Below are 72,089 nucleotides of genomic sequence, written 5' to 3' on the forward strand. Positions count from 1 at the left end.
CGGGACGACAATATCCGACTTGATGTTCAAAAGCATCTTGCTAACTTAATTAGAAACTTACAGCTAGACTAAAGCACACACTTAGTAAGTTTTTTGGGATAACGTAAACATTGACGACCACATTGATGCTCGACGAACTCATTGACAACACAAGACTGCTGCAGCCCTTTCTTCACCCGGAGAACACAAAAAGCATTAATCTGCAAGTAACCCAATACAAATAAAGATAAAATCTAATAGAAGCACCCATGTAACTGTTTAGCCCATGAAAAGGAATATGTGTACAAACTCACGATCAGCCCAGCTATATAAAGAAGAGCTATATCATATCCCTTCGAAAAAAAGATGAGCTACATCTCCTGCGCATACCAATGACAAAATAAAATAAAACCGTTCAGCCTTTTTCATAGGAATTTGTTGGGTGGATGAGTAGAATGATGTGGCTGATGTTTGAAATAACAAGATGGCTACTAATATATTGCTTTCAGTTTATATGAGACAGCCACCTGGGTATGAGGTAAAAGGCAAACATCATTATGTGTGCAAGCTTGATAAGACATTGTATGGTTTGAAACAAGCACCTAGGGCATGGTACTCTAGGCTCAGTACAAAGCTTACAAGGCTTGGTTTTCAGTTATCTAAGGCTGACACTTCACTTTTCTTCTACAAGAAAGGCAATGTTATCATTTTTATGCTGGTATGTGTTGATGACATTACTGTGGCAAGTTCATCACAGGAGACAACAAATGCACTGCTAGAGGGTCTGCAAAAAGATTTTGCTCTAAAAGATCTTGGTGACTTGCATTACTTCTTGGGAATAGAGGTAAAGAAGGTAACAAATGGTATACTTCTTAGCCAAGAAAAGTATGTATCAGATATACTGGAAAAGACTGGTATGATGAGTTGCAAAGTTTCAAACATGACTCTATCCACTACTGAAAAATTGTCTAAAAAAGCAGGTGAACTCTTGGGAGACGAAGGAGCCACAAAATAGAGAAGTGTAGTAGGTGCTTTACAATATTTAAACCTTACATGACCTGACATATGTTTTCAGTAAGCAAAGTATGTCAATTCTTGCATCCTCCTACTTCTCAGCATTGGACTGCTGTAAAGAGAATTCTGAGATATCTCAGAGGTACCATGAGTACAGGGTTAAAATTCACAAGATCAACCTCAACTATGGTAACTGCTTTTTCAGATGCTGATTGGGCAGGTTGTCCTGATGACAGAAGGTCCACATGAGGCTTTGTTGTTTTCTTTGGATCAAATCTTATATCTTGGAGTGCACGCAAGCAAGCAAGTAACTGTGTCAAGATCAAGTACTAAAGTTGAGTATAAAGCATTAGCAAATGCCACATCTGAATTGATCTGGGTTCAAGCCTTACTTGATGAACTTGGCGTTTGTCATTCTTCGGTTGCATGGCTTTGGTGTGATAATATTGGTGCTACATACCTTTTAGCAAATCCAGTATTTCATGCAAGAACAAAACACATTGAGGTTGACTATCATTTTATACGTGAAAGATTAGCAAAAAGGCTGCTTGACATCCGGTTCATCCCCACTAATGACCAGGTAGCAGATGGATTCACCAAAGTCTTGTCTTGGCCAAAATTGGAAGAATTCAAATACAATCTCAACTTGGTGAAGTTATGATTGAGAGAGTGTGTGTTAAAGTGTGTGTATACACACACACACACACACATACGGTGTGTATATAAACCGTATACATGGGTAGATAAGGGACGCCATTGTGTAGTTGTATCTCTGGTAGTTAGGTGGTTTAGATTGATCTCTCTTTGCCCTGTAAGTAACAAGCAGCGCGTCCCTGCAGAAGCATACGCTTAAACCGAACTTCACACATGAAACAACTCAAAAGATTCATGATATACTTGGCATCACCCTGTTTTACTTGTTTTTCTGTGTTATTAATTAGCATGTGTGAATCCCAATAGCCGAAAGGTTAGTAGTTTCAGGGTGAGCACTACTCACATTGGCTGCCAGATATTTTCCAAGGAGAAAATCAAACACCTCAAATCTCACAAACTATATTCACAAGGCCTTACTTTTTGAACCGCTCTGGCACATTAGCACACCAAAGCAGAGTCCTCACATTTCAGCTCCATCCCATCCACGAGCAATGGCTGCGCCTAGAAGCATAAGCATGAGATGAAAACGGCTAGTCTGTTACATAGATGAATTAACAAATGCAGGGGAAAAAAACTCACTTGTGTATTAATGTTTTATAGATGACTATTGGCAACAGATAAACAAAAATACATATGTTGCTTTTTTAAGGAATATATTTTTAGAGCAGTATTGTATACATAGCTACCTCATATTAACGAATAATTTAGCTCATAAGAAATTAAGAAAAGGATCAGGAATTTAACTCATCCTTCATCATATCATATGAAGAAGAGAAAATAAAAGCATGCCAAAACTCATACACTGCCAGCAAATATTTACTTGGGTATTGAAGGAGAAATATTAGACATAGCAAAACACATGAATAGGGGTGTGTTACAAAAGTACTCCCTTTTGCAAAGTGATCTAAGAGGTCATATATTTGTTTACAGAGGTAGTGCTACTTATGAAAAAAATGATAGTCTTGAATAAGTGACGAAGAAAATTATTCTACCAGAATGTATGGTTTCGACGGAAGTTCTTTTATGCCATTATAAGAAAAATAGCAGGATTAAAAGTACATGATAGTATAACATAGCTAGTTGAGGTTCCAAATATGCCTAATGAGTTGAACCATTTGACATTTGAATTTACACTATTAGTCATTTCATCTGATATTTGGTTTTGCTATATTTTAAGGATGAAAGACAACTATATTAAACCATAACGCAAGATAATGCTATATTAAATGATAACATATACTAGACATTACGGCTATAAGCTCATTTGTCTAGCGAAGGTATTCAAGCATATATGTACAAAACATAACAAGATTAGGATGCTCCTACGATGTTAGTATTAATGAAGAAAAGTCACCTGGCATATAGAAACTCTTGAAAGAATAACAGCCATGAACATGACCGGTTTCATAAATTGTCTTAGAATGCATTGACTTAAGATGAAGCACGTAGAGACCGGTGCCCACATGTAGAAATATATCATCAGTATCCTCAGCATATCTCAAATATTAACTTTTATAAGGTAAAAACTAACTTTTATACATAATCTCAAATATTAACATAAAAATTAATTTGTAACTTAATCTAATCTAAATATTTTTTTATTTTTTATAACTCTATTTGCTATTATAACTTAATGTAATTTGAATATTTTTATAATTTTTACAACTTGTGTCACATTGGGAAGTTCAAAAATGTACCCAACATATTATAATAAGACTGAAATACACACATATGAATTCGTAATTAGACTACGTGTCCTCACACATGGATTCACAAATAGGGAGACGGAGATGGACATGCTACCGGTGCGTCGACGGGCGACGACGGCGGGCTTCGGAACGACGACGGGCGACGCGCGACGACAACAACGACGACGACAAGGACGGGGACGACGGGCGACGATGACGAAGACGATGGGCTCGGGGCGACAGTGACGACGACGACGATGGACTCGGGGATTACGGCGCGCGATGGGCTCGGGGCGATGACGGGCTCGGGGACGACAGCGCGTGACGGGCTCGGGGACGACGACGGGCGATGGGCTCGGGGCGACGACGGGCTCGGGAGTGACGGCGACGGCGACGACGGGCTCGTGGAGGAGGCGCGGGCCGGCGGCGACGGGCTCGGGTGCGACGGCGATGATGAAGAGAGAACGGGGGGATGGAAGTTGGTGGAAATTTCGATAACTCCCGCAATATACGAATACCTTTGTTTCCGTTTGGTGGCTCAAACAGGAACCAAAGCAACACTTTTGTCCTGGTTTGGTACACCAACCGGGACTAAAGGTCAATTTCGTCGGCCCAAAAGGGCAGGAAGAAGAGACCTGTCGTATCGGTTGGTGGCTACAACCGGGACCAAAGGGTGGCATTGGTTCCTGTTTGAGCCACCAACCGGGACTACAGATCAATTTTCATCAGCCAAAAAGGGCGGGACGAAGAGACCTTTAGTACCGGTTGGTGGGATGAACCGGGACGAAAGGTAGGTATTGGTCCCGGTTGGGGCCACCAACCGGGACCAAAGTGTGGTGCTACCCGGGGCCAAAAGTTTAGTCCCACATCGCTAGCCGAGAGAGGTAGCGAGTGGTTTATAAGAGCTCCTACGCACAACATCTCGAGCTCCTCTCAATTGTAATCTTCCGGGCCTAATCTGTCACTGCCTGTGGGCCTACTGGGCCTACCGCGGGCCTGAATCCTGGCCCAATAGGCTGATTGGCTTTCTAGTCGTATTCAGGCCGTGGTCGCCGAGTAGGTGGCATTTTTTTTAAAGAAATCTATTTTTTATTTTTACTTTATTTATTTTATTTTGTTCCTGCTTACTGTTTTTGGGTTTATACAAGGTTTATGAAAAACGTATATTTCCAAAGAAGTGAGTGGGAGCACTATAGAATTTCTGATAAGTATATGTGGTTGACATATTGTTGATCGAAAGTAATGTAGAATTTCTGTAAAGCATAAAAGGATTGTTTGAAATGAGTTTTTCAAAGGAAAACCTGGATTGAGCTACTTGAACATTGAGCATCAAGAACTATGGAGATAGATCGAAACGCTTAATAGAACTTTCAACAAAATGCATGCCTTGACAAGTTTTTGAAGGAGTTCAAAATAGATCAGCAAATAAGGAGTTCTTGGCTCTGTTGTAAGGTGTGAATTTGAGTAAGACTCAAAGCCCGACCACGGCAGAAGAAAGAGAAAGGACGAAGGTCGTCCCCTATGCATTATCCATAGGCTATATAGTATGCTATGCTGTGTACCGCACCTGATGGATGCTTTGCCATGAATTTGTCAAGGGGTACATAAGTGATCCAGGAATGGATTACTGGACAGCTGTCAAAAGTTATCCTTAGTAACTAGTGGACTAAGGAATTTTTTCTCGATTATGGAGGTGTTAAAAGAGTTTGTCGTAAAGGGTTACGCCAATGCAAGCTTTGACACTAATCCGAATAACTATGAGTAGTAAACCGGATTCGTATAGTGGAGCAGTCATTTGGAATAATTCCAAATGGTGCGTGGTAGCAACATCTATAGGATGACATAGAGATTTGTAAAGCACACACGGATATGAAAGGTTCAGACCTATTGACTGAAAACCTCTCTCACAAGCAAGACATGATCGAACCCCAGAACTGTATGGGTGTTAGGTTTATTACAATCACATAGTGATGTGAACTAGATTATTGACTCTAGTGCAAGTGGGAGACTGTTGGAAATATGCCCTAGAAGCAATAATAAATTGGTTATTATTATATTTCCTTGTTCATTATAATCGTTTATTATCCATGCTAGAATTGTATTGACTGGAAACTCAAATACATGTGTGGATACATAGACAACACACTGTCCCTAGTCAGCCTCTAGTTGACTAGCTCATTGATCAAGGATGGTCAAGGTTTCTTGGCCATAGGCAAGTGTTGTCACTTGATAACGGGATCACATCATTAGGAGAATGATGTGATGTACAAGACCCAAACTATAAACGTAGCATATGATCGTGTCCGTTTATTGCTACTGTTTTCTGCATGTCAAAGTATGTGTTCCTATGACCATGAGATCATGCAACTCCAGGACACCGGAGGAATACCTTGTGTGTATCAAACGTCGCAACGTAATTGGGTGACTATAAAGGTGCTCTATAGGTATCTATGAAGGTGTCTATTGGGTTGGCATGGATCAAGACTGGGATTTGTCACTCCATGTGACGGAGAGGTATCTCGGGGCCCACTCGGTAATACAACATCACAACAAGCCATGCAAGCAATGTGACTAATGAGTTAGTTATGAGATCTTGCATTACGAAACGAGTAAAGAGACTTGCCAGTAACGAGATTGAACTAGGTATGAAGATACCGACGATTGAATCTCGGGCAAGTAACATACCCAAGGACAAAGGGAACAACATACGGGATTAATTGAATCCTTGACATAGAGGTTCAACCAATAGAGATCTTCGTAGAATATGTAGGAGACAATATGGACATCCAGGTCCCGCTATTGATTATTGACCGGAGAGTGTCTCAGGTCATGTCTGCATAGTTCTCGAACGCGCAGGGTCTGCACACTTAAGGTTCGGTGACGTTTTGGTATAGTTGAGTTATAGGTGTTGGTAACCGAAAGTTGTTTGGAGTCTCGGATGAGATCCATGATGTCACGAGGTGCTCCGAAATGGTCCGGAGGTAAAGATTGATATATAGAAAGTCCTGTTTTGGTCACCGGAAAAGTTTCGGGCTCGTCGGTAGTATACCGGGAGTGCCGGGAGGGTTGCCAGGGACCATCGGGAGGGGTGTCATGCCCCAAGAGGCCTCAGGGGCTGTGGGAAGAGATAAACTAGCCCCTAATAGGCTGGAATAAGTCCGCACTAAGGCCCATAAGGTTTGAGAAGGAAAAAACACAAGGTGGAAAGAGTTTCCAAGTGGGAAGGAGAAATCCTACTCCAAATAGGATTGGAGTAGGACTCCACGTATCTCCCTTGTGCAAGGGAAGAGAAGGCAGCCCTAGGGCGCAGCCCTCTCCCTCCTCTCCTTCTATATATACTAAGGGTTTTGAGGGTTTTTGCACGATAGAAAATAACCACATGTTGCCCTCTCTCTCTAGATCTGTTTATCCTCTAGTTTCAGCGGTGCTTAGGCAAAGCCCTATTGGAATAGCACCACCACCACCACCACTACGCCGCCGTGCTGGAGAACTCATCTACCTCTCCGCCCCCTCTTGCTGGATCAAGAAGGTGGAGATTGTCATCGAGCTGTATGCGTGCTGAACGCGGAGGTGTCGTCCGTTCGGCACTAGATCGGGAAGGATTGTGATGAAGATTGAGGGACGGATCATGATGAGATTGTGGGACAGATCGTGATGAGATCACGGCACGGATCATGATGAGATCGCGGCACGGATCGTGGGACGACGGCGATTTTGAATCGCGGAAACGTTCCACTACATCAGCCGCATTATATACGCTTCCGCTTAGCGATCTACAAGGGTATGTAGATTCACTCTCCCCTCTCATAGATGATCATCACCATGGATAGGTATTACGTGTGCGTAGGAAATTTTTTGTTTCCCATGCTACGTTTTCCAACACAGTGGTCCCGGTTCGTGTGCGGAACCGAGACCAAAGGGGTCATACGAACCGGGACCAATGGCCCACGAGGCCCGGCCGGCGCCCTGGCCTCACGAACCGGGACCGATGCCCCATGGGTCCCGGTTCGTGAGTGAACCAGGACTAATGAGATTTATCAAGTGGACCAAAGCCCTCTTAATTTTCTACTAGTGGATGCCTCTGGGTAGTCCCATTTTGATGTGTGGACATGTGTATATGTAAAGTATATGCAATATATCATATTTTCATGATTTAAGAGAAATGCTAAATAAGGCTTTGCTCCCCTATAGCCTTTCATTGCTTTTGATCGAGCCGTCGCTAAATGGCATAGCCCGATATTTAAAACATTGGAAATATTTGACCTGGCGTTATGGAAAATGCTTTTAGTTAGTCCTGTACAGAAAAAGCTTCCACTTAATAGTTTATTTCAGTATTTTTCAGTCGGGTGTGGTTTAAATGATGTTCATTATAAATTGTAATCTGCAGGCACTCGGAACCAAGGGAAATATCAATGCGTCTGCCCATTTAATCTGCACGTGGTTTGAAGATATTCTGGGGAGTTAGTTTCATATTAGGAGGGGTTTAGCGAAGTATTTCAACTAGAACTAGATAAAAATAAGGAATTGGATCAGCCTTAGTTTTTCATTTTTGCAAAAACATGCCTTGCTAACTGTAAAACCAATATCTCCAATGAATGAGGTGCCATGTGTCTATAATGTCCGAGAGGGAACTAACGATCCGAAATTTCTGGAGAGATATCCTGGGGCGATTATGAGGCGACAGGAGGGGAGTGCCCTAAGATGGGCTCCCCGCCGGCCGACAGGGGACTTGGCCTCGTCGGCGGACGTTTCTGGGCGCTGCCTGAGCCTGACGACGACGACGACCTACAGAACGCACCAGCGGCCTCTCCAACCCCTTCCGACATCGTATGCGAATCCATTCTGGTGGGATACTCGGAGGAGCAGGTCGCAGAATCCATAGATGGGTTCGTCCCTGATTCCGATCCTGCCTGGGAAGGGCTGTCGGCTAATGACGAAGACAGGGTCGAGGTGCTCCGACGCGTCGTGCACCGGCGAACGTCGACTACCGCTATAAGACCATGGAAGGGACCTCTACCGAAGGTACGTCTTCCGGCTCTTACGTTAGCAGATTTTTTTCATTCTTGTAAACAAGCACCGCTGAGAAAACCACGTCGACCGGCGGCGACATCTCGACCGGCGGCACATGTTTCAGATAAAACGGATCTTGGGATTCGTGAGGCCAAAGAGTCTCGTCTGAATTCAATTGTATGCCAACATGGGCTGGACTCTAAATCTGATGACTTACGAACGCCTGGGTATATGGCCCAGTACGACTCTTACCGAGATTGAGGAGGTTACCGACGTGGACAAGGAAGGTCTATTGTCGGCTGATTCTCCAACAGCTTATAAAGATTGTGGGGTAAGATCGGGAATAACTGGAGGGAGCAAGGCGATTCTAGGTTTCCCGTCACGATCTGGCACAGCTAGGAGTATTCCTGCGTTGGTTACTATGGCGGCGAGGCAAGCTGTACCCTCTGCGCCCGCGGCAAGTGCGTCCGCTGGGGCAGCGCCTGTGGTGACTGCACCTGCGGCGGCAGGGCCTGTTGCTAGGGTAGCTGCTACAGCGGTGGCAGGCGCGCGGGAGCCTAAGGTGCCTGATGGTCAGGGACGCGGGTCTGCTGGTGCTGGAAGAGGTGCCCCTGGAGCTTATAATCGGGGTGGCGGAGGTGGTTTTCATGGACACAGAGGCTATGCAAACCATTGGAACGATTTTGCCGGTGGATCCGGTGGTGGTCGGTCCAATTGGATGGCCGGAGGAGGTCCTGGGGGAGGAGCCAATCAATGGCGCCGTCCCTTCCAGCCACCCCAAGGCAACTTTTGTTGGAATTATGACCTAGAGGCAATAATAAAAGTATAGTTATTATTATAATTCCTGTATCAAGATAATAGTTTATTATCCATGCTATAATTGTATTGAATGAAGACTCATTTACATGTGTGGATACATAGACAAAACACCGTCCCTAGCATGCCTCTAGTTGGCTAGCCAGTTGATCGATGATAGTCAGTGTCTTCTGATTATGAACAAGGTGTTGTTGCTTGATAACTGGATCACGTCATTGGGAGAATCACGTGATGGACTAGACCCAAATTAATAGACATAGCATGTTGATCGTGTCATTTTGTTGCTACTGTTTTCTGCGTGTCAAGTATTTATTCCTATGACCATGAGATCATATAACTCACTGACACCGGAGGAATGCTTTGTGTGTATCAAACGTCGCAACGTAACTGGGTGACTATAAAGATGCTCTACAGGTATCTCCGAAGGTGTTAGTTGGGTTAGTATGGATCAAGACTGGGATTTGTCACTCCGTATGACAGAGAGGTATCTCGGGGCCCACTCGGTAATACAACATCACACACAAGCCTTGCAAGCAATGTAACTTAGTGTAAGTTGCGGGATCTTGTATTACGGAACGAGTAAAGAGACTTGCCGGTAAACGAGATTGAAATAGGTATGCGGATACTGACGATCGAATCTCGGGCAAGTAACATACCGAAGGACAAAGGGAATGACATACGGGATTATACGAATCCTTGGCACTGAGGTTCAAACGATAAGATCTTCGTAGAATATGTAGGATCCAATATGGGCATCCAGGTCCCGCTATTGGATATTGACCGAGGAGTCTCTCGGGTCATGTCTACATAGTTCTCGAACCCGCAGGGTCTGCACACTTAAGGTTCGACGTTGTTTTATGCGTATTTGAGTTATATGGTTGGTTACCGAATGTTGTTCGGTGTCCCAGATGAGATCACGGACGTCACGAGGGTTTCCGGAATGGTCCGGAAACGAAGATTGATATATAGGATGACCTCATTTGATTACCGGAAGGTTTTCGGAGTTACCGGGAATGTACCGGGAATGACGAATGGGTTCCGGGAGTTCACCGGGGGAGGGGGGGGCAACCCACCCCGGGGAAGCCCATAGGCTTTGGGGAGACACACCAGCCCTTAGTGGGCTGGTGGGACAGCCCCAAAGGGGCCTATGCGCCAAGAGAAAGAAAATCAAAGGAAAAGAAAAAAAAAAGGAGGGACGAAGTGGGAAGGGAGGGGGACTCCTCCCACCAAACCAAGTCCAACTCGGTTTGGGGGGGTGTCCTCCACCCCTTGGCTCGGCCGACCCCTTGGGAGTCCCTTGGACCCCAAGGCAAGGTCCCCCTCCCTCCTCCTATATATATGGGGCTTTTAGGGCAGATTTGAGACGACTTTCTCACGGCTGCCCGACCACATACCTTCATAGTTTTTCCTCTAGATCGCGTTTCTGCGGAGCTCGGGCGGAGCCCTGCTGAGACAAGATCATCACCAACCTCCGGAGCGCCGTCACGCTGCCGGAGAACTCTTCTACCTCTCCGTCTCTCTTGCTGGATCAAGAAGGCCGAGATCATCGTCGAGCTGTACGTGTGCTGAACGCGGAGGTGCCGTCCGTTCGGTACTAGATCGTGGGACTGATCGCGGGATTGTTCGCGCGGCGGATCGAGGGACGTGAGGACGTTCCACTACATCAACCGCGTTCTCTAACGCTTCTGCTGTACGATCTACAAGGGTACGTAGATCACTCATCCCCTCTCGTAGATGGACATCACCATGATAGGTCTTCGTGCGCGTAGGAAAATTTTTGTTTCCCATGCGGCGTTCCCCAACAGTGGCATCATGAGCTAGGTTCATGCGTAGATGTCTTCTCGAGTAGAACACAAAAGGTTTTGTGGGCGGTGATGTGCGTTTTGCTGCCCTCCTTAGTCTTTTCTTGATTCCGCGGTATTGTTGGATTGAAGCGGCTTGGACCGACATTACTCGTACGCTTACGAGAGAATGGTTTCATCGTTACGAGTAACCCCCTTTGCTCAAAGATGACTGGCAAGTGTCGGTTTCTCCAACTTTAGTTGAATCGGATTTGACCGAGGAGGTCCTTGGATGAGGTTAAATAGCAACTCATATATCTCCGTTGTGGTGTTTGCGTAAGTAAGATGCGATCCTACTAGATACCCTTGGTCACCACGTAAAACATGCAACAACAAAATTAGAGGACGTCTAACTTGTTTTTGCAGGGTATGATTGTGATGTGATATGGCCAATGATGTGATGTGATATATTGGATGTATGAGATGATCATGTTGTAATAGAAATATCGACTTGCACGTGGATGGTACGGCAACCGGCAGGAGCCATAGGGTTGTCTTTATACTAACATATGTGCTTGCAGATGCGTTTACTATTTTGCTAGGATGTAGCTTTAGTAGTGATAGCATGAGTAGCACGACAACCACGATGGCAACACGTTGATGGATGATCATGGTGTGGCGCCGGTGACAAGAAGATCGTGCCGGTGCTTTGGTGATGGAGATCAAGAAGCACGAGATGATGGCCATATCATGTCACTTATGAATTGCATGTGATGTTAATCCTTTTATGCACCTTATTTTGCCTAGAACGACGGTAGCATTATGAGGTGATCTCTCACTAAAATTTCAAGACGAAATTGTGTTCTCCCCGACTGTGCACCGTTGCTACAGTTCGTCATTTTGAGACACCACGTGATGATCGGGTGTGACAGACTCAACGTTCACATACAACGGGTGCAAAACAGTTGCGCACGCGGAACACTCGGGTTAAGCTTGACGAGCCTAGCATGTGCAGACATGGCCTCGGAACACATGAGACCGAAAGGTCGATCATGAATCATATAGTTGATATGATTAGCATAGGGATGCTTACCACTGAAACTATACTCAACTCACGTGATGATCGGACTTGGGATAGTGTAAGTGGATCATGAACCACTCAAATGACTAGAGAGATGTATTTTTTGAGTGGGAGTTTAGCATATAATTTGATTAAGTTGAACTCTAATTATCTTGAACATAGTCTAAGTCCACTTTGAATATATTTGTGTTGTAGATCATGGCTCACGCAAGTGTCATCCTGAATTTTAATACGTTCCTAGAGAAAGCTAAGTTGAAAGATGATGGAAGCAACTTTGTAGACTGGGCTCGTAATCTTAAGCTAATCTTACAAGATGGAAAGAAGGATTATGTCCTTAATGCTGCGCTAGGAGATGAACCACCCGCTACGGCTGATCAGGATGTTAAGAACGCTTGGTTAGCGCGTAAGGAGGACTACTCAATAGTTCAATGTGCAGTCTTGTATGGCTTAGAACCGGGACTTCAACGTCGCTTTGAGCGTCATGGAGCATTCGAGATGTTCCAGGAGTTGAAGTTTATCTTTCAGAAGAACGCCCGGATCGAGAGGTATGAGACCTCCGATAAATTCTATGCTTGCAAGATGGAGGAAAACTCGTCTGTCAGTGAACATGTGCTCAAAATGTCTGGGTACACAAACCGTCTGGCTGAACTGGGGATTGAACTCCCGCAAGAAGCTATCACTGACAGAATCCTTCAATCACTGCCGCCAAGCTATAAAGGCTTTGTGTTGAACTACAACATGCAAGGGATGAACAAGTCTCCCGGCAAGTTGTTTGCGATGCTGAAAGTCGCAGAGTCTGAACTCCGTAAAGAGCATCAAGTGTTGATGGTGAGCAAGACCACTAGTTTCAAGAGAAACGGCAAAGGCAAGAAGGGCAATTCGAAGAAGAGCGGCAAGCCTGTTGCCAATCCGCCGAAGAAACCCAAGGCTGGACCTAAGCCTGAAACAGAGTGCTTCTATTGCAAGGGTATGGGTCACTGGAAGCGCAATTGCCCCAAGTATCTGGCAGATAAGAAGGCGGGCAAAGAAAAATCAGGTATATTTGATATACATGTTATTGATGTGTACTTAACCGGCTCTCGTAGTAGTGCCTGGGTATTTGATACCGGTTCTGTTGCTCACATTTGCAACTCGAAGCAGGAACTGCAGAATAGACGAAGGCTGGCGAAAGACGAAGTGACGATGCGCGTAGGAAACGGTTCCAAGGTTGATGCAATCGCCGTCGGCACAGTGTCACTTCAACTACCATCGGGATTAGTGATGAACTTAAATCATTGTTATTTAGTGCCTGCGTTGAGCATGAACATTATATCTGGATCTTGTTTATTGCGAGACGGTTACTCTTTTAAGTCTGAGAATAATGGTTGTTCTATTTCTATGAGTAACATATTTTATGGTCATGCACCGAATGTGAGAGGATTGTTCATATTGAATCTTGATAACGATACGCATATACATAACATTGAGACCAAAAGAGTTAGAGTAAAAAATGATAGCACCATATTTTTGTGGCACTGCCGCTTGGGTCATATTGGTGTAAAGCGCATGAAGAAACTCCATGCTGATGGACTTTTGGAGTCACTTGACTTTGATTCACTTGACACGTGCGAACCATGCCTCATGTGCAAGATGACTAAGACTCCGTTCTCCGGAACAATGGAGCGTGCAAGTGACTTGTTGGAAATCATACATACCGATGTGTGTGGTCCAATGAGCGTGGAGGCACGCGGCGGATATCGTTATTTTCTCACCTTCACTGACGATTTAAGTAGATATGGTTATGTCTACTTGATGAAGCACAAGTCTGAAACATTTGAAAAGTTCAAGCAATTTCAGAGTGAAGTGGAAAATCATCGTAACAAGAAGATCAAGTTCCTACGGTCTGATCGTGGGGGTGAATATCTGAGTTTCGAGTTTGGTACTCACTTACGACAATGTGGAATTGTTTCGCAGTTAACACCGCCTGGAACACCACAGCGTAATGGTGTGTCCGAACGTCGTAATCGTACTTTGTTAGATATGGTGCGATCTATGATGTCTCTTACTGATTTGCCGTTATCATTTTGGGGTTATGCATTAGAAACAGCTGCATTCACTTTAAATAGGGCACCATCGAAATCCGTTGAGACGACACCATACGAACTGTGGTATGGCAAAAGGCCAAAGTTGTCGTTTCTTAAAGTTTGGGGATGTGATGCTTATGTCAAAAAGCTTCAGCCTGAAAAGCTGGAACCCAAAGCGGAAAAGTGCGTCTTCATAGGTTACCCAAAAGAGACAGTTGGGTACACCTTCTATCTCAAATCCGAGGGCAAAGTGTTTGTTGCTAAGAACGGAACTTTTCTCAAGAAGGAGTTTCTCTCGAGAGAATTGAGTGGGAGGCAGATAGAACTTGACGAGGTTGTCGAACCTCTCATCCCTCTGGATGGTGGCGCAGGGCAAGGGGAAACCTCTGTCGTTGCGACGCCGGTTGAGGAGGAAGTTAATGATGATGATCATGAAACTCCAGTTCAAGTTTCTGTTGAACCACGCAGGTCGACGAGATCACGCGCTGCTCCAGAGTGGTACAGTAATCCCGTCTTATCAATCATGTTGTTAGACAACAATGAACCTGCAAATTGTGAAGAAGCAATGGTGGGCCCAGATTCCAACAAATGGCTAGAAGCCATGAAATCCGAGATAGGATCCATGTATGAGAACAAAGTGTGGACTTTGGAGATACTGCCTGAGGGCCGCAAGGCTATTCAGAACAAATGGATCTTTAAGAAGAAGACGGACGCTGACGGTAATGTGACCGTTTATAAAGCTCGACTTGTGGCAAAGGGTTTTTCACAAGTTCCAGGAGTTGACTACGATGAGACTTTCTCACCCGTAGCGATGCTTAAGTCCGTCAGAATCATGTTAGCAATAGCTGCATTTTTCGATTATGAAATCTGGCAGATGGATGTCAAAACGGCGTTCCTTAACGGTTTCCTTAAGGAAGAGTTGTATATGATGCAACCCGAAGGTTTTGTTGATCCTAAAAATGCTGACAAAGTGTGCAAGCTCCAGCGATCCATTTATGGACTGGTGCAAGCATCTCGGAGTTGGAATAAACGCTTTGATGAGGTGATCAAAGCATTTGGGTTTATACAAATGGTTGGAGAATCTTGTATTTACAAGAAAGTGAGTGGGAGCTCTGTGGCATTTCTAATATTATATGTGGATGACATATTACTGATTGGAAACAATGTAGAGCTTTTGGAGAGCATAAAAGGTTACTTGAATAAAAGTTTCTCTATGAAGGACCTAGGAGAAGCTGCTTACATACTAGGCATTAAGATCTATAGGGATAGATCAAAACGCCTGATAGGGCTTTCACAAAGCACATACCTTGATAAGGTTTTGAAGAGGTTCAAAATGGAACAGTCCAAGAAAGGGTTCTTGCCAGTGTTACAAGGTACGAGATTGAGTAAGACTCAGTGCCCAGCAACTGATGAAGATAGAGAGCATATGCGCTCCGTCCCCTATGCTTCAGCCATAGGCTCTATCATGTATGCAATGCTGTGCACTAGACCGGATGTTAGCCTGGCCATAAGTATGGCAGGTAGGTTCCAGAGTAATCCATGAGTGGATCACTGGACGGCGGTCAAGAATATCCTGAAGTACCTGAAAAGGACTAAGGAGATGTTTCTCGTGTATGGAGGTGACGAAGAGCTCGCCATAAAAGGTTACGTCGATGCAAGCTTTGACACAGATCCGGACGACTCTAAGTCGCAAACCGGATACGTATTTATTCTTAATGGGGGTGCAGTAAGCTGGTGCAGATTCTACATGTGAAGCGGAGTACATGGCTGCCTCGGAGGCGGCTAAGGAGGGTGTCTGGATGAAGCAGTTCATGACGGATCTTGGAGTGGTGCCAAGTGCACTGGATCCAATAACCTTGTTCTGTGACAACACTGGTGCCATTGCTTTAGAAAAGGAACCAAGGTTTCACAAGAAGACCAGACACATCAAACAACGCTTCAACCTCATCTGCGACTACGTCGAGGAGGAGGACGTAAATATATGCAAAGTGCACACGGATCTGAATGTAGCAGACCCGCTGACTAAACCTCTTCCACGGCCAAAACATGATCGACACCAGAACTGTATGGGTGTTAGATTTATTACAATGTAATTCACATGGTGATGTGAGGGCTAGATTATTGACTCTAGTGCAAGTGGGAGACTGTTGGAATTATGCCCTAGAGGCAATAATAAAAGTATAGTTATTATTATAATTCCTGTATCAAGATAATAGTTTATTATCCATGCTATAATTGTATTGAATGAAGACTCATTTACATGTGTGGATACATAGACAAAACACCGTCCCTAGCATGCCTCTAGTTGGCTAGCCAGTTGATCGATGATAGTCAGTGTCTTCTGATTATGAACAAGGTGTTGTTGCTTGATAACTGGATCACGTCATTGGGAGAATCACGTGATGGACTAGACCCAAATTAATAGACATAGCATGTTGATCGTGTCATTTTGTTGCTACTGTTTTCTGCGTGTCAAGTATTTATTCCTATGACCATGAGATCATATAACTCACTGACACCGGAGGAATGCTTTGTGTGTATCAAACGTCGCAACGTAACTGGGTGACTATAAAGATGCTCTACAGGTATCTCCGAAGGTGTTAGTTGGGTTAGTATGGATCAAGACTGGGATTTGTCACTCCGTATGACGGAGAGGTATCTCGGGGCCCACTCGGTAATACAACATCACACACAAGCCTTGCAAGCAATGTAACTTAGCGTAAGTTGCGGGATCTTGTATTACGGAACGAGTAAAGAGACTTGCCGGTAAACGAGATTGAAATAGGTATGCGGATACTGACGATCGAATCTCGGGCAAGTAACATACCGAAGGACAAAGGGAATGACATACGGGATTATACGAATCCTTGGCACTGAGGTTCAAACGATAAGATCTTCGTAGAATATGTAGGATCCAATATGGGCATCCAGGTCCCGCTATTGGATATTGACCGAGGAGTCTCTCGGGTCATGTCTACATAGTTCTCGAACCCGCAGGGTCTGCACACTTAAGGTTCGACGTTGTTTTATGCGTATTTGAGTTATATGGTTGGTTACCGAATGTTGTTCGGAGTCCCGGATGAGATCACGGACGTCACGAGGGTTTCCGGAATGGTCCGGAAACGAAGATTGATATATAGGGTGACCTCATTTGATTACCGGAAGGTTTTCGGAGTTACCGGGAATGTACCGGGAATGACGAATGGGTTCCGGGAGTTCACCGGGGGGGCAACCCACCCCGGGGAAGCCCATAGGCTTTGGGGAGACACACCAGCCCTTAGTGGGCTGGTGGGACAGCCCCAAAGGGGCCTATGCGCCAAGAGAAAGAAAATCAAAGGAAAAGAAAAAAAACGGAGGGAAGAAGTGGGAAGGGAGGGGGACTCCTCCCACCAAACCAAGTCCAACTCGGTTTGGGGGGGGGGGGGGAGTCCTCCCCCCCTTGGCTCGGCCGACCCCTTGGGAGTCCCTTGGACCCCAAGGCAAGGTCCCCCTCCCTCCTCCTATATATATGGGGCTTTTAGGGCAGATTTGAGACGACTTTCTCACGGCTGCCCGACCGCATACCTCCATAGTTTTTCCTCTAGATCGCGTTTCTGCGGAGCTCGGGCGGGGCCCTGCTGAGACGAGATCATCACCAACCTCCGGAGCGCCGTCACGCTGCCGGAGAACTCTTCTACCTCTCCGTCTCTCTTGCTGGATCAAGAAGGCCGAGATCATCGTCGAGCTGTACGTGTGCTGAACGCGGAGGTGCCGTCCGTTCGGTACTAGATCGTGGGACTGATCGCGGGATTGTTCGCGGGGCGGATCGAGGGACGTGAGGACGTTCCACTACATCAACCGCGTTCTCTAACGCTTCTGCTGTACGATCTACAAGGGTACGTAGATCACTCATCCCCTCTCGTAGATGGACATCACCATGATAGGTCTTCATGCGCGTAGGAAATTTTTTGTTTCTCATGCGGCGTTCCCCAACAACTTTGTCGAAGGAACCCGTGGATCGAATTTCCGGCAAAGAGGCGGGGGCGGAGTACGCAACTATGGTCGGAATAATTCTGGGCCGATATGGAAGGAAGTCACACAAGAGGACGGGGGGGAAGATGACACCCCGCCAACACAGCAAATAACGACGGAGGACAGGGAAGTAGCGCGAGCCAACAAGGCGGCTCGCAAAAAAGAAAAATTGACATGTTATAGGTGTGGGATACCCGGACACTTCGTAGTGGACTGTACCACGGATTTGTGTGATATCTGTCAAAAGCCTGGGCATATTGATGAGGCATGCCCATTACTTTTAGCTCCAAAGCCTGTCATGAACATATATGGGGTTTGCCATAGCAAACTGATGTTTTTTGAGACACCAGGTTCCACTTCAGTTCTAACTCCACCTCGCCTAGAGAGCTCAAGAACGGGTCTCGTCAAAGTTACGAATGGGGAGTTGACTGCTGAGCAAGTCTCTCAACAGATGAGAAGGCTTGTTTCGGAGGCATGCAATTGGGAACCAATAAGGGTGGAGCAACATACTTACCAAGTTGAGTTTCCTAGACGAGAGGATCTTCAACGTTTACTCACTTTCGGGGTAAGTAAGGTTAGTGGCAGCAAGTGTTTACTTGAATTTGAGGAATGTATTAAACCAGCACCGCAGGGTACTAGGTTGCAGAAGGTTTGGATCCGATTTACAGGTATTCCAGAAATTCTGCTTAATGACTTCCTTATCACATGGAGCCTTGGTTCGTTGATTGGGAAGACTGAGAAAGTAGATATGCCCTTTACACGCAAGAGGGGGATAGCCAGATTGCTTGTGATGGTGCTTGATGTTGACCAGATTCCTGATTTTGCTCCGTGGTCTTATGATGATGTGCATTATGATCTTGAGGTGGAGGTCGAGAAGATGCCACAAAATGAGCCAAATGATGATGATATCCTCATGGCAGATGGGGAGGATAGGGATAAAGATCATGAGGATGCGAATGATCAACATTCCGAGAAGTCAAGAGATAACAATAATCCTCATGCCTCTTCTAAGAAAGAGAAACTACTTATTGGGGGTGCATCTTCGGCATCAAAAGTTCCCATGGAGACATTACGTTTTGGTTCTTTTGATGTCCCAACTACACCATATAAGCTTGGCAGTGAGTTTGCGAAAAAGGCGGCGAATGAGCAAGCCCCTTCTGTTTCAATTCAAAGATCGGTCTCCACATCTAAGCTGGAAGAAGTCACGCATTTGATCACTAAGGAGAATAGAAAAACATCTTCCGCAGTACCGCTGGCTAGGAGGACTGAGCCACTGCATATGCCTGAGCATGATAACACGCAGCAAGCTTGCTGTCAAATTGCTCCGTCATCAACTACTGACAGGGAGGCGCATTCCATTATGAGGGACAGCAAGCAAGAGGCGAGTCGGCCTTCTAATCCTGTTTCTGCCCATATCCTCTCGAATAGTAAGCAGCAAATGACACTTTCGAACTATGATAACATTGTTGAAGGGACAAATTCTGACCAGCACTTTGACTCTATCCTAACAGGGAATACCCACAATGAGATTACTAATGATGATGTGATTTCATTTGGGGGGATCCCGGATCCTTCATCATGTGATAGACGTTTCAGTCAACGTATTCAGGAGAAGCCTGATGCTGATGATATGTCGATAGGTTGTGCCATGCGAGCTGCAAAAATTCGAGATGCTGAAACAACTTCAGGTTTGTCTATTGATCTGACTGCATCTATTTTAAAATTATCTGAATCTGAAATCTTGAATAATGCTAGTGAATTAGGAATCTCTATGGGTACATCTAGTAAAAATATAGCTAAGTCCATCAATGATATTCTTGATCTAGAAGTTGACAGAACCATAGAGTTTATCAAAAATCTAGCAGCGGTTAAACCTATGAATGATTCGGATATGAGTGAATTAGGAGGTGCTGGTCTTCAAACATTATGTGATAACATTTTTCGGATAGACGGGGAAGTAGACGAAGTGGATGATATGGGTTTGGAGGGGTATATGGCCCCTTCAGATGCCGACAAGCATTCACAATCTTTACATACTCATAATGATCTTAAAAGTAATCACGAAATAACTAGGAGGCCTTGGAAAAGGAAGGTGTATCCTGAATCAGTGGTTAGGAGGAGTGCGAGAGTTAAGCAAAAGAAAAAATTCCATGATGAATTATGAAAGGGATTTTTTGGAATAGCAGAGGTCTGGCGGACTTGGCTAAAAAAAGGTTCCTTAGAGAAGCATCGATACAATATAATCTGGATTTCATGGCATTACAAGAGACTGGGAGAGATAATTTCACAACCCAATTCTTAAATAATTTATCAGGAGGGGTTGATTTTGATTGGCATTGTTTACCACCAAGGGGTAGATCCGGTGGGATCTTACTTGGGGTTAAATGCGAAACGCTAGAAGTGATGAGTGTGGTCTATGGTGAGTTCGCCGTCAAATTTCGTGTAAGGTCGAAAGTTGATGGTTTTAAGTGGGCTCTAGTGGCAGTATATGGGGCGGCACAATTGGAGTTCAAACCCGATTTTCTAGCAGATCTAGTGAGAATCTGTGGAGATGAAACATTACCAATTATGGTGGGGGGAGACTTTAATATCATTCGAAGACAGAATGAAAAGAATAATGACAACTTTGACACAAGATGGTCAACGATGTTCAATATGGTTATTGAGAGTTTGAATCTAAGGGAGATTCATCTTTCTGGCAGACAGTACACTTGGGCAAACTCTTTGCCGATACCAACGTATGAAAAGTTGGATCGGGTCCTGACTAGTGTTGACTGGGAGCAAAAATACCCATTAGTTACGGTACAAGCATTACAGAGGGCAATCTCAGATCACGCGCCTCTTCTAGTTGACTCAGGGGAGGCCAATTATAGAGGCAACAAGAATGTATTTTCTTTCGAACTAAGCTGGTTTGAAAGAGAAGGGTTCATGGATTTAATTACAAAGGAATGGGGTACACACTTAGGTGGATCCACCCGTGTCGAAATTTGGCAAAACAAAATTAGAAATTTGCGCCGAGTTCTTAGAGGATGGGCGAAAAACCAAAGTGGTATTTATAAGAAAGAAAAAGAAAGACTAATAAACCTGATTGATGAACTTGACGTTAAGGCTGAGTCAACGCAGCTAAATTCTATTGATAGGAATATCAAAACAGATGCTGAGATTAGATTGCAAAAATTACTGAGAGAAGAGGAGATGAAATGGGCACTAAGAGCTAAGGTGATGAACGTGGTGCATGGGGATGATAATACTAAGTTCTTTCGCATGATTGCAAATGGCAAACATCGAAAGAAGATTATTACTCAGCTAGAGCAAGATGAGGGTACTATTATAGGACATGAAAATTTAAAGGTATATATCTCAGAATACTATAGGAGTCTTTTTGGTGCACCAGAGGAGAATATGATCTATCTGGATGAAACCAATGTTCAGGATATTCCTCAATTAAATGATCAGGAGAATGAGGTTCTATCCGCTAGATTCACAGAGCAAGAGGTGTATGACGCAATAGTACAAATGAAACACAATAAAGCATCGGGACCAGATGGGTTTCCTGCAGAATTTTACAAAAAGTGTTGGCATGTTATTAAGGGAGATCTAATGGCTATGTTTCATGACTTATTCAATGGTCGGTTAGAGCTGTTCCACCTTAACTTTGGAACAATAACGTTGTTGCCAAAAAAGGTGGACGCCATGCGTATCCAACAATTTAGACCTATCTGTTTACTAAATGTTAGTTTTAAGATTTTTACTAAGACAGCCACCAACAGATTAACAAAGATAGCTGATTCAGTTGTTCAACCAACACAGTCAGCGTTCATGCCTGGGCGACACATTTTGGAGGGTGTTGTTGTTCTGCATGAAACGCTTCATGAAATCCACACAAAGAAACTAGACGGAGTTATCTTTAAAGTGGATTTTGAAAAGGCTTATGATAAAGTTAAGTGGTCTTTTCTTCAACAAGCCTTACATATGAAAGGATTTAGTGAAAAGTGGAGACAGCAGGTTGACACTTTTATCCAGAAAGGGAGTGTCGGAGTTAAAGTTAATGATGACATTGCTAATTTTTTTCAAACACATAAGGGGTTAAGACAGGGGGATTCAATGTCCCCAATACTCTTTAATATAGTAGCAGACATGTTGACAATACTTATTGAAAGAGCCAAAGAGAAAGGACAAATAGGTGGTCTCATTCCACATCTGATAGATGAAGGTGTGTCCATTCTACAATATGCGGATGATACAATCATTTTTATGGAACATGATATGGAGAAAGCGAGGAATATGAAATTAATTTTATGTCTTTTTGAACAACTTTCGGGTTAAAAATAAATTTTAACAAAAGCGAACTCTTATGCTTTGGGAAGGCAAGAGAAGAGCAAAACGCTTATCGACAGCTATTTGGTTGTGAGATGGGTTCTCTACCTTTTAGCTATCTTGGGATTCCTATTCATCACAGACGGTTAACAATTAAAGAATGGAAATGTATTGAAGAAAGATTTGAAAAGAAACTAAGTTGCTGGAAGGGCAAGCTTATGTCATACAGAGGTAGATTGGTCTTAATAAACTCTGTTTTAACAAGTCTACCAATGTTTCTCTTGTCTTTTTTCGAGATACCGGTAGGGGTACGGAAAAGACTGGATTTTTATAGATCTCGTTTCTTTTGGCAAAATGATGAGAATAAGAAAAAATACAGATTAGCATGTTGGGATATGATTTGTAGACCCAAAGATCAGGGGGGTTTGGGAATTGAAAATTTAGAAGTAAAGAACAAATGTTTGCTGAGCAAATGGTTATATAGAATTTCCACAGAGACAGAGGGTATGTGGATTTAAATTTTGAGAAATAAGTATCTCACATCAAGAACTCTAGCTCAAGCTACAATTAGACCCAATGACTCACCTTTCTGGAAAGGGTTAATGAGGATAAAGAGTAATTTCTTTCAAAAGGGTGAAATTTGTTGTAGGGGATGGTACATTAACAAGATTTTGGGAAGATACTTGGCTTGGGGATTCACCACTTGCTTTACAATATCCCATGCTCTACAACATTGTGCAACGTAAGCAGGACTATGTGTCCACAGTCTTACAATCGATACCTATAAATATGCACTTCAGACGAGCACTAGTAGGCGCACGTTGGGAGGCATGGATGCATCTAGTAAGAAGGCTTATACAGGTACAACTATCTGATCATTCAGACAGCGTTAGATGGACTTTAACTGTCAATGGGGTTTTTTCAGTTAAATCCATGTACACACATCTGGTTAATTCAGGACCATTAGCTAGATCGTTGCATATTTGGGATATCAAAGTGCCGTTAAAGATTAAAATTTTTATGTGGTTTTTACACAAAGGTGTGGTATTAACCAAAGATAATTTAATTAAGCGTAGTTGGAGAGGTAGATCCAATTGTTGTTATTGTGATCAACATGAAACTATCAGACACTTGTTTTTGGACTGCCCCCTCGCAAAACTACTTTGGCGCACTATCCATATAACTTTTAACGTGATTCCACCTACGTCCATCAATTCAATGTTTACAACGTGGCTCAATGGAGTGGACGTTAAACTATCCAGACTTATTAGAATAGGGATTTGTGCTCTCTTGTGGGCTATATGGAATACCAGAAACGACATAATATTTAATGGTAAGAAATTCAACAATTTTTTGCAGGTCATTTGCCGAGCAACGTCCTGGATCCGTACGTGGTCATCACTCAGTCTTGCGGACAACAGGGAGCTTATGGCTACTGGGTGCAACCGGTGGGAGATGGTCGCACGGGTTATCTTCAACCGGTTTGGATGGTGTGCTAGTAATAGACTGGGTGTATAGGCATCGTGGTCTGCTATTAGTTACGCTGGATGTGCGTTTTTTCTTAAGAGTCTGTTTAGTTTCAGATCCATTTTATTTTCAGCCTTCAGGATTGCTTTGAACTATTTTGTTACTTTGGATGTTTAATAATATGGCTGCATGCATCGATTGATGCAGAGGCTGGGGGATCGTTTCCTCCTTTTCAAAAAAAAAAAAATCTCCAATGAATGATATTTTCTTATTATCCATTTTTTGGTCCCTGTTATTTGTCATTTTCTCAAGGCACTGAATTCCATGTTAATATGACTAGGACAGGATTGGACCAGTACAGGATGCTATAGTAACGCAATTGGATTCTTCTGTTAACCAACAAGAGGTCACCGGTCAAGAACATCACCATCACTTAGATCAGCCAGTAGATGGTATGCATCCAACTTTAGTTGGCAGCTAGTTGGCATGTAATGTCCATTCTTTGGAGTTCTTTTTTTATTTTGGCAGCCACTCACTTATTTGGCCATTCATCTCTACTCGTCTGTGTGTCTGCCATGGCAATGCGCACTGCTCTCAAGATCTTAACTATCTCGTCTGTGCTTGTAGTTCTTGCTGCAGATCAGGTCGAAGGGCGGCATCATTTGCCTGATTGTCCTTCTTTCTCGTGTGGCCCTCTCAGAAATGTGTCATCTCCATTTCGTCAGGCAAGTGATCCACCTGGGTGTGGTTATCCATCTTACGAGCTAATTTGCAGTGGTACGAAGGCTTCAATTCACATCGACGATGCAACATACTATGTATCTTCCATCAACTACAGTAGTTCTTCCTTCTGGGTCGTCGATGCCGACATGGATTTATACAACAGCTGCCCTCTACCTCGGTGGAATCGGCCTCCGTTCAGATACCAGAACCACATGGAAGTCGAATTGGAACCCCTTTCATATAATAAGGCTTGCTTTCTTACATGCTCTCGGGAAGTAAAGGACAATGGTATGTACATGCCTGTTGCTTGCCTTAGCACAAATCATACTTATGTTTATGTCTTAACTGGTTATGGATCTTATTCAATGGAGTATCTCGAGCCTTCTTGTGGTTACTTGGCTAGAATTCCTCGGCCTTGGGACAGTCCAGGGCCGCTAGAAAATGCAAGTCATGCAGATGTTGTGAAATCCATGAGGATTGGATTTGCTGTTCGATTCCCTTTCAGATATGACATTGGCATGAGTAGAACAACCATCAAAGAGTGCCTAATAAGCCAGTTTCGGTGAGTTTTGCCTGTATAAGTGTCTTATCCCAAAACCGTTAAGCCCCTCTTTCATTCCTTCTATGTCTCGTTGGATGGTATTGCAGCGACTTATCGCAGGATTGTAGTGATGGCGTCAAGAGTTGTGTTCGGAAAATTCTTTTGGTCGATGGAGCTTTCTGGGAGTGCTCACTGTATGCAACTGGATATGATGATTATCCCTCAGAAATCATAGCATTAGTCTTCTTCTCTATGAAGTGGCTAGCTGGTAATTCCGAATGTTCTGATCTTAATTGCAGTTTCTTCATCATCACATCTACGCATGTGTGTACCCACCCACTAAAACTATATAAACTTGTTTATGCAGTGTTATGCAGGTTTGTGTTGGCACCACTGGCTGTGTTGATCTTCCTTGCGCACAAGTATTGGAAAACGAGGATCACAATTGATGCTGTCGAGAAGTTCCTCCGAATGCAACAAATGCTAGGTCCAATGAGGTATGCCTACACTGACATCACAGCAATCACAAGCCATTTCAGAGATAAGCTGGGTCAGGGAGGCTACGGGTCTGTGTTCAAGGGTGTGCTATTGCCAGGCAATGTTCATGTTGCTGTCAAGATGCTAGAGGGCAATCCTAACTGCAATGGAGAAGATTTCATCAATGAAGTCTCCACCATTGGTAGGATCCATCACGTTAACGTGGTGCGCCTCATGGGATTCTGCTCAGAGGAAATGAGGAGAGCACTGGTTTACGAGTACATGCCTCAAGGTTCTCTAGACAAGTACATCTTCTCATCCGGGAAGAGTTTTTCCTGGGACAAGCTCGCCAAGATAGCTTTGGGCATTGCAAGGGGGATCGACTACCTTCATCAGGGTTGTGACATGCAGATTCTGCACTTTGACATCAAGCCACACAACATCCTTCTCGACAACAATTTTGTCCCCAAAGTTGCTGATTTTGGTCTTGCGAAACTATACCCAAGGGACAACAGCTTTGTGCCATGGAGAGCCCTACGGGGAACAATTGGGTACATAGCTCCTAAGATGATATCTCGTAGCTTCGGCGCCATATCGAGCAAGTCTGATGTTTACAGCTTTGGGATGCTGCTGCTAGAGATGGCCGGAGGAAGAAGGAATGCTGATCCAAATGCGGCAAACACGAGCCAAGCGTACTATCCGTCGTGGGTGTATGACCGGCTAACTCAACAAGATCATGTGGGTGAGATATTTGCTCATGTTTATACTGAGATGCATGAGTTGGAGAGGAAGTTGTGCATTGTTGGACTATGGTGCATTCAAATGAGGTGTCAAGACCGACCGACAATGAATGATGTCATAGAGATGCTGGAAGGTGGCATCCATAGCTTGCAAATGCCTTCGAGGCCATTCTTCTGTGATGAAGGGCACATCCATGCCGAGGATACTTACCATTTGTCGTCCGAGCTGACTGAAATCTCCGAGGACATGAGTGCTTAGCTCATAAAAATATTGAAATGATGGTTGTATAGTTGTATCGAGTATGTAATTATAGGTGGAAACATGTAATAGCTAGCAGAGCAGCAGAACCTTTGTGCTGCTTTGTGTTTTCTTTTATTGCCCAAACCTTTGTGCTGGGACTCCAGTTTTCCTTGGATGTATTTCATGATGAAGCTGGTTGGTGTCGCCTAAAAAGTCCTCAAGCTAAGTGCTATTTTTGTATCAACGTATATTTTGATATTTCTTTTACCGAATACACGCTTGTCTAAATCCGATAGAATTGTCAGTTACAAGTTGGGAAGATATGGAGAGCCTCAAGTGCCGGATCTTTTAAGCAACGAGTTATTTGCGTAATAAAACTGAGACTATGTAATTTTCTAATCCTCCTTTTTAACTTTAAAGTGTTAGAGTATATATAATATAGTCATGTACCCTTTTGTATTTATCCCATTGTATAAGGGGTTCTCTGCATATAGTCCACATCTGTACATGTATATATATCGACCTATGGCCTCATGGGAATACAAGTTGCATATTCCTAACATGGTATTAGAGTTAGGTCAATTTTTTGCACGCTGCAACTCGTGCGATTGATCCGTCTCCTCACCCCGATCGAAGCCCGTTCTCGATCTCCTCCTCCTGCCCCGTTTCGCTCGCAACCTCTCCTCTCCCGCTCGAAGCTGCTCGTCCTGTCCGATTTGCTCGTCGGCCTGCTGCGTCCCGCCCGATCTGCTCGACCTGCGTCCCGCCCGATCTACTCGACCCGCTCCCGATCTGCTCGACCCGCTCAGCCTCCAGATCGAGCCACTCGGGATCCAGCGTCCCTGCTCGTCCCAATCTGCTCGACCCGCTCCCGATCTGCTCGACCCGCTCAGCCTCCAGATCGAGCCACTCGGGATCCAGCGTCCCTGCTCGTCCCAATCTGCTCGACCCGCTCAGCCTCCAGATTGAGCCACTCGGGATCCAGCGTCCCTGCTCGTCCCAATCTGCTCGACCCGCTCAGTCTCCAGATCGAGCCACTCGGGATCAAGCGTCCCTGCTCGTCCCAATCTGCTCGACCCGCTCAGCCTCCAGATCGAGCCACTCGGGATCCAGCGTCCCTGCTCGTCCCAATCTGCTCGACCCGCTCAGCCTCCAGATCGAGCCACTCGGGATCCAGCGTCCCTGCTCGTCCCAATCTGCTCGACCCGCTCAGCCTCCAGATCAAGCCACTCGGGATCCAGCGTCCCTGCTCGTCCCAATCTGCTCGACCCGCTCAGCCTCCAAATCGAGCCACTCGGGATCCAGCGTCCCTACTCGTCCCAATCTGCTCGACCCGCTCAGCCTCCAGATCGAGCCACTCGGGATCCAACGTCCCTGCTCGTCCCGATCTGCTTGACCCGCTCAGCCTCCAGATCGAGCCACTCGGCCCGTCGTGTTCTTGCTATTACGGGTGTGACTGAAGATTCATCACCATCACCAGTAAATGGCTGCGAGGGATTGAAAATGAGACGAACCCTTTCACTCATATCAACCACTAGAAAGTAAGTGGACAAAGCAGCAGCAGCTACCTCCTCAGTTTAAGCTCCATTATCTTCATTATTTTCAGCCATGTAATAAACGTTGGAACAACGTATAAACTGGAAACAACTCATTGAGTTGGGGCAGTGATGATATACTAATTGAGCCCCTCTTTCATTCCTTTATAAGTGTATATCCCAAAACCGTTGAGCCCCTCTTTCATTCCTTTTATGTCTCTCTGGACTGTAGTGAAGGCATCAAGGGTTGTGTTCGGAAAATTCTTTTGGTCGATGGAGATTTCTGGTACCGCTCACTGCAGGCAACTGGATTTGGTGCTGCTGCTGCATCAATCATACCATTCTTATTCTGGTTTGTCAAGTGGGTTGCTGGTAATTCTGAATGTTCTGCTCTTAATTCTTCGATCCTAACTAACTAGTCTTTGACAGAATTGTACACATCTTTTTTTAGAAAAGGAGGTTAAGGCCTCCGGCCTCTGCATCAATCCATGCATACGGACACATTTATTAGTTACTTAACAAAGATCTGACAATAATATACATCAAGCCATCCGAAGCCATCACTCGCACCTACAAATTGGATAATATGGAGTGCTTTCACTCCTTATATCTAAAACTAGTGTTGTTGCTGATCCATCTACATAACGTATCGGAACATACAACCAGTGCAGCAAATCTAAAGCGTACATCATATGCACACGTTTTAGAAGTCGTCATCATTATCGAACCGTTGACCCATCCTCAGGAAAGAGATCTGCATCCTCTTTGCCAGTCCGACCATCCGCCGACGTCGCCACGACGCCCAACGACACCACCTCCCAGCACGTAAACTGTTGAGCACGTCGCGGTCGCCATCAATACACCGCAACACCTACTGCTGAGTACCACGAGCTGATACAGCTTGAAGCTTTTGAAAGATCTGTCGTGCGCAGCACCTATCAAACATGCATGGCACAACGTAGCACCTGTCGGCTAGACATGACTTGACATCTCCGCCGAAGCTCCATACAAGACGAAGCCGCACCACCTCCTGCCTCCGTCCTCCAGTGCTGCTCCACAAACGATGCTCACAAGAGAGAAACGACATCACAGTGTCGCCATCGTCCAATCTGGAAGACCGGATCCTAGGGTTTCCCCCGGAGAAACACGAGTGGATTGACAGTAGTTACTCGACGATGCCTTCATGAAGAAGTTAACGGCGCAGAACACCGCCATCGTCCGTCGTCGGCTTGGTTTTCACCGGCAACTATATATGTCTCCGCGACTCGCAGCCGGGACTGTATGACAGATCTGGATATCCGATCACCCAGCCTCAGCCCGACCACCTTCGAAAAAGAAGATGACCACCACCGCCGAGGCCCGCCTCCATGCCGAGAGGGGCCATCAGACTCCACCGTCTTTAGTATCCGTGCCCAACGCACAACAACCAACGGCACATCACGAGCACCCCGAGGATGCCTCCCCGACCCGCCTCGCCGTGAATCCATGGCCGAGCACAGGCAACCGGACCAAACCGACGAGCAGCCCCAAGGGGATCCCGCCCGACTCCGCCAGCCCAGGTGCCACCGTCCCCCGCTTGGTCCAGACCCGGCAGGTCGGTGGCCGACCACCATAGCCATCACCATCACGCATCTCTCATCCAGCCCTCCACTCCCGCCACCATGACAACCCAGCGCCGATGTGCCCCGCATCACGCCGCGTTCCGGCCAGGATAGATCGCCCCACGACAATCCCGCCTCGTGAAAAGGACAGAACGCCCAGTCGCCGCCCATGCCGGGCGGGCTTCGCCCGTCGGCACGTCCTGGCGGCGGCGAGGGGAGGGAAGAGGGATGAGGGTCGCGGTCTGGCGTCTGCTAGGGTTTCCTCCCCTGCCGACCATGGAAACGCCAGAGAAGGAGGGGGCCCATGCGAAATGTTTTCCGCTTGCCGTGAATGAAGCAACGGATGGGGAGGCAGAATTGTACACATCTAACTAGATGAAACTTGCAATAAACGCATGAGCTTGACATGGTAAAGCACCATTTGCAGAGGTTTGAATGATGACGAGACTTGTTGACTTGTTGTGATAACAGCAAAAATGTAGTCCAGTCTCAACACCACAAATAATCAATATTTTAAATAGCCGGGCTATAGCGGGAGCTCTACCGCTAAAGCTATGCATTTTTAATGCTAAATTGAAAATGAGGCTAATAGCCTGCTATTTTTTGCTATAGAGCTAAATTTGGAGTCATTTAGCCCGTTAAACCGTTGTACAAAACCATACTTCTGCATTATCTTTTGTTCTTGTTTATGATACTAGTACAAATGCCCGTGCGTTGCAACGGATTATAAATTTAATTAAGGTTGGCCCTTGTATTTTTTATAATTAATTAAATTCTATGACTAACATTTTCATTTGCAATTTTGTTTTGTTAATTAATGATAGCATATGGATTAGAACATTTTTTTATCTTCCTGATATATGTGTTTGCATTTGTAATCTAAGTGAGTCTTAATTTGATTGCAAACATATTAGGCAGCTACATCGAAAACAACCAATTTGTACATGCATACCAAATGTTCTAGGTTGTGTATCAATATCGATATTCTTAAAAAAATAAATAGCAAAACAGTTTTTATATATGAAAAATCAAAGCTCAGCCATTCGTTTACGTAAAGCTTGTATAAACAACATTGTATATTTTTTATACATTAGAAACATTTTTTTGCGTATGACATCACAAACATTATTGAGTTTTGATGTCTAATTTTTTTAATACGCATTTTACATATTTTGTATGCATCATGAATATTTTTTATATACATGTTTTACATTATTCAAATACACGATTAACATTTTTGAAAAGTTCTATTTTTTATATCTACTTTGTTCCATACACATTATATATTTTGTATATGTTTTCTTATACACCGGAAATATTTTCCTATGCACATTTAAAGTCTTTTAAATACATGATCAATATTTTTCAAAATAAAAGAAAAAATATTATTTATTGTCCATACGCATTTACACTTTTTTATCTACAAATTTGACATTTCTTTAATCCATGATAAACATGTGTGCAAAGTTTATCGAAATAAAGGCAAAAGAGAAAAACAAAAATTAAAAAAGTGCGAAATAGAAGAACAAAAAGGGTTATACATTTTTTTTATTGTCCATACGCATTGTATATTTTTTTTCTGGATATGTGGAAACTTTTTTATCTACAAATTTGACAGTTTTTTAATCTATGATTAATATGTGTGCAAATTTTATCGAAATAAAGGTAAAAGAGAAAAAAAAGGAAAAGTGCGAAATAGAAGAATAAAGGCTTAGTACGCCACAGCCGGAATCGAACATGGGTCTCCTGGGTAGCACAGCGCGCACCGAACCAGTTGGCCTAGGCTGCTCTTGTGCTAAAATATGGAACGACGTGCTTTAGAAAAAGATAGCCGAATCAAAGTTCAAAACGGAATCGTTTTTGACACTTACGGGTGGCATTGGTGGGTAATTTTGACGAACTTTAGGGGCAAATTTAATGACGCACCACAGAAGCAATGGGAACTTTATTAGTAGGTATAGATATATCACTAGTAGAAAAATGGTCTTTAGCCCCGGTTCGTTTACTTCTGCATTATCTTTTGTTCTTGTTTATGATATATATCACTAGTAGAAAAAGGTAGATTTTAAAAAAAAATATATTTTTTGATTTATTTTATGTTTTATTTCAATTTTCAAATCTTTGAATTAATTGATAATTTAATCTGTAATCACCCATCCTCACTGCTTTAGCATGGATCACTCATTCCAAATCGTCTAACTTCCCGGTCGGTCACCCATTCTCTCACTGCTTCAGCCCGAGAACACTTAACTTTCTGGTTCTATCACCCCTAGTTGCCAAGTCTGCACTTGTTGTTTTTCTGACAATAGTAAACTATCAATCCTAAACAACCTCGGTCTTGATGTCATGTCACATGATTTATTTTTTTGAATTATAAACAGTTATTAAAATAAACCTAATAAGTAACAATAATAGTGAATTTCAATGAAAACAACCTAATATTTTTAAATAAAATTATTTTTTTTCTTATTTTTTTCAATTTTTTTATTTTTTTGAAATAACTTTTTTTCCATTTGGAATTTTGAGCATCTGAGAAAACTTCACCGGGCAAGCCCGGTGAAATCGAGTCCCAATTTTTCTCTAGTTTTTTTTATATATTAAACTTTTTTTGACGACGTATGCAAAAGTTATGACCGTTTTACATTTTTTCTTTTTTTGTGCAAAAACTATCAAAATTCATATATCAAAATGCATCATCACTACAAGAATCGGGCATTTTGCCGTCAGGATGCTACAAACGGCAAAGAGAGAATTACAGACGGCAAATTTTTTGCCGTCAGCCCATGACGACAAACAATGTCGTTAGCCCATGTGTCCGCAAAACGTATCTTTGCCGTCAGCGCCCGGTAGAGCAGACGGCAAAATGTTTGCCGTCAGTGAAATTATGTTGCCGTCAGCGCCCGGTAGAGCAGACGGCAAAATGTTTGCCGTCAGTAAAATTATGTTGCCGTCAGCTTGTCTGGTAGACGGCAAAAAAATGGTCGGAAGACGGAACGGCCTAGCTAACGGACGACGTTAGCAATTTTACCGTCTTCCTCACCCGTACATGACAGCAAAATATGGCATTTTTTGCGGTCTGCCTAACCTGTACATGACGACAAAATATGTCAAATTGTTTCTTCAAAATGACAAATCCAATATCACCTACAAGCCTATATATATATAGGAAAAATACATCCTATCACCCAGGGGTAGTTACACCACATGTTCAATATACTACCATGCGGGAGTATATATACTAATTTATCATTTTAATTATGTTCATATACTATATACAAGATTTTTCAAAGTGAGTTACATGAAAAAATTACAAGTTGACCCATAGTTTTTATTATATTTGTGAAATACATATATATTTGTATGTAAAAAGGAGCATACACAAAATATGATACATACTATCAAAAAAACAATATATATACTACCTAAACATGATTATATACTACATACTACGCATACATACTCTCCAATTTGATACATACTCCATACAACATACAAAACGCAAGTGGTGGTAACTACCACCGGTGGTAGATGAAATTTGTCATATATATATATATATATATATATACCGATTATATAATAGTCCAAATGCAAAGGCGACCAGAAACGAACGGACAATGAACCCTACAATATCCGTCAAACTAGTTGTTCAATAATCAACAATGAACGAATGGATTTCATCGTATACATCACCAGATCCAAAACGAAACAAGTCTATTTCACAAGTTGAACGGATTACAAACGAGCAGTTTACACTGCACTACACTACACTACAGGAGTTGGATATGAGTGACACGCCTCTTTGTGCCTGTGCTCGCGAAAGCAGCAGCAACCAGCAGTCGCGCCCCTTATCCTTCCTTTCTCCATCGATAGCAGCACAACGAGGCCACCATGGACGCCCGTGGAGCTCAAGTTATCCACCGCCGTGTCGGAGGTCGCCACCCTCGTCCGGGCGTTGGATCTGGTCGCGAAGCCCCGGATCCATTGGACCTTGCCCACTCTGTCAACCCATGTCCGCCGCCTGCAGAGGAGAGCAACCGAGGTGGAGTCCTGCAGATCGAGAGAAGGGAGATAGTGAGGAAGAGGAGACCAAAGGAGCCGGATGCCGGCGGCGCGTCGAGGCGGGCAATGTGACGAGCAGGACGGATGTGGGAGGCGCTAGGCGGCCCGCATGCCATCGCCCCCAGCCATGTCTCCCTGTGTACGCCAGTCACCAGCCCGCGCACCAGCAACCGACCTGTCAGCGCCGGCCTCCCGCACCATCCGTCGGCCTCGCTTGCCGCCGCCAGGGTGGTGGGCGCGAGGGGTGGGGGCGCCGCCGCCGGCGACCTAATCGGGAGCGTGGGTGGTGGTGCGTCGGAGGTAGGGGTGGGTGGTCGGGCACCGGAGGGAGGGGGCGGTGGGCGTTGGAGGTACGGGTGGTGGGTGGTCTGCGCGGGGGTGGCGGCGGCGAGAGTCCAGGTCGCCGGAGACGTGAGGTGGAGAGAGCTTGGTGGGGTGGGGGGAAAGAGATCGATCCAGATCCACATCATTCGTGGGTGAGGGAAGACGTGAGGTGGGGTGGGCCGGTGGGGTGGTTGATGGAGACGTGAGGTGGGGTGGGGATGTGCGTGGGTGGGTTGGTGGGGTGGGGATCCACATGGTGGTGTTGTGGGAATGTGTGTGCGGTATGGATGATGCCATGTCATCGATCCACGAGAGGAATCCGCGTGGTGTGCTTCTTCTTTGCCGTCATCTGTTTCTATTACAGACGGCAAATTTGCCTTTGCCGTCATCTGTTTCTATTACAGACGGCAAAATTTGTCTTTGCCGTCATCTGTTTTTATCACAGACGGCAAAATATGTCTTTGCCGTCATCTGTTTCTATTACAGACGGCAAAATATTCCTTTGCAGTCAGCAATTTTTACTATGGACAGCAAAATATGTCTTTGCCATCAGTCATTCTTTGCCGTAAACAATTTTTTATTATAGACGACAAAAATGGTCTTTGCTGTCATCCACGACAAAAAGCTGACGGCAAAGATCTTCAAAGACGGCAAATTACTTGATTTCCGTAGTGCATTCAAAGCCACCTCATAAATTTTGAACCCTTTCTCACCTCATTTTCTATTTCCATGCATTTAATGATTTTTTTGAGCTAAACGACTCTAAATTGAAAAATGCTACAAATGAACTCTGAAAAGGCTGAAACTTGTTATGGTATCATCATTTCATCCACATGCCATGTGCTACAAAGTTGAGTGGGTTACGACAAAAACTGAATGCACTTCCCGTACAAACTGAATCATCTCCTTCGAAGTATAAATGTTTCAGACAAAAACGCATCTGTTACAAAGGCATTTTTAAAAATTATTTCAACTCTAGACTTTTTGTGCATTCAATATGCACCATACTACAACATGTTAAAATCTACAGAAAGAACTAACTAAAAATAATAAAAAAACAACAATTAAATGACTAAAACAACTATATAAGCAAAAAATATTGTTTTAACTAAAATTCTAATTTAAATTATTCTAAAAATAACCAAATAAATCTTACTGTGACAACAATCTAACACATGAGTGGGAGCAAAAAGAATTAAATTAAAAACTATTTGTAAACTCAAGTTATTTAAAAACTGGGTTTGAAGCAAATTTGAACAAATTCAAATTTAAACCATTAAAATTTGAAAACAAATGACACAAACAGAAACTAGACAAAATTTTAAATCTAATGCAAAAAAGAATCAATCAAAAACATGAAATATCCTAAAAGATATAAGCAATTTAAAACAGAAACTACAAACAAAAATTTAAAAACAGAAAAAAATAATCTAAACCCCTTTAGTCCCGGTTCGTGTCACGAATCGGGACTAAAGGTATATCCTTTAGTCCCGGTTTAAGACACGAACCGGGGCTAAAGCCTCCAAACCCTTTAATCCCGGTTCGAGACACGAACCGGGACTAATGCCCGACTGACGCCTTTGCCGCTCGAACTGGAACTAATGCTAACATTAGTCCCGGTTCGTAATGGAATCGAGACTAATGTGTTTTTCGAGCTGGACGAAAGCCCTTATTTCTACTAATGTATGATGCATTGATGTGAAGTTTGGTTCTTGAATTAAGGTGCCTCTTGGTACTCGCATTTTGATGTGCGAACTATATGTAAAGTATATGCAATATATCATATATGATGCTTCATTGTATATTTATTGTTTCAATTTTTCATGATTTAAGAGAAACGCTAAATAAGACTTATCTCTGGTATAGCTTTGCTATAGCTTTTTATAGTTTCTGATCGAGCCGCTGTTAAATGACATAGCCCGTTATTTAAAACATTGAAAATAATTGATCTGATGTTATGGAAAATGCTTTTAGTTGGTTCTGTACAGAAAAAGCTTCCACTTAATAGTATATTTCAGTACTTTTCAGTCGCGTGTGGTTTAAATGATGTCCATTATAAATTGTAATCTGCAGGCACTTGGAACGAAGGGAAATATCAATGCATCTGCCCATTTAATCTGTACGTGGTTTGAAGATATTCTCGGGAGTTCGTTTATATTAGGAGGGGTTTAGCGAAGTATTTCAAATAGAACTAGATAAAAATGAGGAATTGGATCAGCCTTAGTTTTTCATTTTTGCAAAAACATGCCTTGCTAACTGTAAAACCAATATCTCCAATGAATTATATTTTCTTGGGCTAATTATCATTTTGTCCTCAGTGGTGTTTCTGTGCTCAGTTTTGCCCTTATTTGTGAATCGTGCTCAGTTTTGCCCCTAGTCTGTTCGCACCGACTCATTCCGTGAACACTGTCGTCTCCGTCAGGTCAACGTTTTGACTCGGCCCTTACAGGTGGGACCAGTGGTAGAGACGCGCTACACGATCAGACCGTTGCTCTCGTGGCTTGTGGGACCCAGCAAAGAGCCGTTGAGCAGAGAGCGGTTGCGGGTGTGCGATATAAGCGACAGCGCACGTCCCCAGAGTTCGCAGTGGTGAGCAACAATCAGGTAGGCTGGGGAGCTGGGCGCGATCGACATAGACGGTGACCACTATTGGTACCTGGGAGTTGGGCGCGGGCGATAGAGAGAGCGGCGGTGACCACTGTCGATAGAGAGAGCGGGCGAGAGAGAGCGCAGCGGTGGGAAGATTGTTGTGGAGGGCGCCACGACGTTGAGATCCCCTTCATCTCCGAGTTGGATGTCTTCTTCAAGCTCCGGCGCCACCTCGCGGATCCCGAGCCCGGCGGGCGTGAAGATGTCAATCTTCGTCTGTCCGCGGTGCCGGGCGGGCATTGATCAGAGGGTTTCTCGCACATGAAGAACTATAATTGTCCATTCTACATGTGCAATTACTTTTGGGCATTTGTTCGTATGGTAATCACAGTGGGTGTAATGTAGAAAGAAAAGTATAAAGGAACAATTCAAATTCCATTCATTTTTAGGATATATTACATCGATTCGAATGGAATTTTATAAAAAAGGGCCCTAAAAAACCCTAATCTAATCCTCTCCCGTAAGGTCGATAACTGCCGCGTCGCCGCAACCGTCGTCGTCGTCGTCGTTGTCGCTGCTTCTTAGAAGCCAGTCGTCATCCTCCTCCGCCGCCTCCAATGCCACGGCCTCCTCCGCCGACCGCGCTAGCGCCGACAGCAACCCAGGCGTGTCGGGGGGGGGGGTCGCTGTCCAGGTGTAACGCTGCCCGCTCCAGTGGGAACGGGACCTCCGGCAGGACAGGAGGGGCGGCGGTAACGGGCGCGACTGCGGGAAGGGCCGACCTCCCACGAGATGTTCCCGACGGGGACACCACGGGTGGCACGCTTGAACACCCCGACGACGCCGTCGAAGCTTTTGCTTGTCCAGAAGCGGCGGCGGCCTTTCCTGTTGTACCGGCCGCCGGTGTGCCGCCGGAGTTCCTCCCTCGACGCCGGTGGTCCGAGGGTTGGGTAGCCGTCGGCGGAGATTTGCCATGCTGTGGAAGTTTCGACAACGACGACACGTACATCCCGAATCGTGCCAGATCTTCGGTCTGGCCGACGGTCAGGCTGGACGGCCAGACGCCGCCCGTTGCCACACCCTCGCTGCCGGAGTCGCTCGACATGCTGGCTCCGGCGGAGAGAATCACGGTGAGAAGGAAGAGAGGAGGAGGGGTTGTGCTGGTCGGGACGGGGCCGACGTCGTCTTTTATAGCCCCACGGGGGCAGGCGAGGCACCGGGCGGCCAAATCGCGTCGAAAATGCGCGCGACAGGTGAGGCATCGGACGTCGAACCAAGGCATTACTGCATGCGGTAGCCGAGGCGGCCGAACCGCGGCGTTACTATGCACGACAACCGAAGCGCCGGACGGCCGAACCGCGACCGGTCAGCGCACGGTAGCGGAGGAAGGAGGCTGCGGTGCCAGCGCGCGGCAGGCGAGGCGGGCGGCTGGTCAGCGGGTGCGGCAGTCGAGGAAGAAGGCGGCGGAGGAAGAACACCCCCCACGCATGCATGCCCACGTCTGCCTCCCGCGCATGCATGCCCAACGGTCCATCCAGCGCGCCCACTATGCGTGTTGGGAATAAATGTGCATGTTAGTTCATGACTTTTTATTGACGGGTAAAAGACTTTATTTCTCATAGGATGGTCATATCATTTAGAAGAAGAAGAGAAATAGAATCTGAGATAGAATTCTCCCTTAAACCAGAAGATCGGCTATCAAAAGAATATCTAGGTAGACTATCAGCGACTTGATTCGCTTTCCTAATGCAATGTTTATAGGAAGTCCTTGTGAAATCCATAGCCATCTGCTTACACTCTAACACCAAAAACGCATCAGCTCCCACGTATATTCTTCCATTGATTGCATAGCGTCCATCATTTCAACACTATTGAAACAAATTTTTGCTGCGAGATATAGCCCATTCCTGATAGCCTGATAGTTCATGACTTGGTTTAGGAAAGAAATGATATCTTTTGACAGGAACATTTTTGAACACACATAATAACTTAGATAGATAAGATGCAGTCAATCGTACCCTTACATAGATGGGTACCCTACATAGATAAGTTCAGGGACACGACACGTCATGCATGACATATAAAAGCAACAAAATAAAAACGATAAAACTAAAACATGACGAGCTTGATGAACAACTTCACTCCGGCCCCTTCACCACCGTCTTCAACTTCACTCCTCCTCGTCGTAGGGAAGGGAGTGCATCTAGTTTTTGGTGGGAAGATGCACTCGTAGTTGGTGAAGATGTTGTACACCGTGAAGAAGATGGATTCGCAGCCGCACCAATACACTTGGCCAAGGATCTCGCACGCATCAAACTGGTTGGCGAAGGTGATCGTGAGTAGTAGGAGGGTGCCGACGCGGTCATGAACCTCGTTGAGGGTGAACATCCTAGGCGAGCCCCGTGGGAGGTGGGCATAGCCGGCTCTGTGGAAGGCGTGGGCGAGCTTGACAGATCCCCTCCACCTAGAATTCGCCCACACACGGAGCTCGTTTTCCTTGAGCACGTCCGGTGGGTATCGCAGCTCTCGCACGACAGGCGGACGTTGGAAGGTCGGCCCACTGTACTGCATCTTCACTTGGTGCTTTGGGTTCTCGAAGAGGATGGAGGGCTCGATCGCTTGGGTGTTTGAAGTTGGAGAGAATGGATCTGGCTTTGGTGGTGAGTGGGATAGGAAGAGAGGCATATAAATAGGCGTGTGAGTGGGAGAGCAAGAGAGAAGGGATGTGAACGGTGTGTGTGTGAATCCGGGCGCCTCGCGTGCATGCATGCCCACGTCCGCCTCCCGCGCATGCATCCCATACATCACCGCCAGCCCATGTCGCCGCACTTCCCATGCTTGCAGGCCTGGAAAGGCTGAGACGCGCATTAACAATACTCACAGGCCCGGACAACGAGACGGCCCAACGATCCATCCAGTGCGTCCACTATGCGCGTTGAGAAAAAAATGGCACAACCAATCAGATTGCATCTCACGGATCGCCCTCCTCCTCCCCGTAGATCAAAGGTCCTTGTTCGGTGCTAGGGTTAGATGGACGGTCCTTGTTCAACGCTAGGGTTAGCGGGGTTTGGGAGGGGTTTGGAGCAGTCAGAGATAGGTTTGACCAGATTTCAAATGAGCATAATAAATTAAATAAAAAACAAAAAAAGATAAACCTACGCACATAGTCTTCTTATGTCATATACTAACGATTTAAGTTGATAAACAAGGTATATATATATACATTTAAATGAAAAGTTCATGCGTGTGATGTGATATCGTAAGTATCTCAAGCTATCTTGTATGAAGTGAAGAGAAGTGTTTTGGGGAAATGAAGATGAAAATTTCAAAAACCTCACCACAACTACATTTTGGAGTGACTAAGAAGGATCAAGGCTTAATTTTTCATTTTCATGTTTTAAACTTGTTTAAATGGTGGTCAAAGTTAGGTTTGACCAGAATTCAAATGAACATAAAAAATTCAAAAAAAAAATCAGAAAAATGAAAAACAAGCGCGCAGAGTCTTCTTATGTCATATACTAGCAATTTAAGTTGATAAACAAGGTCTACATGCATTCAAATGTTGAATTCTGACGTATGAAGTGAAGAGATGTGATTTGGGGTTTGGAACATGAAATTTTCAAAAACCTCACCACAACTTCATTTTGAAGTGACTAAAAAGAATCCTGGGTTAGTTTTTCACTTTGATGTTCTAGACCTCTTTAAATCTTGAATGTTCGTTTACCCTACCAAAGTTTTGAAAGAATTGCAACATCCAAATAGCATGTCACATTTGAAGTTCTAACATAGATCCAACATCATTCAAACATAGTTCTAACATAGGTCCAACATCATTCAACAGAAATACAATGTTATTCGTAATGTTTCATAATTATTCAAAAATAGCGTTGGGGCTTTCGTTTGATCCTTGAGCTTCTTGCCATCACTTTGCTCCTCGTGCACCTTGTGCTCATTGTGCTCATTGCATGTTCTCTTCTCCTCTTGGTTGTTGGTACCTTGCCCGTCTTCTTCAATCCTACCGCAGAGCTGTAGAAAACATAAAGGAGCACGAGACAGTTGGGGGCAGTGGAGCTTATAAACCAGGCGCTACTCCTCTCGACAAGTGAGGTGGGACTAAACTTTGAACTGCCACCTGATACGTCTGCGTCGTATCTACTTTTCCGAACTCTTTTGCCCTTGTTTTGGACTCTAATTTGCATGATTTGAATGGAACTAACCCGGACTAACGCTGAATTCAGCAAAATTGCCATGGTGTTATTTTTGTGCAGAAATAAAAGTTCTCGAAATGACCTGAAAATTTACGGAGAATTTTTCTGGAATTAATGAAAAATACCTGCGCAAAGATCCACCGGGGGAGGGGGTGAGCCAGTGGGCCACAAGCCCAGGCGGCGCGGCCACGCCCCCAGGCCGCACCAACCAGGCTTGTGGGGCCCACGAGGCTCCACCGCCTCCAATCTCATCTCTATATATTCCGTTTCGCCCGGAAAAAAAAATCAAAGAGAAGGATTCATCGTGTTTTACGATACGGAGGCGCTGCGACCTCCCGTTCTTCATCTGGAGGGTAGATTTGGAGTCCGTTCTGGGCTCCGGAGAGGGGAAATCGTCGCCATCATCATCATCATCCTTCCTCCATCGCCAATTCCATGATGCTCTTCACCGTTCGTGAGTAATCTCATCGTAGGCTTGCCGGACGGTGATGAGTTGGATGAGATCTATCATGTAATTGAGTTAGTTTTGACGGGGATTGATCCCTAGTATCCACTATGTTCTGAGATTGATGTTGCTACTACTTTGCCATGCTTAATGCTTGTCACTAGGGCCCGAGTGCCATGATTTCAGATCTGAACCTATTATGTTGTCATGAATATATGTGTGTTTTAGATCCTATCTTGCAAGTTGTAGTCACCTACTATGTGTTATGACCCAGCAACCTCGGAGTGACAATAGCCAGAACCACTACCAGAGATGACCATAGTATGAGGAGTTCATGTATTCACCAAGTGTTAATGCGTTGGTCCGGTTCTTTATTAAAAGGAGAACCTTAATATCCCGTAGTTTCCAGTAGGACCCCGCTGCCACAGGAGGGTTGGACAATGGATGTGATGCAAGTTCTTTTCCCTAAGCACGTATGACTACATACAGAATACATGCCTACATTAGATTGATGAACGGGAGCTAGTTACTTATCTCTCCGTGTTATAGTTGTTACATGATGAATCACATCCGGCATACTCATCCATCACCGATCCACTGCCTACGAGTCTTTTACTACTGGTCCTTGCTACGTTACTTTGTCGCTACTACTGTTGCTACTGTTATTACTCTGCTGCTACTGGTTACTGCTGTTACTTGCTGCTGGTGTCACTACTGCTGTTCCTTGCTACTGTTGTCATTCCTTGCTACTGTTGTCACTACTGTTGTACTTTTACTTTGCTGCTACTTGTTGGAAGACTTTTCTGGAGCCGTTGCCGGGGAAGCATAGCATTATTCTCAAGAATAGTTCCCCGTGAACGTGCTATTTTCTGGTGCCATTGATACAACAAGTTAGGAATAGTCTGCCGTCAACAGATTTTTTTCTGGCACCGTTGCTATCATACCACTTTTCTACTGATACTTTGCTTGCACACACTAATCTTTCAGGTGTGGGTGAAATTGACAAACTCAGCTGCTAATACTTGAGAATATTCTTTCGCTTCCCCTTGAGTCGAATCAATAAATTTGGGTTGAATACTCTACCCTCGAAAACTGTTGCGATCCCCTACACTTGTGGGTTATCAAGACTATTTTCTGGCGCCGTTGCCGGGGAGGCACAGCTATATTCTCCGAGTCACTTGGGATTTACGTCTTCTGGTCACTATGAGGAATCCAATAGATCCAAGAACTAAAGTCTTGCCCTCAACTATGAGGACATGTAAGGAACTGCCATCTAGCTCTACACTTGATTCACCTTCAGTTATGAGTAAGTTTGCGACATCACCTCCTGCTAGAAATCTTGATATGTCGCCTGTGCTTGATGATGCTACTTCTTCTTCCCATGATGCTTATGATGATGCTATGCTTGATACTATGCCTGATGATGCTATGCTTGATACTATGCCTGATGATGCTATGCTTGATACTATGCCTGATGATGCTATGATTGATACTGCTTTGCCATTAGGTGCATTCCTTGATGCACAAATTGGTAGAGTTGCTGCTAGACGTGATGATACTTCTGAAACTGCTGTTACTATTGAAGTAGAACCTGCTACTATGCCTGAATTGCCTGATATGCCTGATACACGTTATGTTATGGAGGGAGAGATAGCTGAGGATTTTCTTGCGTGTAAGGATAGCTATGATGTTGAGAAATTACTGCGCAAGTGGAAAGAAAAATCTCTGAACGCTAGGATGAAATACGACCCGAAGTTTGCTACTTCGCCTATCTTTGTGACCGATAAGGATTATGAATTCTCTGTAGACCCTGAGTTAATCACTCTGGTCGAATCTGATCCTTTTCATGGTTATGAGTCTGAAACGGTTGTAACCCATCTTACCAAACTGCACGATATAGCCACCCTATTCACTAGTGAGGAAAAGATCCGCCACTACTATATCCTCAAGCTGTTTCCTTTCTCGCTAAAGGATGATGCTAAGACCTGGTTCACTTCTCTTGCTCCTGGTTGTGTGCGTAGCCCCCAGGATATGGTCTACTACTTCTATGAAAAATATTTCCCTGCCCATAAGAAGCAAGCTGCCTTGCAGGAAATATAGAACTTTTCTCAAGCTGAAGAAGAGAGTCTCCCACAAGCTTGGGGGAGGCTCATCCAGCTACTGAATGCTTTGCCTGATCACCCTCTTGAGAAGAATGAAATACTTGATATCTTCTATAATGGACTTACTGATGCTTCCAAAAACCACCTAGATAATTGTGCCGGTTGTGTTTTTAGGGAACAAACTGTAGAACAAGCTGAGATCCTATTGAATAATATCTTGTGCAATGAGAATGCTTGCACTATTCCCGAACCACCTCCTAAGCCAACTCCGAAGAAAAGAGGTATTCTATTCCTCAGTCCTGAAGATATGCAAGAAGCTAAGAAATCTATGCGAGAGAAAGGCATTAAATCTGAGGATGTCAAAAATCTACCACCTATCGAAGAGATCCATGGTCTCGATAACCCGATACAGGTAGTAGAAGTAAATTCTCTACGTAGGTTTGATGAAAGTGATATTCCTTTTGATAAACCTGCTAGCCTATGCATGTATGAATTTGATAACTTTGTTGCCAAACAACATAGTTTTAATGATTATGTTAGCAGACAATTGGAACAGAATGCTCGTATGCTTAGTCATTTAAGTGCTTGTGTGGACAGAAACGTCAATGATCTTAAACTTCTGAGTAAACATGCCTCTATGGTTACTACTCAGGTAGAACAAGTACTTAAGGCTCAAAATGACTTGCTCAATGAGTTGAATGACAATTCTGTCAGAGTCGACACTAGAGGCGGTAGAATGACCCAGGAACCTTTGTATCCTGAGGGTCATCCAAAGAGAATTGAACAAGATTCTCAAGGAGTTAGCACTGATGCACCTAGTCATCCTAGAAAGAAGAAGAAAGATGATAGGAACCTGCACGCTAGCACCCCTGTTGCTGCTACACCTGAGAGTCCAAACGATGTCTCTGTCTCTGATGCTGAAACACAATCTGGTGATGAACATGAGCCTGATGATAATATCAATAGTAATGTTCATGAAGATGCTCAACCTAGCAATGAAAAGGATGTGGAGATTGAACCTGTTGATCTTGATAACCAACAACCTAAGAATAAGAGATATGATAAGAATGACTTCACTGCTAGGAAGCATGGTAAAGAAAGGGAACCATGGGTTCAGAAACCCATACCCTTTCCTCCCAAACCATCCAAGAAAAAGGATGATGAAGATTTGACAGATATGCTCAAAATGTCTTTCTGCAAATGCGTTTGACAGATATGCTCAAAATTTCTCCGTATGCTAAGTACATGAAATATATTGTGACTAATAAGAGGTGGAGACCTGAGGTTGAGATTTCCACCATGCTTGCTAATTATACCTTCAAGGTGGAACTCCTAAGAAACTAGGTGATCCCGGTGTGCCCACTATACCTTGCTCCACTAAAGGCAACTACGTTAGAACTGCGTTATGCGACCTTGGAGCCGGTGTTAGTGTTATGTGTTGGGGAACGTCGCATGGGAAACAAAAATTTTCCTACGCGCACGAAGACCTATCATGGTGATGTCCATCTACGAGAGGGGATGAGTGATCTACGTACCCTTGTAGATCGTACAGTAGAAGCGTTAGTGAACGCGGTTGATGTAGTGGAACGTCCTCACGTCCCTCGATCCGCCCCGCGAACAATCCCGCGATCAGTCCCACGATCTAGTACCGAACGGACGGCACCTCCGCGTTCAGCACACGTACAGCTCGACGATGATCTCGGCCTTCTTGATCCAGCAAGTGAGACGGAGAGGTAGAAGAGTTCTCCGGCAGCGTGACGGCGCTCCGGATGTTGGTGATGACCTTGTCTCAGCAGGGCTCCGCCCGAGCTCCGCAGAAACGCGATCTAGAGGAAAAACCGTGGAGGTATGTGGTCGGGCTGCCGTGGGAAAGTCATCTCAAATCAGCCCTAAAACCTCCGTATATATAGGTGGGAGGGAGGGGACCTTGCCTTGGGGCTCAAGGAGCCCCAAGGGGGTCGGCCGAGTCCAAGGGGGGAGGACTCCCCCCCAAAATGAGTTGGACTTGGTTTGGTGGGAGGGAGTCCCCCTTCCTTCCCACCTCCTCCTTTTTTTTCCTTTTCCTCTTGATTTTCTTTGCTTGGCACATAGAGCCCTTTTGGGCTGTCCCACCAGCCCACTAAGGGCTGGTGTGCCACCCTCAAGGCCTATGGGCTTCCCCGGGGTGGGTTGCCCCCCCGGTGAATTCCCGGAACCCATTCGTCATTCCCGGTACATTCCCGGTAACTCCGAAAACCTTCCGGTAATCAAATGAGGTCATCCTATATATCAATCTTCGTTTCCGTACTATTCTGGAAACCCTCGTGACGTCCGTGATCTCATCCGGGACTCCGAACAACATTCGGTAACCAACCATATAACTCAAATACGCATAAAACAACGTCGAACCTTAAGTGTGCAGACCCTGCGGGTTCGAGAACTATGTAGACATGACCCGAGAGACTCCTCGGTCAATATCCAATAGCGGGACCTGGATGCCCATATTGGATCCTACATATTCTACGAAGATCTTATCGTTTGAACCTCAGTGCCAAGGATTCATATAATCCCGTATGTCATTCCTTTTGTCCTTCGGCATGTTACTTTCCGAGATTCGATCGTCAGTATCCGTATACCTATTTCAATCTCGTTTACCGGCAAGTCTCTTTACTCGTTCCATAATACAAGATCCCGCAACTTACACTAAGTTACATTGCTTGCAAGGCTTGTGTGTGATGTTGTTTTACCGAGTGGGCCCCGAGATACCTCTCCGTTCACACGGAGTGACAAATCCCATTCTTGATCCATACTAACTCAACTAACACCTTCGGAGATACCTATAGAGCATCTTTATAGTCACCCAGTTACGTTGCGACGTTTGATACACACAAAGCATTCCTCCGGTGTCAGTGAGTTATATGATCTCATGGTCATAGGAATAAATACTTGACACGCAGAAAACAGTAGCAACAAAATGACACGATCAACATGCTACGTCTATTAGTTTGGGTCTAGTCCATCACGTGATTCTCCTAATGACGTGATCCAGTTATCAAGCAACAACACCTTGTTCATAATCAGAAGACACTGACTATCTTTGATCAACTGGCTAGCCAACTAGAGGCTTGCTAGGGACAATGTTTTGTCTATGTATCCACACATGTAAATGAGTCTTCATTCAATACAATTATAGCATGGATAATAAACGATTATCTTGATACAGGAATTATAATAATAACTATATTTATTATTGCCTCTAGGGCATAATTCCAACGGTCTCCCACTTGCACTAGAGTCAATAATCTAGCCCTCACATCACCATGTGAATTACATTGTAATAAATCTAACACCCATACAGTTCTGGTGTTGATCATGCTTTGGCCGTGGAAGAGGTTTAGTCAGCGGGTCCGCTACATTCAGATCCGTGTGCACTTTGCATATATTCACGTCCTCTCCCTCGACGTAGTCGCGGATGAGGTTGAAGCGTCGTTTGATGTGTCTGATCTTCTTGTGAAACCGTGGTTCCTTTGCTAAGGCAATGGCACCAGTGTTGTCACAGAACAAGGTTATTGTATTCAGTGCGCTTGGCACCACTCCAAGGTCCGTCATGAACTGCTTCATCCAGACACCCTCCTTAGCCGCCTCCGAGGCAGCCATGTACTCCGCTTCACATGTAGAATCTGCTACGACGCTTTGCTTGGAACTGCACCAGCTTACTGCACCCCCATTAAGAATAAATACGTATCCGGTTTGCGACTTAGAGTCGTCCGGATCTGTGTCAAAGCTTGCATCGACGTAACCTTTTACGGCGAGCTCTTCGTCACCTCCATACACGAGAAACATCTCCTTAGTCCTTTTCAGGTACTTCAGGATATTCTTGAACGCTGTCCAGTGATCCACTCCTGGATTACTCTGGAACCTACCTGCCATACTTATGGCCAGGCTAACATCCGGTCTAGTGCACAGCATCGCATACATGATAGAACCTATGGCTGAAGCATAGGGGACGGAGCGCATATGCTCTCTATCTTCATCAGTTGTTGGGCACTGAGTCTTACTCAATCTCGTACCTTGTAGAACTGGCAAGAACCCTTTCTTGGACTGTTCCATTTTGAACCTCTTCAAAACTTTATCAAGGTATGTGCTTTGTGAAAGTCCTATCACGCGTTTTGATCTATCCCTATAGATCTTAATGCCCAGAATGTAAGCAGCTTCTCCTAGGTCCTTCATAGAGAAACTTTTATTGAAGTAATCCTTTATGCTCTCTAAAAACTCTACGTTGTTTCCAATCAGTAATATGTCATCCACATATAATATTAGAAACGCCACAGAGCTCCCACTCACTTTCTTGTAAATACAAGATTCTCCAACCACTTGTATAAACCCAAATGCTTTGATCACCTCATCAAAGCGTTTGTTCCAACTCCGAGATGCTTGCACCAGTCCATAAATGGATCGCTGGAGCTTGCACACCTTGTTAGCATTCTTAGGATCGACAAAACCTTCGGGTTGTATCATATACAACTCTTCCTTAAGGAAACCGTTAAGGAACGCCGTTTTGAGATCCATCTGCCAGATTTCATAATCGAAAAATGCAGCTATTGCTAACATGATTCTGACGGACTTAAGCATCGCTACGGGTGAGAAAGTCTCATCGTAGTCAACTCCTTGAACTTGTGAAAAACCCTTTGCCACAAGTCGAGCTTTATAAACGGTCACATTACCGTCAGCGTCCGTCTTCCTCTTAAAGATCCATTTTTTCTGAATGGCCTTGCGGCCCTGAGGCAGTACCTCCAAAGTCCACACTTTGTTCTCATACATGGATCCTATCTCGGACTTCATGGCTTCCAGCCATTTGTTGGAATCTGGGCCCACCATTGCTTCTTCATAATTCGCAGGTTCATTGTTGTCTAACAACATGATCGATAAGACGGGATTACCGTACCACTCTGGAGCAGCACGTGGTCTCGTCGACCTGCGTGGTTCGACAGAAACTTTAACTGGAGTTTCATGATCATCAACATTAACTTCCCCCTCAACCGGCGTTGCAATGACAGAGGTTTCCCCTTGCCCTGCGCCACCATCCAGAGGGATGAGAGGTTCGACAACCTCGTCAAGTTCTATCTTCCTCCCACTCAATTCTCTCGAGAGAAACTCCTTCTCGAGAAAAGCTCCGTTTTTAGCAACAAACACTTTGCCCTCAGATTTGAGATAGAAGGTGTACCCAACTGTCTCTTTTGGGTAACCTATGAAGACGCACTTTTCCGCTTTGGGTTCCAGCTTTTCAGGCTGAAGCTTTTTGACATAAGCATCACATCCCCAAACTTTAAGAAATGACAACTTTGGCCTCTTGCCATACCACAGTTCGTATGGTGTCATCTCAACGGATTTTGATGGTGCCCTATTTAAAGTGAATGGAGCTGTTTCTAATGCATAGCCCCAAAATGATAACGGCAAATCAGTAAGAGACATCATAGATCGCACCATCTCTAATAGAGTACGATTACGACGTTCGGACACACCATTACGCTGTGGTGTTCCAGGCGGTGTTAACTGTGAAACAATTCCACGTTGTCTTAAGTGAGCACCAAACTCGAAACTCAGATATTCACCCCCACGATCAGACCGTAGGAACTTGATCTTCTTGTTACGATGATTTTCCACTTCACTCTGAAATTGCTTGAACTTTTCAAATGTTTCAGACTTGTGCTTCATCAAGTAGACATAACCATATCTACTTAAATCGTTAGTGAAGGTGAGAAAATAACGATATCCGCCGCGTGCCTCCACGCTCATCGGACCACACACATCGGTATGTATGATTTCCAACAAGTCACTTGCACGCTCCATTGTTCCTGAGAACGGAGTCTTAGTCATCTTGCCCATGAGGCATGGTTCGCACGTGTCAAGTGAATCAAAGTCAAGTAACTCCAAAAGTCCATCAGCATGGAGTTTCTTCATGCGCTTTACACCAATATGGCCTAAGCGGCAGTGCCACAAAAATATGGCGCTATCATTGTTAACTCTAACTCTTTTGGTCTCAATGTTATGTATATGCGTATCGTTATCAAGATTCAATATGAACAATCCTCTCACATTCGGTGCATGACCATAAAAGATGTTACTCATAGAAATAGAACAACCATTATTCTCTGACTTAAAAGAGTAACCGTCTCGCAATAAACAAGATCCAGATATAATGTTCATGCTCAACACAGACACTAAATAACAATGATTTAAGTTCATCACTAATCCTGACGGTAACTGAAGTGACACTGTGCCGACGGCGATTGCATCAACCTTGGAACCATTTCCTACGCGCATCGTCACTTCATCTTTCGCCAGCCTTCGCCTATTCCACAGTTCCTGTTTTGAGTTGCAAATATGAGCAACAGAACCGGTATCGAATACCCAGGCACTACTACGAGAGCCGGTTAAGTACACATCAATAACATGTATATCAAATATACCTGATTTTTCTTTGCCCGCCTTCTTATCTGCCAGATACTTGGGGCAATTGCGCTTCCAGTGACCCATACCCTTGCAATAGTAACACTCCGTTTCCGGCTTAGGTCCAGCTTTGGGTTTCTTCGTCGGATTGGCAACAGGCTTGCCGCTCTTCTTCGAATTTCCCTTCTTGCCTTTGCCGTTTCTCTTGAAACTAGTGGTCTTATTCACCATCAACACTTGATGCTCTTTACGGAGTTCAGACTCTGCGACTTTCAGCATCGCAAACAACTCGCCGGGAGACTTGTTCATCCCTTGCATGTTGTAGTTCAACACAAAGCCTTTATAGCTTGGCGGCAGTGATTGAAGGATTCTGTCAGTGATAACTTCTTGCGGGAGTTCAATCCCCAGCTCAGCTAGACGGTTTGAGTACCCAGACATTTTGAGCACATGTTCACTGACAGATGAGTTTTCCTCCATCTTGCAAGCATAGAATTTATCGGAGGTCTCATACCTCTCGATCCGGGCGTTCTTCTGAAAGATAAACTCCAACTCCTGGAACATCTCAAATGCTCCATGACGCTCAAAGCGACGTTGAAGTCCCGGTTCTAAGCCATACAAGACTGCACATTGAACTATTGAGTAGTCCTCCTTACGTGCTAACCAAGCGTTCTTAACATCCTGATCAGCCGTAGCGGGTGGTTCATCTCCTAACGCAGCATTAAGGACATAATCCTTCTTCCCAGCTTGTAAGATTAGCTTAAGATTACGAGTCCAGTCTACAAAGTTGCTTCCATCATCTTTCAACTTAGCTTTCTCTAGGAACGTATTAAAATTCAGGATGACTGTCGCGTGAGCCATGATCTACAACACAAATATATTCAAAGTGGACTTAGACTATGTTCAAGATAATTAGAGTTTAACTTAATCAAATTATTCGCTAAACTCCCACTCAAAAAGTACATCTGTCTAGTCATTTGAGTGGTTCATGATCCACTTACACTAGCTCAAGTCCGATCATCACGTGAGTTGAGTATAGTTTCAGTGGTAAGCATCCCTATGCTAATCATATCATCTATATGATTCATGGTCGACCTTTCGGTCTCATGTGTTCCGAGGCCATGTCTGCACATGCTAGGCTCGTCAAGCTTAACCCGAGTGTTCCGCGTGCGCAACTGTTTTGCACCCGTTGTATGTGAACGTTGAGTCTATCACACCCGATCATCACGTGGTGTCTCGAAACGACGAACTGTAGCAACGGTGCACAGCCGGGGAGAACACAATTTCGTCTTGAAATTTTAGTGAGAGATCACCTCATAATGCTACCGTCGTTCTAAGCAAAATAAGGTGCATAAAAGGATTAACATCACATGCAATTCATAAGTGACATGATATGGCCATCATCACGTGCTTCTTGATCTCCATCACCAAAGCACCGGCACGATCTTCTTGTCACCGGCGCCACACCATGATCTCCATCAACGTGTGGCCATCGGGGTTGTCGTGCTACTCATCCTATTACTACTAAAGCTACATCCTAGCAAAATAGTAAACGCATCTGCAAGCACACACGTTAGTATAAAGACAACCCTATGGCTCCTGCCTGTTGCCGTACCATCGACGTGCAAGTCGATATTTCTATTACAAAATGATCATCTCATACATCCAATATATCACATCACATCATTGGCCATATCACATCACAAGCATACCCTGCAAAAACAAGTTAGACGTCCTCTAATTTTGTTGTTGCATGTTTTACGTGGTGACCATGGGTATCTAGTAGGATCGCATCTTACTTACGCAAACACCACAACGGAGATATATGAGTTGCTATTTAACCTCATCCAAGGACCTCCTCGGTCAAATCCGATTCAACTAAAGTTGGAGAAACCGACACTTGCCAGTCATCTTTGAGCAACGGAGTTACTCATAACGATGAAACCAGTCTCTCGTAAGCGTACGAGTAATGTCGGTCCAAGCCGCTTCAATCCAACAATACCACGGAATCAAGAAAATACTAAGGAGGGCAGCAAAACGCACATCACCGCCCACAAAAACTTTTGTGTTCTACTCGAGAAGACATCTACGCATGAACCTAGCTCATGAGGCCACTGTTGGGGAACGTCGCATGGGAAACAAAAAATTTCCTACGCGCACGAAGACCTACCATGGTGATGTCCATCTACGAGAGGGGATGAGTGATCTACGTACCCTTGTAGATCGTACAACAGAAGCGTTAGTGAACGCGGTTGATGTAGTGGAACGTCCTCACGTCCCTCGATCCGCCCCGCGAACAATCCCGCGATCAGTCCCACGATCTAGTACCGAACGGACGGCACCTCCGCGTTCAGCACATGTACAGCTCGACGATGATCTTGGCCTTCTTGATCCAGCAAGACAGACGGAGAGGTAGAAGAGTTCTCCGGCAGCATGAAGGCGCTCCGGAGGTTGGTGATGACCTTGTCTCAGCAGGGCTCCGCCCGAGCTCCGCAGAAACGCGATCTAGAGGAAAAACCGTGGAGGTATGTGGTCGGGCTGCCATGGGAAAGTCGTCTCAAATCAGCCCTAAAACCTCCGTATATATAGGTGGGAGGGAGGGGACCTTGCCTCAAGGAGCCCCAAGGGGGTCGGCCGAGTCCAAGGGGGGAGGACTCCCCCCCCAAACCGAGTTGGACTTGGTTTGGTGGGAGGGAGTCCCCCTTCCTTCCCACCTCCTCCTTTTTTTTCCTTTTCCTCTTGATTTTCTTTGCTTGGCGCATAGAGCCCTTTTGGGCTGTCCCACCAGCCCACTAAGGGCTGGTGTGCCACCCTCAAGGCCTATGGGCTTCCCCAGGGTGGGTGGCCCCCCCGGTGAATTCCTGGAACCCATTCGTCATTCCCGGTACATTCCCGGTAACTCCGAAAACCTTCCGGTAATCAAATGAGGTCATCCTATATATCAATCTTTGTTTCCGGACTATTCCGGAAACCCTCGTGACGTCTGTGATCTCATCCGGGACTCCGAACAACATTCGGTAACCAACCATATAACTCAAATACGCATAAAACAACGTCAAACCTTAAGTGTGCAGACCCTGCGGGTTCCAGAACTATGTAGACATGACCCGAGAGACTCCTCGGTCAATATCCAATAGCGGGACCTGGATGCCCATATTGGATCCTACATATTCTACGAAGATCTTATCGTTTGAACCTCAGTGCCAAGGACTCATATAATCCCGTATGTCATTCCTTTTGTCCTTCGGCATGTTACTTTCCGAGATTCGATCGTCAGTATCCTCATACCTATTTCAATCTCGTTTACCGGCAAGTCTCTTTACTCGTTCCATAATACAAGATCCCGCAACTTACACTAAGTTACATTGCTTGCAAGGCTTGTGTGTGATGTTGTATTACCGAGTGGGCCCCGAGATACCTCTCCGTTCACACGGAGTGACAAATCCCAGTCTTGATCCATACTAACTCAACTAACACCTTCAGAGATACCTGTAGAGCATCTTTATAGTCACCCAGTTACGTTGCGACGTTTGATACACACAAAGCATTCCTCCGGTGTCAGTGAGTTATATGATCTCATGGTCATAGGAATAAATACTTGACACGCAGAAAACAGTAGCAACAAAATGACACGATCAACATGCTACGTCTATTAGTTTGGGTCTAGTCCATCACGTGATTCTCCTAATGACGTGATCCAGTTATCAAGCAACAACACCTTGTTCATAATCTGAAGACACTGACTATCTTTGATCAACTGGCTAGCCAACTAGAGGCTTGCTAGGGACAGTGTTTTGTCTATGTATCCACACATGTAAATGAGTCTTCATTCAATACAATTATAGCATGGATAACAAACGATTATCTTGATACAGGAATTATAGTAATAACTATATTTATTATTGCTTCTAGGGCATAATTCCAACATTATGACTCTCTCTCTTTATCGTAGACTTGAACTGGATAAGTTGACACCCACTGAAATCTCTCTGCAAATGGCCTACAAATCAACTGCTTTCCCTATCGGCATTTGCGAGGATGTGCCTGTTGTGGTTGCTAATGTCACTATCTTAATAGACTTTGTTATCTTGGATATTCCTGAGGACGATGCCATGGCGGTCATCCTCGGAAGACCCTTTTTAAACACCGCAGGGGCTGTTATAGATTGCAAAAACTTCGTCGATTCTTATTGGGAGCTTTGAATGCCCTATTCCTCGTGTCAAGGTAAAGTATGATTTGCTTGTTGGGGAGATACACATCCCCATTGAGGTAACCTAGTGACTATTCGAAAATTCTCCTTTCTCTTTTGCAATTCAAAAAAGTTTGTCGAGAAGACTTGATCAACCTCATTGACGGATTTTCTTTCGATGAGCATGAGATGGATCAATCGAGGAGTCACAAACCTCTGTTCCAAGCTTTCACTTTAGGTTGCTTAAAAGAAAAATGATAGATTTAGTTTAGTTTTCCCTGTTTTCTGTTTTAGCGTCGGGTAGAAAAGTACCCCAAAAATAGAAGTTCTCCGAACGTCCTGAAAATCAAGTATGATTTTTTCTGGAATTTTTGAAAAATACTAAGACAAAGAGCTTGTGTGGGGGCTGTACCAATGGGCCACAAGCCCTGACGGCGCGGGCACCCCCCTGGCCGCGCCACCCAGGCTTGTGGGGCCCACAAGCACCCCCTCCACTCATTCTTGCTCTCATCTGGTTCTCCTACCTCTAGAGAAAATCGTTTCTTAGCTCAAACCCATGTTCTTGCCCCTCTTGCTGGGATTTTTGATCTCTTTGCTCAAAGTACCGTTCTCCGAACTGTTTTGGGAAATTACTCCTTGGTAAGCGACTCCTCCATTGGTCCAATTAGTTTTTGCTCTAGTGCCTTATACTCCGCGTATTTTTGCTGCCTTGGAGACCATGTTCTTGAGCTTTTCATGCTAATTTTAGCTGGTCCCAAGTAGTTTTGATGCGTAATATGGTCTCTAGGAACTTGTGGGAGTAGTTGGTACTAGTTTAGTTGAGCCTTGTTCACTTTTCCTTTGGGTCACTGAAAATTTCAGAAAAGGAAGATGTTCAGGAGAAACTTTCATGGTGGTTCCTCAAGCAAGAGAGGTCCCCGTCTTGCGATTCGGGAGCCTGATCCTTACCAACCAAGGAACGAACAGGTACAACCATGTGAATGACCTTCTTATGAGTTTATGATTGAGGCAGGTTTTAAAGATGAGTTTGATGCACTTGTTCACAACGTCGGACTTGAAGAATTCGTCTCTGATAAATGTGAACAGTATGTTGCTCTCACTACCTCTTTTGTTCGTAGATTCAAATTTTCAGTTGGCCGTGACACATCGGTACTGTTTGATCTCTATGAGAAATCGTATACCATGGATTTAGAGGATTTCAATAGAATTTGCAAAATACCTATTTGGGGTAGCCTCAATGATCCTCCTAAATCTTCGGTTAGAGATTTTTTTCTCTGGTATTACTTTTGGAGAAACTAGAGACATTACACAAGCTACCATGGGGAGTATTCATTTTCCCGCCTTGCACTACTTTCCCCTGTTCATAGGCAGATGCATTAATGGCAAGATTGAGCATTGTCACCTCTGCGCATCCGACCTTGTATCCTTAAGAGCGCAGTGACGGGTGACAAGAGTTTCAACATGGGAGCTATAATAGCAAGGAGGCTGAATAAGAATGCTAATGAAGGGGATTTCTTTGGTGGGATCTATGCCACTCGCATAGAAAATTTTCTTGGAGAACCCATCCGCGAAGGACATCCCCTGCTCCATACAGCTTTCCTTGACCGCGTCGCTTTGACAGGCTACCAGTTCCTTGAGAGGGATGAACAATCCCTCCTATACCGTTTGGTATTTAACCGGCAGCGTGTTTTCCATATTACCCTTCCTGCTCCTGCCTTCTTTGACTTTCAGGTAAAACGGAGATATTACATAACCAGAGGAGAGGTAGAGGAGTATGAGAGGGAGGCAAAGGCTGCTCGTATCCATGAGGCAGCTATTCAGGCAGTGGCTGCAGCGCTCCCGTATAACCCCCATTATGATTTTGGGTGTCGCCAGGACCATCTTTGGGAGTAGACCAACTTAGGCCAAAAGCCTAAGCTTGGGGGAGTACGTGTTCTCACCGACTTTACATTCTTGCTTATGCTTTCACTTTGTTAGCCGGTGTTCACACTTTGCCATTGTATCATCCATGGTAGTTTATTTTCTTTTTCTCGTTTTCTTTTCGCGTGTCTGTCTAGTTTGAGAAAAAGCAAAAAGATTTTCTTTTCTTCTTTTGCTTGTTGGGAGCTTTCCCGTGTAGATAGTTTTCTTTTTCTTTGGGTCAAGGTAGAAGATAATGGTTACAATGTTTAGTGGCTCTTGCATGCATACCTGTTTAGCTTTCAAAGAGCCATATTACTTTGTCTTCTCCTTTGTGTTTGCGTGCATATTCCAGCTTTAGTCCAATGCACGAGCACACTTATTATTGTTCACATCGTTCGGTCGTGCAAGTGAAAGGCAATAATGACGATATATGATGAAGTGACTGAGTCTGGAAAAGCTGGTATGAACTCGATCTATTTTGTTTTTGTAAATATGACTAGCTCATCACGCCTGATCCAGTTTTGTTTTGAGAGAAACATGTTTACAATGACAACTTAGAGATCATAGTTGCTTATGCCATGCTTACTTAGCTAGTAGCTTATAATGGTCTGTCTTGGTTGCCAACATGAATGTCGAGATGACTATGATGTAGTATGATAGGATGGTAACCTCCTTTGAATGATTCAAGTGGCTTGACTTGGCGCATGTTCACTCATGTAGTTGAAACAAAATCAACATAGCCTCTATGATATTCATGTTCATGGTGATTTGTGTCCTACTCATGCTTGCACTCAATGTTGGTTAATCTCAATGCATGTTGATGACCGTTGTCGCTCTCTAGTTGGTCGCTTCCCAGTCTTTTGCTAGCCTTCACTTGTACTAAGCGGGAATACTGCTTGTGCATCCACTTCCATAAACCCAAAGTTGTTCCATATGAGTCCACCATACCTACCTATATGTGGTATCTACCTGCCGTTCCAAGTAAATTTGCATGTGCTACTCTCTAAACCTTCAAGAAATAATTTGTTTTGCATGCCCGAACCGCTCATGTGGTGACAGGGGGCTATTAGTATCTTCCATGCTAGGCGTGTTATCCTCGATATGTGTTTATTCACTATCATTCACGAGAAAGGGGCCGGTAATTGGAATTCCTAGTTCCATGCTGAAATCAAAAAGATAATTGCAAACAAAACTCCCCCAGGATTGATGTTGGTATGGACGGTACCCGAGGATTCGGCTAGCCATGGAGTGTGATTGATTGGTGGAGGGGGAGTCAAAACTTTACTTTTCTGTTTGGGAACCGCCTATAGCATGTGTAGCGTGGAAGATGTTGAGAACTCTTAGTCATTGCGTTGACAATGAAAGCATGCCACCCAAAATTATCATCTCTGTTTTCAAAGCATGAGCTATGGCACCTCTGCAAATCAATGCTTCCCTCTGCGAAGGGCCTGTCTATTTATGTTCCTGTTGAGTCATCCTCCTCTTATAAAAGCACCAATTAGAGAGCACCTCTGTCATTTTTACGCTTTGCTTTTAAATGTGTTGAGTATGACTGTGACTGGATCTTCTTTGCCATGAATTACAATGTTTAGTCAGCCCTTGGTCTTTGAAGGTGCTCTGCATTTATGTTTTGCGGTCTCAGAAAGAGCTAGCGAGATACCATCTATTCGTACTGCTTCATGATTGTTTTGATTGAAGTGTTGACGTTTGAGACTTATTATTATTCGCTCGCTAGTTGATTATGCCATTGATATGAATTTATCGTGAGGCCTAGATGTCATTTGCTTATGTGGTTTGCTTGTGATCTTGCTGAAATTCTGGTTATGAGTTAGACGTAGTTCCAACAACAAGATCAAACAGAGTTCGTCAAAGTTTTTCTTTTGTCTCTTTCAGTTTGTCAACTGAATTGCTTGAGGAGAAGCAAGGCTTTAAGCTTGGGGGAGTTGATACGTCTCCGTCGTATCTACTTTTCCGAACACTTTTGGCCTTGTTTTGGACTCTAATTTGCATGATTTGAATGGAACTAACCCGGACTAACGCTGTTTTCACTAGAATTGCCATGGTGTTGTTTTTGTGCAGAAATAAAAGTTCTCGGAATGACCTGAAAATTTACGGAGAATTTTTCTGGAATTAATGAAAAATACTTGCGCAAAGATCCACCGGAGGGGGTGAGCTAGTGGGCCACAAGCCCAGACGGCGCGGCCACCCCCCAGGCCGCACCAACCAGGCTTGTGGGGCCCACGAGGCTCCACCGCCTCCAATCTTAGCTCTATATATTCCGTTTCGTTCGAAAAAAATCAGAGAGAAGGATTGATCGCGTTTTACGATACGGAGGCGCTGCCACCTCCTGTTCTTCATCTGGAGGGCAGATCTGGAGTCCGTTGTGGGCTCCGGAGAGGGGAAATCGTCGCCATCGTCATCATCAACCTTCCTCCATCGCCAATTCCATGATGCTCTTCACCGTTCGTGAGTAATCTCATCGTAGGCTTGCTGGACGGTGATGAGTTGGATGAGATCTATCATGTAATCGAGTTAGTTTTGACGGGGATTGATCCCTAGTATCCACTATGTTCTGAGATTGATGTTGCTACTACTTTGCCATGCTTAATGCTTGTCACTAGGGCCCGAGTGCCATGATTTCAGATCTGAACCTATTATGTTGTCGCCAATATATGTGAGTTTTAGATCCTATCTTGCAAGTTGTAGTCACCTACTATGTGTTATGACCCGGCAGCCCCGGAGTGACAATAGCCGGAACCACTCCCGGAGACGGCCATAGTATGAGGAGTTCATGTATTCACCAAGTGTTAATGCGTTGGTCCGGTTCTTTATTAAAAGGAGAACCTTAATATCCCGTAGTTTCCATTAGGACCCCGCTGCCACGGGAGGGATGGACAATAGATGTCATGCAAGTTCTTTTCCCGAAGCACGTATGACTACATACGGAATACATGCCTACATTAGATTGACGAACGGGAGCTAGTTACTTATCTCTCCGTGTTATAGCTGTTACATGATGAATCACATTCGACACACTCATCCATCACCGATCCACTTCCTACGAGTCTTTTACTACTGGTCCTTGCTACGTTACTTTGCCGCTACTACTATTGCTACTGCTGTTACTCTGCTGCTGCTGTCACTATTGCTGTTCCTTGCTACTTCTGTCACTACTGCTGTTACTTGTTACTTTGCTGCTACTTGTTGCAAGACTTTTCTGGAGCCGTTGCTGGGGAAGCATAGCATTATTCTCAAGAATAGTCCCCCGTCAACGTGCTATTTTCTGGCGCCATTGATACAACAAGTTAGGAATAGTCTGCCGTCAACAGATATTTTTCTCGCACCGTTGCTATCATGCCACTTTGCTACTGATACTTTGCTTGCAGACACTAATCTTTCAGGTGTGGTTGAAATTGACAAAGTCAGCTGCTAATACTTCAGAATATTCTTTCGCTTCCCCTTGAGTCGAATCAATAAATTTGGGTTAATACTCTACCCTCGAGGGTCGTGCCGGAGCTCTAGATTGGATCTGCTCAAGTTCTGCCTCGTGGCAGCGGCGAATCCACGAAAAAGCTCCACCCTGATTTTTTCTCGGACGAAGCCCTTCATATAGCAAAAGAGGGGGGCCAGTGGGCCACCAGGGTGCCCACAAGCCCTGTTGTCGCGGCCAGGGGGGGTAGGCCGCGGCAACCAGGCTTGTGGGCCCCTGGCTGCTCCCCTCCGACGCTTCTTTCGCCTAGTATTTTTTATATATTCCCAAAAAATCCACGTTGATTTTCAGGGCATTTGGAGTTGCGCAGAATAGAGGACTCAGACTTGCTCCTTTTCCAGTCCAGAATTCCAGCTGCCGGTATTCTCCCTCTTCAAATAAACCTTGCAAAATAAGAGAGAAAAGGCATAAGTATGGTTCCACAAAGTATAATAACAGTCCATAAAGCAATAAATATCAACATGAAAGCATGATGCAAAATGGACGTATCAACTCCCCCAAGCTTAGACTTCGCTTGTCCTCAAGCGAAACCAAGACCCAAAACATGTCCACATGTTTAGGGATGAAGGTGTCGATAAAACATAATACGGACATGAGGGCATCATGATCACACATAGAACAACAATACATCATAGAGATTCTTATGGGAAAGTAATAATTCCTTCACAAAGCAAAGTATGAAACAAAAACGTTACCGAGAAGTAGCCAACAACAGTCCATAGTCATTGAAGCAATTGCAATTTATCATATTATCAGAAAGAGTCAAATAAGAGCTTGCAAAGCAAATCCACATACTCAATCATCTCTTTTGTTTTCCACAATTGTTAAAACTCACGTGGTACTCATGGTATCAAAGTTTCAGTTGGACACAGAGAAAGATAGGGGCTTATAATTTTGCCTCCCAACCATTTACCTCAAGGGTAAAGTCAACAATAATAAAGCATAAGTACTCAACTCCAAGTTGATATATGAATATAGATCTTTCCCAAGCATATGACGTTCACCAAGAAAAAGGCTAAATAAGGAATTGGTGAAGATCACCATGACTCTTACAAAGGTAAAAAGTAAAAGTACAAGATAGGCCCTTCGTAGAGGGAAGCAGAGGTTGTCATGCGCTTTCGAGGTTTGGATGCGTGTCCTCTTAGTGCGGAGGAACGTCACTTTATATTGCCGCTTGTGATAAAGAACTTTATTATGCAGTCTGGTGCTTTTATGTCTTCCTCATCACAGGTTCGTACAAAGCTTATTTTCCACACACTAATAGATCATACATATTAGAGAGCAATTTTTATTGCTTGCACCGATGACAACTTACTTGAGGGATCTTATTCAATCCATAGGTAGGTATGGTGGACACTCATGGCAAAACTGGTTGAAGGTTTATGGATGCACAAGTAGTATCTCTACTTGGTGCGGGAGTTTTGGCTAATATGAGGTGGAAGCAATCGTCACATGCTAAGGGGTCTCTAATCATATAACATTGTTTGGAACCAAACAAACACAATTCATTATGTTGTCTTCCTTGTCCAACATCTACTTCTAAGCATGTAATAGTTTGGTGAGTGCTCACAATTATAGAAAGTGTCTAAGATGATATATTTGTATGTGAACCTCTCTTTCCTTATTACTTCTTATTAATTGCAACAATGACTGAGGTCTATGTTGGTCTACTCTCAACAAGTTTCAATCATCATGCTTGTTATATGTGAAGCTATCACTTTCCATAAGATCATCTCATGATCTTTCATGCTATCGTTCTTTTCATACTTCTGATCACGGCACAAAACAAAGCCCTTGACTAAGATACTCTTTATTATATAGCTCGCAAGCTCGAATACATCGGGGGAGACACAAGGCAAAAGACTCAAACTAAAACACTAAAGACTTAATCCACTAACAGAAGAAATAAAACTGAAAAAGGAAAGAACTAAAACAAAGGTAAAAGCAAAAGATATAAAGGTGATACGATACCAGGGCAACTCCCCCAAGCTTGGCATAAGCCAAGGGAGTTGCCCATACCAATGCTTAGTTGTCTTCCTTTGGTGGTGATGGAGGTGAAATTGCAGCATGAGTTTGATCCTCCGTCTTCCAAGGCATATGTGCTCCATCATGGCAGGATGAACGAGTCGCCGGAATCCTCAAATCTGTAGCCAACCATAATGATTTAAATCTATACTCGTACTCACAGTTTTGGTTCTGCAGGTCATAGATCTGGCCCTGGAGTTGATCAACCCTGTCATAGAGCCTGGAGAGGTGCTTCCCAATGTCAATGGCATCCATCTTGTGATTGTTGGTGAACTCCGTGATCATCATGTGGTTGGCGTTGAGTCCACGCTCCACCATCCCTTGGCACTTGAGGACTTGTTGCTCCATTGCTTCGAGCCTCGTCTCCACGCTTCCGGTCTTCTTAGGCCCCTCAACATCACGGATGTGCAACATCCCCTCGCTCATCTTGATAGATTGGGGGTGTTGCAATACTTCCGTGAGGTAGGGATTGATGACCTTCTCGAAGATCTTGTCCTTAGGAACTTTTGGGGAAGTCATGACGATCTAGATCTGCAACAGAAACAGGCTCGAAACGAAAACAGAGGAAAACCGCGTGATACGGAGATCAAAACCCTCGGGCGTATATATAATGATTTTTTTAGACCAGAAGGAGTGCTCCGCAAGAAAACGGAGTCCGGGAGGCACATGAGGTGCCCACAAGCCCTGTTGTCGCGGCCAGGGGGGAGGTCGCGACAACCAAGCTTGTGGCCGCCTCGTGCGCTCTCCGGACTGCTTTTTATTTTTCTTATTTTCCATAAATTCCAAAACGGAGAAAACTTCCTATTGGAAAAGTTTCGGAGTCCAATTACTTACCGATACAGACACCTCTTTGTTTTCAGGGTCTGAAACAGGTTGATAAACATCCCTTATGTACTCCTCTGGAGTTATGATATTGATGATATTGGTCTCAACATTTATGGGAGTACCAGAGATGTAATGCTTGATTCTTTGCCCATTTACCACTCTAGGAAAATTACCTTCCGTGTTATTGATTTTGATGACACCGGAACGATATACTTCCTCGACAACGTAGGGACCTTCCCATTTAGAGAGAAGCTTGCCTGCGAAGAATCTTAAACGAGAATTGTATAACAGGACATAGTCACCTACATTGAACTCTCATTTTTGTATTCTTTTATCGTGCCATCTCTTAACCTTTTCCTTGAACAAATTGGCATTCTCATATGCCTGGGCCCTCCATTCATCTAATGAGATGATATCAAACAACCGCTTCTCACCGGCAAGTTTGAAATCGAAGTTGAGCTCTTTGATTGCCCAATAAGCTTTGTGTTCTAGCTCAAGAGGTAAATGACAGGCTTTACTGTAAACCATTTTATACGGCGACATGCCCATGGGATTCTTATAAGCAGTCCTATAAGCCCATAGTGCATCGTCAAGTTTGCTAGACCAATTCTTTCGAGATCTATTGCCGATCTTTTGTAAGATCAATTTGATATCCCTATTACTCAACTCCACTTGACCACTAGACTGAGGATGATAAGGAGATGCAACTCTATGGTTCACATCATACTTAGCGAGCATCTTGCGGAAAACACCATGAATGAATTGTGAACCGCCATCAGTCATCAAATATTTAGGGACTCCAAATCTTGGGAAAATGACTTCTTTAAGCATCTTAATAGAGGTGTGGTGATCTGCATTTTTAGTGGGAATAGCTTCTACCCACTTAGTGACATAATCCACAGCAACTAAGATGTGAGTATACCCATTGGAACTCGGGAAAGGTCCCATATAATCAAAGCCCTAGACATCAAATGGTTCAATGACAAGTGAATAGTTCATAGGCATTTCCTGACGCTTACTGATATTCCCTATTCTTTGGCATTCGTCACAAGACAAGACAAACTTACGGGCATCCTTGAAGAGAGTGGGCCAATAGAAACCTGATTGCCATACCTTATGAGCAGTTCTGTCTCCAGCATGGTGTCCTCCGTAAGCCTCGGAATGACACTTCTGCAGGATCTGGCCCTGTTCATGTTCAGTCACACAATGTATAATAACACCATCTACTCCTTCCTTATAAAGGTGAGGATCATCCCAAAAGTAGTGTCTCAAATCAAAGAAGAATTTCTTCTTTTGCTGGTAGGTGAAACTGGGTGGTATGTATTTGGCTATGATATAGTTTGCGTAATCAGCATACCAAGGTGCACTATGTGAAGTGCGGATGACATTCAATTGCTCATCAGGAAAGCTGTCATCAATAGGTCGTGGGTCATCAAGGACATTCTCTAGCCTAGACAAGTTATCTGCTATAGGGTTATCATCACACTTTCGGTCAACAACGTGCAAATCAAATTCCTGTAGCAGGAGAACCCATCTGATTAGCCTAGGCTTAGCGTCCTTCTTCTCCATAAGGTACTTAATAGCAGCATGATCAGAGTGAATAGTGACTTTGGAGTGAACTATATAAGATCTGAACTTTTCACATGCAAACACGACTGCTAAAAACTCCTTCTCCGTAGTGGCATAGTTCCTTTGGGCACTGTCTAGAGTTTTACTAGCGTAGTGAATGACATTCAACTTCTTGTCAACTCTTTGTCCTAGAACAGCACCAACAACATAATCACTAGCATCGCACATGATTTCAAAGGGCAAGTTCCAATCAGGTGGTTGAACAATAGGTGCGGTTATCAAGGCCTTCTTAAGTATTTCGAAAGCTTCCTCACAATCCTCATCAAAAACAAAAGGAACATCCTTCTGCAAGAGCTTGGTAAGAGGCCTAGAAATCTTAGAGAAGTCTTTAATGAACCTTCTATAGAAACCAACATGACCTAGGAAACTTCGTATACCTCTGATATCTGTGGGGCAAGGCATTTTCTCAATTGCATCAACCTTAGCCTTATCAACTTCAATGCCTTTGTCAGAGATTTTGTGTCCTAAGATGATGCCTTCATTAACCATGAAGTGGCACTTTTCCCAGTTCAAGACGAGGTTGGTATCTTTGCATCTCTGTATGACTCGATCAAGGTTGCTGAGGCAATCATCAAAGGAAGAACCGTAAACAGGGAAATCATCCATTAAAACCTCAACAATCTTTTCACAGAAGTGAGAGAATATAGCCATCATACATCTTTGAAAGGTGGCAGGTGCATTGCACAAGCCAAAAGGCATACGTCTATAAGCAAAGGTACCGAAGGGGCAGGTGAAAGTGGTTTTCTCCTGATCCGATTGTGCCACAGGTATTTGCGAGAAACCTGATTAACCGTCTAGAAAGCAGAAATGTGTGTGTTTAGGTAGCCTTTCTAGGATTTGGTCGATAAACGACAAAGGATAATGGTCTTTCCTGGTTGCCTTGTTCAGTTTCTGGAAATCTATCACCATCCTATAGCCAGTAATAATCCTATGTGGGATTAGTTCATTCTTATCATTAGGAACGATGGTGATACCTCCCTTCTTAGGTACGCAATGTACTGGACTTAGCCAATCAATATGAGCAACAGGATAAATGATTCCTGCTTCCAGAAGCTTTAATATTTCTTTCCTCACGACCTCTTTCATCCTAGGATTTAATCTCCGCTGATGATCAGCAACTGGCTTAGAATCATGATCGGTTTTAATCTTGTGCTGACATAGAGTGGGACTAATACCTTTTAGATCATCAAGAGTATACCCAATAGCAGCACGGTGCTTCCTCAAAGTTTTTAATAACTTCTTCTCTTCGTGATTCGAGAGGTGAGCACTAATAATAAGAGGATACATCTCCTTCTCATCAAGATAGGCATACTTAAGAGTATCTGGCAACTGTTTTAGCTCGAACACAGGATCACCCTTTGGTGGGGGAGGATCCCCAACCAGTTCAACAGGAAGATTATTCTTGAGAATAGGATATTGTTCTAAAACAATTTTATTTATCTCATCTCTTTCATCCATATGCATATCATTTTCATGCTCAAGCAGATATTGCTCTAAAGGATCCTTAGGAGGTACGGCAATAGAGGCAAGAGCAATGATTTCATCCCTACTAGACGACTCTTTTTCATGGCTTTGTCTTCCAAACTTGGAGAAGTTAAATTCATGAGACACACCCTCGAAACTAACAGTGACAGTATGTTTAATGCAATCAATGTGAGCATTGACAGTGTTGAGAAAGGGTCTACCAAATATGATGGGACAAAAGCTATCTTGTGCAGTAGCAAGGACGAGGAAATCAATAGGATACTTCGTCTTACCACACAGGACTTCTACGTCTCTCAAAATCCCCAGAGGGCATATAGTGTCTCTATTAGCTAGCGTAATAGTGACATCAATGGGATCTAACTCAGCAGGTGCAATTTCAGCTTTGATTTCATCATATAGGGACCGGGGTATTGCACTAACACTAGAACCCATATCACATAAACCATGATAACAGTGATCTCCTATCTTGACAGAAACAACGGGCAGGCCAACTACAGGTCCGTATTTGTCTTTCGCATGAGGTTTAGCAATTCTAGTGGAGTCCTCACAGAATTTGATAACATGCCCATCTATGTCTTCGGCTAAGAGATCTTTGATAATAGCAACACTAGGTTCAACCCTAATTTCCTCAGGGGGTGCAAGTGGTCTAATGTAACCCCTACGTATCACAGTTGGAGCTTCAGAATAATCCTTTTCCCTAGCAGGGTAAGGTGGTTTCTCAGCGTAGGCACAAGGAACAATAGGATCACTATAAAGGCAATGACTTTCTCTTCAACTAGATTGGGTTTAACTATGTTGACTTCTACAGGAGGATGATACTTAAACCACTTCTCTTTGGGAAGATCAACATGAGTAGCAAAAGATTCACAAAGAGAAGCTACTATCTCAGAGTCAAGTCCATACTTAGCGCTAAAATCTCTAGAAGTGTTTGTTTCAACAAAAGATTTAACGCAATCAAACTGGAAATTCATACCTCACTCCTTACCTTATTCAAGCTCCCAATCTTCAGAGTTACGTTTAATTCTTTCCAATAAATTCCACTTGTGGTCAATATCCTTCTTCATAAAAGAACCGGTACAAGAAGTGTCAAGCATGGTACGATCTTCATGAGAAAGCCGAGCGTAAAAGTTTTGAGTGATAATTTCTCTCGAGAGCTCATGATTGGGGCATGAATATAGCATTGATTTAAGCCTCCCCCAAGCTTGAGCTATGCTTTCCCTATCATGAGGCCAAAAGTTATAAATATAATTCCGATCACGATGTACTAAATGCATAGGATAAAACTGTTGATGAAATTCCAATTTCAACCGATTGTAGTCCCATGATCCAGTATCATCACATAGCCTATACCATGTCAACGCATTATCCTTCAAAGATAAAGGAAAGACTTTGTTCTTTACCTCATCCTCGGGCAAACCTGCAAGCTTAAATAAACCACAAACTTCATCAACATAGATTAGATGCAAGTCTGGATGTGAAGATCCATCTCCTGTAAAAGGATTAGCCAGCAGTTTCTCAAGCATACCCGAAGGAATTTCATAAAAGATATTTTCAGTAGGTACCTCAGGTTGAGGAACAACTCCTCGTCCTTCCGTTCGTGGTGAATATACCTCGAACAAATTCCTCAAAGGAACTTTTTCCATAGTGACAAGTGACAATAAATTTCAGCACAGTATATAAATGTTTCCGTACGAAGTTCCACTTACCAAAGGCACTTTCCTCCACGGCAACGGCGCCAGAAAAGAGTCTTGATGACCCACAAGTATAGGGGATCAATCATAGTCCTTTTGATAAGTAAGAGTGTCGAACCCAACGAGGAGAATAAGGCTCTGATAAACATTTTTCAGCAAGGTAATAACTGCAAGCACTGAAAGTAGCGGTAACAAGAGATGGAGTAGTGAGGTGAAACGTAGCAAGCAAAAAGTAACAAGTAACAAGTAGTAGAAATGGTGCAGAAAGTGGCACAATCCCTTTTGTAGCAAGGGACAAGCCTGAACAAAGTCTTATAAGAGGAAAAACGCTCCCGAGGACGCAGGGGGATTTCTGTCATGCTAGTTTCATCATGTTCATATGATTCGCGTTCGTTACTTTGATAGTTTGATATGTGGGTGGACCGGCACTTGGGTACTGCCCTTACTTGGATGAGCATTCCACTTATGATGAACTCCTCTTGCAAGCATCCGCAACTACTAAAGAAGAATTAAGACAACGTCTAACCATAGCATTGAACTAGTGGATCCAAATCAGCCCCTTACGAAGCAACGCATAGACTAGGGTTTAAGCTTCTGTCACTCTAGCAACCCATCATCTACTTACTACTCCCCAGTGCCTTCCTCTAGGCCCAAGTATGGTGAAGTGTTATGTAGTCGACGTTCACATAACACCACTAGAGGAAAAGACAACATACAGCATATCAAAATACCGAACGAATATCAAATTCACATGACTATTATCAGTACGACTTATCCCATGTCCTCAGGAACAAAAGTAACTACTCACAAAGCATAGTCATAATCATGATCAGAGGTGTAATGAATAGCATCAAGGATATGAACATAAACTCTTCCACCAAGTAATCCAACTAGCATCAACTACAAAGAGTAATCAACACTACTAGCAACCTTACAAGTACCAATCGGAGTCGCGAGACGGAGATTGGTTACAAGAGATGAACTAGGGTTTGGAGAGGAGATGGTGCTGATGAAGATGTTGATGGAGATGACTCCCCTCCGGCGAGAGGAGTGTTGGTGATGACGATGGCGACGATTTCCCCCTCTGGGAGGGAAGTTTCCCCGACAGGATCGTCCTGCCGGAGCTCTAGATTGGATCTGCTGAAGTTCCTCCTCGTGGCGGCGGCGAATCCACGAAAAATCTCCACCCTGATTTTTTCTCGGACGAAACCCTTCATATAGCAAAAGAGGGGGGCCAGTGGGCCACCAGGGTGCCCACAAGCCCTGTTGCCGCGGCCAGGGGGTAGGCCGCGGCAACCAGGCTTGTGGGCACCTGGCTGCTCCCCTGTGACGCTTCTTTCGCTAAATATTTTTTATATATTCGCAAAAAAATCCATGTTGATTTTCAGGGCATTTGGAGTTGTGCAGAATAGAGGACTCAGACTTGCTCCTTTTCCAGTCCAGAATTCCAGCTGCCGGTATTCTCCCTCTTCAAATAAACCTTGCAAAATAAGAGAGAAAAGGCATAAGTATGGTTCCACAAAGTATAATAACAGTCCATAAAGCGATGAATATCAACATGAAAGCATGATGCAAAATGGACGTATCACCGGGTCATAACACATAGTAGGTGACTACAACTTGCAAGATAGGATCTAAAACACACATATATTGTCGACAACATAATAGGTTCAGATCTGAAATCATGGCACTCGGGCCCTAGTGACAAGCATTAAGCATGGCAAAGTAGTAGCAACATCAATCTGAGAACATAGTGGATACTAGGGATCAATGCCCGTCAAAACTAACTCGATTAAATGATAGATCTCATCCAACCCATCACCGTCCAGCAAGCCTACGATGAGATTACTCACGAACGGTGAAGAGCATCATGGAATTGGCGATGAAGGAAGGTTGATGATGATGATGGCGACGATCTTCCCTCTCCGGAGCCCAAAACGGACTCCAGATCTTCCCTCCAGAGGAAGAACAGGAGGTGGCGGCGCCTCCGTATCGTAAAACGCGATGAACTCTTCTCCTTGATTTTTCCCGGACGAAAGAGGATATATAGAGCTGGAATTGGGGGCGGCGGAGCTCCGAGGGGCTCACAAGCCTGCCAGGCCCGGCCAGGGGGGGGGGGGGGGGGCGGGCCTGGTGGGCTTGTGAGCTCCTGGCTCCGTCCCTCCAGTTGATTCTGGCACCAGTATTTTTTATATATTCCACAAAAAATCCTCGTAGATTTCTAGGTCATTCCGAGAACTTTTATTTCTGTGCAAAAACAACACCTTGGCAATTCTGCTGAAAACAGCGTCAGTCCGGGTTAGTTCCATTCAAATCATTCAAATTAGAGACCAAAACAAGGGCAAAAGAGTTTGGAAAAGTAGATACGACGGAGACGTATCACGTACCACCGCTAATAGTGGCGGCAGAAAGGGGTTCCGATCACCGAAACATAAGATGTCGCCTCTCCCAATAGTACCTCATAAGAATATGGAGAAGAGACCTTGGGACTATACTGGAGAGAAGAATATGAAGAGGGCAGACACCCAGCATCAATAGTGGAAGGCTGAAGTGGCTAACAAGAAGAAGCCGAAAGAGCAAGAGTTCCCGAACACCCCATAAGATCACGCCGCGACTGTGAAAATGTTGAAAAACCTTGAAGACCCCCCGCCGCCGTTGCCAACAGACTATGAATGCTCTATTCTCAAGTCGACTCATGCAAAAAAGCAGCGGTTGAAGAGTGGTAGCGGGAAATCAGTTGCCCAGCTTGGACAACATAAAAACCAATCGTGCCCCCCGCTCAAAGTGTATTCCGATACAAAGGTGTGCTCGAGCGGAGCTGGTATCGATCCGGATTTTGTTGCAATATACGGAGAAGCGGCCAAGGCTCAAGGCATGTTTATTGATGAGTACTTAAACCATATCCAGGAATTCGCTGACCTAACATACGCGTACCGGTATGGGTCTCCTCTCGTCAAACCTGAGTTAGTCAACGAGCTACTAGCCAAAATGCGAAGCTTGCATGACTGGTACATGCAAGCTTGTAAAGATCAGCAATACTGGATCTATGTTGCATATGAAGACGAGCATTTCGGGACTGGATGAGGCGTGGTAATGATTGAATTCGAGGAATTATTTCAGTTATACAAACAAGACGCCCTCGACAAATCTATCATCGGTGCCTATTTGTGACATCCCGATGTCGACGTTCCAGAAGATTCCCCTTCTATTCCGTTTTTGTCGTGTGTCTATTTTATTTTGTCGCATCATGTGCATCATCAGCATTGCATCGACATCTCCGTTGCCGCCAGTTTTCAAAAGTTGCATCCGTTGTTAGTTGGCGGTTCTCGTGTTGTCCGTTCTGAGCCCGACCGCACACGCACGCGCCCACGACATCGTCAAAACCTTGTTTTAAAGTGTGCGTAAAACTTTCTCCGATTGAGCTGGAACTTGACGTGCGGTATTAATTTAGTGTAGCTAGGCCGCGTGTCAAATTTCATCGCGATTGGAGTTTGTTTGATACCCGAACCATAAACCTATAGCGGCACTATAACCGGTCAAACGTGATGCGTTTCGGTATTTTAAACTCGGTCGCCGGGTTGCCTATTTTTCCCTCTCATCTTCGCCTAGCCCCTCTACACAGTGCACCGACCTACGCGCAACCTAGCCCAAAAACCTCCCGGAACCCGAACCCGGTGGTCGTAACCGTTGGGTCCGGATCAACCCCGTTTTACCGCAAATCATCATCGGTTTGTCCATTGGACTCGCTAACCTAGTTAGTTTCGATCGTCCTCGGAAGGTCCAAATAACCCCTAATCTAACTAACCCTCTATATTTATAGTCCACCCCTACCTAATTAGGAACAAACCCTAACTCCTAGGGGTCTTGTCCCGCAGCAGCCGCCGCCCACCTCGTTTTCTCTACCAAACCAAACCGCAACCAAATCCATCCCGCAGCACCTCTCCCCGTGGACGTGTTTGGCTGCCTGTAGCCCCGCAACAAGCAGGAGTAGGAGCTCCCGCCGTGCAGGCCGGACCTCCCGCACACGGATCTGCCCGAACCCGTCACCCTGTTGCCGTGGCCATCCCCTGCATCCCTCTCTTCTTTGTCATCCCATCTCTTTTCTCTCACCCCCTTCTTCGTTTCTCCTTCCAGCAGCAGCAGAAGCCCCCATGGCCGCCGACGCCAGGAGCTTCGCCCGCGGCCTAGAGCGCCAGGAACGAATCCCCCTGCCCGGATCTGAGCCACCGTTGGAGGAGTTCCAGCCCCGGCCTCGTGTCGTTGCCTCCTGCACGTGCGGACAGGGTGAGGAGACGAGACTGCTTCGAGCAGTTCGTGGGCAGGCAGCAGCGAGCGCTGCTTCTTTTTTTTCCCTGTTGTATGCCCCGATCTGAACTTTGTTTTGTTTTTCTCAGATCCATTCTCGTTGTTGGGCTTATTAAGATTTCCATGTCTATTTTTTGCACAAGCACAGTAGCAGCCGAGGTGGTTAGTGCCTTTGGTTTCTATCTGAGGGGTTCTGGGTTCAAATCCCAGGCACGCCCTATTATTTCCTTTTTTTCCTTTGGACAAGCATTTTGCTAAAGTCCATATTAAATCAACCGTGCATCGCGTGCAAAAATCGTAGATATGTAGAACGTGTAGAATTTTGCGTAGATTAATATTTTCCAACTCTCATGCATAATTAGAGCTGTTTAGCATGCTGTTTGCATCGGTTTGCGTGACGACATGTCGAAAACGGTTTAGTTCGTAACTATTTGTCCGTAGCTCCGTTGGAGAACATCTATATATGTAAATCGAGTAGGGCGACGTGTCGGATCACATGCTCCACTTTGTTTCGCTGTTTAAAGAACATATAATATGATTAGGACAGATCTGTTCAGAATTATAAATCAACGTATGGGGTCATTTGGGAGAAGCTATACGTCGTTTCCGACCTCATTTAAAAATGCCTAGATAGGTAGTTTAATTTCCGCTTCACC

General features: G+C 44.5%; 1 protein-coding gene and 1 pseudogene across 1 annotated transcript; both read left to right on the plus strand.

Annotated features, from left to right (window-relative positions):
- Positions 1-24,395: 24,395 nt before the first annotated feature.
- Positions 24,396-25,329, plus strand: LOC123442404. Its single transcript, XM_045118440.1, has one exon. It carries the CDS (start codon positions 24,457-24,459, stop codon positions 25,168-25,170), a length of 714 nt encoding a protein of 237 aa, XP_044974375.1. The 5' UTR covers positions 24,396-24,456; the 3' UTR covers positions 25,171-25,329.
- LOC123439082 lies at positions 25,276-26,615 on the plus strand (annotated as a pseudogene).
- The last annotated feature ends 45,474 nt before the right edge of the window (positions 26,616-72,089 follow it).

Source organism: Hordeum vulgare, chromosome 3H, assembly GCF_904849725.1.
Source record: "Hordeum vulgare subsp. vulgare chromosome 3H, MorexV3_pseudomolecules_assembly, whole genome shotgun sequence".
In the NCBI taxonomy this organism is placed as follows: domain Eukaryota; kingdom Viridiplantae; phylum Streptophyta; class Magnoliopsida; order Poales; family Poaceae; genus Hordeum; species Hordeum vulgare.

Excerpts from the sequence above, each read along its gene's own strand:
- LOC123442404 (XM_045118440.1), top strand. The coding sequence starts at position 24,457 with ATGGCAATGCGCACTGCTCTCAAGATCTTAACTATCTCGTCTGTGCTT.